A 71,719-nucleotide genomic window follows, 5' to 3' on the forward strand; every position below is an offset into this window, starting at 1 on the left:
TCTCTTTCTTCCTGTTCCTGCTCTTCTTTGCAGACATAACGCTTTCAGCCGCGTCTCCTCTCCCTGTTCTCCTCGGTAACTCCTTCCCTCCACAGTTCGCGGCGAGGTGCAGGACCTTGAGGCCCCGTCCCGGACCCGCCGCTCCCCAATCTTCAAGCTCCTGGGGCTGTTCAAGAAGAGACCAAGTCCCTCTTATGGCCCCCCGCCCAAGGCCCCTGCCCCGTCCTATGGTCCGCCCCCTAAGGCCCCTGCCCCGTCCTATGGTCCGCCCCCTAAGGCCCCCGCCCCGTCCTATGGCCCCCCGCCCAAGGCCCCTGCCCCGTCCTATGGTCCGCCCCCTAAGGCCCCCGCCCCGTCCTATGGCCCCCCGCCCAAGGCCCCTGCCCCGTCCTATGGTCCGCCCCCTAAGGCCCCCGCCCCGTCCTATGGCCCTCCACCTAAAGCTCCTGCCCCATCTTATGGCCCTCCCCCTAAGGCCCCCGCCCCGTCCTATGGCCCACCACCTAAAGCTCCCGCCCCGTCCTATGGCCCTCCACCCAAGGCTCCTGCCCCGTCCTATGGCCCTCCACCTAAAGCTCCTGCCCCATCCTATGGCCCCCCGCCCAAGGCACCACGTCCATCTTATGGTCCTCCGCCTAAGGCTCCTGCTCCATCTTATGGCCCTCCCCCAAAGGCCCCTTCCCCATCCTATGGCCCCCCTCCCAAAGCCCCTGCACCATCCTATGGCCCCCCTCCTAAAGCTCCATCCCCATCCTATGGCCCCCCACCCAAGGCCCCTGCACCATCCTGCCCCCTCCTAAGCTCCATCCCCATCCTGGCCCCCCACCCAAGGCCCCTGCACCATCCTATGGCCCCCCTCCTAAAGCTCCGTCCCCATCCTATGGCCCCCCACCCAAGGCCCCTCAGCCCTCCTATGGTCCCCCTCCCAAAGCTCCCTCTCCGTCCTATGGCCCTCCGCCCAAAGCACCAAGCCCATCCTATGGTCCTCCCCCTAAGGCCCCCAGGCCTTCTTATGGCCCCCCGCCCAAGGCTCCCCGGCCTTCCTATGGTCCCCCGCCCAAGAAGCCCAGGCCGTCCTACGGCCACCACTGATGCTGCTGTCGGTTGAGGGAGGCAGAGGGCGCGGCGACAGGCGGACGGTGAGGCAGGGGGGAGGAGGAGGAGGAGGTAGATCTCTCTCTCTCTCTCTCTCTCTCTTACTAAACGACTAGGTAAATCAATGAATAGGTAAACACAAATAACTAAAATATATAATAATAATAAAAAAAAGAATAATCGTGTGTAATGAGCGGCGTCGATATGTTTCTGTTTGAAGGAATGTGCGAAGCACAAACATTATTATTTTGTTTGTTTGTTTGTTTGCATGAATCTGTTAAGTTTGTATAACGTTTTGATACTTAGCGCGAGAAAAAATAAAAACCGATTACTTTGATACGGGTTTAGTTTTGTTTCCCATCAAATATTCTTACCTAATTTTAAGGCTAACTATTTAATTTACACAACTATATTTCTTATTAATCCTTGGCACTACAAAAGAGCATTAAAAAAATATAACATCTATAGAGTTAAATATATACACTTTTTAATTTACAATCTCATTAGTAAATAATAATTCCACAACCATTTACGTGACATAGTGGTTGCATAAACAAAAAAATATTTATTTTTTTCAAACTTTTAAAAAACTACTAATGTAAAATTGGGGCTAAAAGGTCTGTGTTACGTCCTTATCTCGGGGACGCGCAGGGACAATGATCCACCAGTGAGCCCCTGTCGTGCTGCGCCCAAGATTATACCATCGCGCCCGGCCACTCGCCGAGGCGCAATTTTTGAAGTCTCTTTACGCAACAAGAGACGTATACGGAGATTCCAAGTGAATGCATGAAATAGTTTATCAGTTGTTCAGCGTGTATACCACACTGTGATCTTTTTGTTGCAGTGTTCCCTACGTGCGGCGTATATTTGGAAGTGTTTGGCGTAGTACACGGTGATAAGGCCTTGGTGACGGGAAGCCTCACAGAAAACTAAGATTTTGTACGGGTGACAACGCTAGTTCATCGTCTGGCCCTTCAATTCACCTACTAGCTGAAGACGTGGGCTCCAATGGCGCCACAACACATGGTTCTCTGAAAAGCTGTACTACGAGAACGTGTAGATATCCGTGAGTATTTTCAGTTCTAACACAGGGACAATAAGAGCTAGGTATTTTTACAATGCATTGCATCCATCCTATGTATTGACCTCTCTTGGGGCCACTCTTGTTTGCCAGGAGCAGCGCCTAGCGGGTTTTATTTTATTTTATTTTACTTTATTTTGCTTATTGCCTTAAGCCGTAAGAAAAAAAAGATGGCATTCCTAGTAGTAATTTTCGCTGCTACTTTATCTTGTGGTCTACCTGGCCTGTTACATTGGAGCGGGCGGTCTGCCTCGGCCATTAAAACACTTGAGTGTGCGTCTACCTCAAGGACAAGAATCTCACATTGCAGGATGATATGAACAGGGTTTTAATTCATAGTTAATGGCATATAGTTAATCGTCTCCATAATACATAAAACAGTACCCACATTAACGGTCATCACTATGGCAGAGTTCACTGGGGCTGCGTAGCCGATACAATTAGTTTACATTTACAGCCTTTCACGATACACACTTCGTATATCATTTAGGAAGCTGAATAATGTTGCACGCTAAAGTGGCACACAATTTTCTATAATAACCCAACGTACTTTGCCGTCACGTGGCCGCTACCTTCTGGCCTCTCGTTCTGTTTTGTTTTGCTGGAGCAGCGTGTGGCGGGCTCTGTGTTGTTGTTTATGTTTATTGCCCCTGAGATGCCTCCTTTGCTGGAAAAAAATAAAACGGGAGCAGGAAGAAGGACTGGAGAAGATGTAACCGTCAAGAAAGCGGAGAGAATAAGGAGCAGCCGCAGCGACATGCTATTAATACATATACACACGAAAATCATATTAATGGGATTTTTCTTATACTTTAACATACATAACGAAATACACAGGTGATGGAATGAGGAAGATGAGCAGGTGTGGGCGGGAAGACGGTACAGATGGCTGCATGTTGTCTAGTCACTCTATTCGTGAACAGGAATCTAGCGAGAACATTATTTCAGAGGAGCCGACCTTAACATTGTACATGATGGATCAATGCGTGTCATTCATCGCTTAAATAAAAACGCTTCCTATGGCCAACTGCTGAATCACTGTTGTTGTATTCTTTTTTTGTTTTTAATTGTAGCCTATATTTAAATAACATTCTTAATTTTTCTTACGGTGTGCTACAAATAAATCTCATTTTTTTAAATCTTTCACTCTTTTTAATTATTTTTCACTTTTTCATTATTCTTTTTACTCTTCTATTCTATTTATGGTATTGTCTAATCTAAATAGACAATGAAATCACTACACATCTTACTAAAATTTTTAAGCAAGAGAACGCGAGGCAAGACCCAAACAAATGAAAAAGTCCTCAACATGCTGCCATGATGACTCCACTATTATAAATGAAATAGAAGTGATTAAGTAATATATATAATATATATATATATATATATATATATATATATATATATATATATATATATATATATATATATATATATATATATATATATATATATATATATATATATATATATATATATATATATATATATATATATATATATATATATATATATATATATATATATATATATATATATATATATATATATATATATATATATATATATATATATATATATATATATATATATATATATATATATATGTGTGTGTGTGTGTGTGTGTGTGTGTGTCGCTTATGCACTCTCACTCTACCATAGCCAACGTGTGTGTGTATGTGTGTGTGTGTGTGTGTGTGTGTGTGTGTGTGTGTGTGTTAAAATTATATTCTTATGTGCTTGCGAAACCTTCCACCCCCCTTTAAATGGAACCCGTGTGTGTGTGATTCACCACGGCCTGATCACGTGTTGGACTCGTAATCGCCAGCAGGTACCCTCCCAACATGAGCAAGTGCTCTTTGCCGTCGATCTATGGGTACTGCCAGGACCTCACACACCACACACCCCAACCCCCTTGCTCCAGGGGGGACAGTAACCACTCCTAGTCAACGGAAAAAATCCGGCCTGGGCGGGCTCGAACTACTGCCCTGTCAGACCGTGAAGCCTGGCAACGCAGCGCTCTAACCAGTTGCGCCATGGTGTGTATGTGTGTGTGTTGCTTATGAACTCTCACTCTACCATAGCCAACGTGTGTGTGTGTGTGTGTGTGTGTTAAAACTATATCCTTATATGTGCTTGCGAAACCTACCACGCCCCCTTAGATATATATAGAATCCGTGTGTGTGTGTGTGTGTGTGTGTGTGTGTGTGTCGGGGCGGAAAGCATTAAGTGAAAGCAGCAACAAGAAAATAAGACTGTTGGTTCTGACGTGCCTGGGTGGCGGTGATTCGAAGAGTGAAAAAGAGAGAGAGAGAGAGAGAGAGAGAGAGAGAGAGAGAGAGAGAGAGAGAGAGAGAGAGAGAGAGAGAGAGAGAGAGGGAACATCTTAAATAAAAAAAAGTTTCTTTTAAAGAAGCCCAACATTCTGTTCGCTTTATTGCTGCATGCATGCATGTGTTGAATTTGATTTTTGACGCGATTTTGACCCCCAATTTGAGGTTTTGACAATTTTTTTTGAGCTACGTCCGCGGTTTAACGCGCTTCATTTTTTAATCCTCGTTCCTTTCCGAAGGACCTGGCACTTGTCTACGTTAAAGGGCAGCATCATCCATCTATCCTATCCTGTTGAAATTTTGATCAATCCTCTTGGAGGCTTTGCCTGTCTTCGTCAGTGAGACCGAGTTACCAATCTCTGTGTTGTGTCTGCATCTTTTTACTAAATGGGTTTTTGAGTCCAACATCCACGTCGTTGATGTAAATAATGAAGAGCACTGGGCCAAGAACACGCCACTAGTGACAGGCGCTCACCCTGTTTTAATCAATCAATCACTACTCTTTGTTGTCTGTTGCTCAACGCGATCCATCCATTGGTTTGACCGTCAATACCTATTTTGTTTTTTTTTGTAAAGTAATTTATGATGCGGGACTTTATCAAAACGCTTTGAAATCAGAGAGAGAGAGAGAGAGAGAGAGAGAGAGAGAGAGTGTAGTCCTAACAAACACCCGCCTTTCTATCTTCTATTTTAACAGTTCCCCTTAAGTAAATAAATTGAATGGGTCTTGAATCTCTTTAAATCTCCACCTTTACATTCTTCCCTCGCACACCTGCTTACGTTCATCCTTCCCACACCTGTTGAGTTTGCTAGTTTAGTTTGAATAATAATAATAAAAAAAACATTAACCAGCAGACTCCTTACGTTCTTATGTTCTTATGTTCTTATTTTCTTTAAGTATGTGTGAGTTTGTGTTTGTATCTACTTTTTTTCTTTTTACTTTTTTTTATGTCATCTGTTATTGCTTCTTCTCTCTTCCTTCTCCTAATTCTCCTTCTCTTCCTCCTCCTTCTCCTCCTTGAATGTTTCCTCCTTCTTGACAACTATATATCTTCCAGTTCATCTTTCTCCTATTCATCGTCCTTTTCTTGTCTTCCTCCTCCTCCACCTCCTCCTCCTGTTACTTATCCTCCTTTTTTATATTCGCATTCACTTCTCTTCCTTTTCCTCTACTTTTTCTTTCGTCTCCTAATCAGTGTTTGTGTTTGTTCCACGCCTTTCCTCCTCCTCCTCCTCCTCCTCCTCCTCCACCTCTTCCTCCTGTTACTTTTCCTCCTTTTTTATATTCGCATTCACTTCTCTTCCTTTTCCTCTACTTTTTCTTTCGTCTCCTAATCAGTGTTTGTGTTTGTTCCACGCCTTTCCTTCTCCTCCTCCTCCTCCTCCTCCTCCAATTCCTTCACCTCCTCCTTCACACTTCTACTTTCCCCTCGGTTCACGGTGTCGCGCTCTCTCTCTCTCTCTCTCTCTCTCTCTCTCTCTCTCTCTCTCTCTCTCTCTCTCTCTCTCTCTCTCTCTCTCTCTCTCTCTCTCTCTCTCTCTCTCTCTCTCTCTCTCTCTCTCTCTCTCTCTCTCTCTCTCTCTCTCTCTCTCTCTCTCTCTCTCAATTATTTGCTTCATCATTCCACTATATTTTTTCTCTATGCCTATCTCTTTTTAATCTTCGGTACAGTTTTGAAACCACCATGCACCACGACCACTACTACTACTACTACTACTACTACTACTACTACTACTACTACTACTACTGAAAATGATGATGATGATAATGATGATAACAATAATCATAAAGACAATAATGATAACCTGTATCATAATATAAATATTTTAGGAATAAGATCACAGTACCAATGACCATTATTTACAAATGCTAACTTATGAATAACAAGCAATAATAATAATAATAATAATAATAATAATAATAATAATAATAATAATAATAATAATAATAATAATAATAATAATAATAATAATAATAATAATAATAACAACAACAACAACAAACAACGGTTCCCAAGCAAGCAGACCTCCCCTCACCTCCGCCCCAATCAGCGATCGTCCAGGCTTCACACATCATTAGCGGCTCGTGTTGTCATGAGAAACACAGCCGAAACACGCGAATATAACGACCAGCTCTAAAAAACCTGTCTTGGCACTGCCCCCTCGATCCCCTCGACCCCCTCGCCCCCCACGTGAAAGAGAAATGGCCCCGCCTGAAGCTATAAAAGGCAGGGCGTGGCGTGAGGGCCTCAGTGTGTGTCATGGGTGAGAGTGGGACGTCGGCAGCATGGCGGTGAAGGTAGGCAACCACGTGGGCCACTGTGAACCTTGTACATAGATTGTGTTGTGGAGTCTAGTTCTGTGATTTTTGTTTTCTTTTGTGTTTGTGATTCGTGTAAATAGCGACCCATTACTATACTGAAAGAGAGTTAATCTTCAAAATAATGTGGTAATACCTTCATTGTACAGTACCAAGGGAAACGACATAAAAAGGAACTGCAACACTAACGCAACTAATTAAGAAAAGGAAAAGGTTATAATTTCAGATCCTGAGGTGTGGTGATAAAATTTTCAACTCAGCTGTCGTTTTCCTACACTTATTTTCATAACCTTAGTGAGATTAAAAGAAGTATATCTTATTTGTATTTTGGGGAATAATTGATTAGGTTTAAACATTGCAGCTGAAAGCAATGTGTAGTGTAAGTCGCAGGTACGCTTATTTCATAATTATATATTTATCATTATATAGTTATTAGCACGGATATGTTTCTAAGTGTCCGTGCTATAGTGTGTTTGTGTGTGTGTGTGTGTGTTTTGTAAAGTAATAATAATAATAATAATAATAATGATAATAATAATAATAATAATAATAATAATAATAATAATAATAATAATAATAATAATAATAATAATAATAATAATAATAATAATAATAATGAATATTACCCATCACCGGAATCGAACCAGTGCGTTGGGACCGTTGTCTACCTCGTCACCTGGGGCGAGGCGCCAACCTGGGGGCGGCGGAAAGATCTCGGGGGGCGGCAGGGGAGCGGCAGGGTGGCAATAGAAGTAATTAATAACATTTTTTTTATGCAAAACCTGAATGATGAAATTTGTCACAAACACTAAAGCTTAGCTAAAATAGCACGTGTGCCTTATATATAGATAAAAAAAATTGAAGTAAGAAATATAAACGAAAGCATGGCTTTATTTTGTTACTTTACCATATACCGAGAGATAGGCGTGTGTTCGCATGTGTGGGGGTGGGGTGGGGGGGGGGGGGTCTCACCTGGGAGTCAAGGGGGCGCCAGCCTGGAAAAGTATGGGAACCACTGATTTATATGTTACGTGAAAGGAGAAATAAGACTCAATGTGTGTGTGTGTGTGTGTGTGTGTGTGTGTGTGTGTGTGTGTGTGTGTGTGTGTGCGCGCGGGCCGCCGCGGGCCACAATCAGGCCGTGACACAGGCGGGCCTCACCTGGGGCACACCTGCCTTGTAATTAATTTCGTCTATTATTTGAACTTTCTCCTAACTCTTTTATGAGAGAGAGAGAGAGAGAGAGAGAGAGAGAGAGAGAGAGAGAGAGAGAGAGAGAGAGAGAGAGAGAGAGAGAGAGAGAGAGAGAGAGAGACTTACTTTCTTTTAGTTTGTCTCCATGTTTGGTTTGTCAAAAAAAAAAATACACACACACAGTTATTATTATTATTATTATTATTATTATTATTATTATTATTATTATTATTATTATTATTATTATTATTATTATTATTATTATTATTATTATTATTATTATTATTATTATTATTATTATTATTATTATTATTATTATTATTGTTGTTGTTATCATCATCATCATCATCATAGTTTTTATCATCAGTATCACCATCGTCATTGCCTTGCTAATTACTACGTTACGTATATATGATTTTACAACTTTCTAATAGCTTAAAATTTTGAGAGCGAGATAATTATATAGTATTTACTTTACTATACTGCGGTTTGTTACATATATTTAGGCTATTATTACTACACTTATCATTCTTATTATTGCTATTTTTTATTATTGTCTATTATTATCATCATCACCATCTCCCTCATCCTCACCCTTGCTAATTATCACTTTACATCATCATTGCAGGTGACGGCGTTAGTGGCAGTGACAGTGGTGGTGGTGGCGGCCGTGAGCCCAGCCCTAGGCGTGCAGGTGGAGGGACAGGTGTTCGGGGCCAAAATAAGACCTAACAGTGGCGCAGGGGAGGCCATAGCACAGAAGAGGTCACTGGAACTCGAGGAACCGGGTCAAAGTTCACATTCGAGATGGAGTGACGCGAGGGATGATTTCAAGGTCACAGAGGAGGAAATAGACGATAGAGGAGGAGAAAAGGTGGTCAGGGATGATTTAACGACAGAAGCAGCTGCACGAGATGATTCAGCGGTAGAGAGGGAGGTGAGGAGGCGCGAAAGAGCAAGACTAGTACGGTCTCGGGTAGACAGGATGAGATATTCGTCTGTGCGAGGCATCAGGCAGAGAGAACAACACCCCGAGCGAGAGCAGGAACCGTCATCACCGTCACCTAATCAAGAGGAGGCCAATATCACACGCGTTTCTTCACACCTCCGAAAAAAACTCACCGCAGACCCGCCACATTTAGAAAGAGAGAGTCCAGGCACCCGCGCCGCCGCTCACAAGTCAATTACCGGTGGGGAAAAAACCGATGAAGTCCGAACAGAATCTTGGGAACACGCGGGCAGTTTGGGAATTCGAGCCGGATCGCACACCAAGTTCCCAACCACTGTTTCTCACCGCCAAAGAGACAACCACGGTGATATTTACGACTCCCAGAGCAGAGAAATGACTCACGGTGACTTACCTCCTCGTCACACTCCCCTCGATCACCAGTCAGCGCCAAAGAGCCGTGAAAAGCCAAAGAGAAATGGTGTTGTTCCGGGCGGTCCAGCGGAGAGCAATACGGCGCATGGCTTGGCGGTTGATGGCGTGACGATTTCAGAGCCTGTGTTTTCAGCGCCTCTCACGACCCCAGGAGCAGCCGTGCGTGGCTCTATTGCGGTGGCTGGGCGAGGCGAGACACCCACGCCCCCCACAGCCCCCACGCCCAAGGAGAAAGTCACTGGAAACACGGAAATACACATTGACTCCAGCGTCTTCCACACCACCCCTACCGCCCCCAGTCTTAGCTCACACCGGGTTAATGCGGCTAATAGCTACCTGGGGACGCCTGCGGGGCTTACCTTCCCTCCTGCAGCTACGGATGAAGGAAAGGGAAAGTTGTACAAGCCCTTCACTCTCCCGTTTGCCCCGACACACCAGACTTGGCCGGTAAATAAGGGGACAGAGAATGGAGTCACTGAGGTAGCGTCGAACACGGACCATGACGCGACCACGAGAGGAAACGGCATTGCGGAGACACAAGTAGACCATGACGAGACGCATTACTATTGGGAGTACTTGCATGACAGACAGGGGAGCACAGGGAGTGGGAGGGAGTTCAAGACCTACTCCCCGGAAGATAGTGACTCCCTCCTCCTGCCTCATCGTATCCTGGCCTCGACGCAGGATATTATTGAACAGGCGTCTGGTGCTGAGAAAAGTGAGTATTGCATTGGGGACTGGCCATCTCCTCCTCCTCCTCCTGCTTCTCCTTCTACTCCTTCTCTTTCAACTTCTTCCCCTTCTCCTTCTCCTCCTTCTCATTCTTCTCCTCCTCCTCCTCCTTCTCCTTCTCCTTCTTCTCTACCTCCTTGTTTTCCTCCTCCTCCTCCTCCTTCTCCTAATCCTCCTCCTCCTCCTCCTCCTCCTCCTACTACTACTACTACTACTACTACTACTGTTCAATATCTTCTTTTTATAAACTTTTTCTTTTCTTCTTTTTCTTCTCTAAATATGTATAGAAACAAATAGTCTATTCTTTCTTTTCTTGTTCTTGTTCTGCTTCTTCTTATTTTTATTCTTCTTTGTTATTTATTACATTTTTCTTTAATTTGTTGTTGTTCTAGTTCTTGTCCACCTTCTTCTTCTTCTTTTCTTTCTTCTACCTGCTTTTGTTCTTTCTATTCTTGTTCTTGTTCTTGTTTTTATTTTCTTGTGGTTCATCATCATTATTTATCATCATTATCATCATCATCTTCTTCTTCTTCTTCTTCTTTTTCTTCTTCATCTTCTTCTTCTTCTTCTTCTTCTTCTTCTACAAAACCCTTCACAAAGACCACACCGCCGCTTACCGCTCTATATAAAAAGGAGTTCAATTGACCTGAACTTTCCCTCTTCATCCTCAGGTAGGCACGGAAGTAGTGCATTGGTATATAAATAGTGCTCTCTCTCTCTCTCTCTCTCTCTCTCTCGGTCACGTTTTCCCTGTTTTTCTAGATCAAACTCAAATTTTCTTCGTGATCGTCACATTCCAGAGTCGTATATTTGTAGTTTATCTTTTTCTTTTTTTTTTATATATTTTTTTTTATTCTATCAATGTCACCAGTCATGAATTCCTGTGTGGTCCGTGTCTAGCGATCTCTCTCTCTCTCTCTCTCTCTCTCTCTCTCTCTCTCTCTCTCTCTCTCTCTCTATCCATCTATCTCTCCACACAACTACCACTATTATTACTACGAGAGAGAGAGAGAGAGAGAGAGAGAGAGAGAGAGAGAGAGAGAGAGAGAGAGAGACAAAATCAATCAATGTGAAATCTTTTGTCCACTTGTAAGAAAGTTTTCAAGACGTTATCTCTCTCTCTCTCTCTCTCTCTCTCTCTCTCTCTCTCTCTCTCTCTCTCTCTCTCTCTCTCTCTCGTTGATGTTTTCCTTTTTTTTTTTTTTTACTGTATTACCGCGCTAGTTTTCATTAACCCATAAATCTTTTCAAACATTCCACATTCCACATTCTCAAACATTTCCGGGCTAACTCATCCATTTTGGTAGAGGTTGCTGTGGGTATTTCCGTGGGTAGTTTTATGAGCCTAGTGTTAGTTTGACAAGCCTTCTGCACGATGAACATTAAAAATACACTCAAGAGAAGACTGTGTCACTATTTCCGTGGGTAGTTTTATGAGCCTAGTGGTAGTTTGACAAGCCTTCTGTACCATGAACATAAAAAAAAACACTCAAGAGAAGACTGTGTCACTATTTCCATGGGTAGTTTTATGAGCCTAGCAGTGGTTGGACAAGGTATCTACACCATGAACATTAAAAAAACACTCATAAGAAGATTGCGTCACTATTTCCATGGGTAGTTTTATGAGCCTAGTGATAGTTTGACAAGGTTTCTGCACCATGAACGTAAAAAATACACTCATGAGAAACCGACCAATCTCCTTTGTGACCATTAAATATAGTTGCCGTGAGATCCGAAAGTGTCTGAGAGAATCCGGGCCACTGTAGTGTAGAGCAAACATTTTTACTTTCTTTTATCATTAACATTCCCCTCCCATAACACAGTGTAATTAATTAACGTCACTGACCGGATGAAGCGAGGAGGAAGCCTACCTGTAATTACCTGCTTACATTATAATATAGTCTACGGGTTCAGGTGGTAGCGTGACACCAGCAGACTGGTTGAAGTATCGCATGGACGAGTGTTTAAGTAGAACTACTGAAATGCAAGGTGGAGGGATGGCTTAGGGCTATATCATCAAACTCTTCGAAGGTTTAGTCCATTTAAAAAGTTTCATTTAAAATAAAGTTGTCGCGGTTTCCATGAGGTTTCCTGGGTTTGGCGGTAGTTTTGCAAGGCTTCCGCGCTGTAAACGGGACTAAACACTCATAGCAACTCGACGTAGCCCCTCTCTGGCCTTGAAAAACGTTCGTAACAAGAGCCGAAAACGTTTGATGATACAAGTGTTATACCTCAGGAAAGACGAGTTCGTTTAGCATAACAAAGGCTTATTAAAATTATGATACAGCCTTGCCATGTGAATATAACACATACTAACCAATAATACCAATAGTGATACTAGTTGAGCCTACTAACTCACAAAATAAACTATTACTTCTGACCTTATACTCTTATATCTTATTGCCGTGTATAAAAGAAAATACATAAACAGATTCACAAAGCACCATGCAGATCCATCTATTCTGCACACAACTACTACTATTGTTACTACTACTACTACTATACTACTACTACTACTACTACTACGAGAGAGAGAGAGAGAGAGAGAGAGAGAGAGAGAGAGAGAGAGAGAGAGAGAGAGAGAGTGTTAAACGCCTTGTCAGACTATCATTAGGGTCTTAACCATAGAAACACCCACAATAACCTCTACGAAAGCCTTACCAGTCCAGTCCAGTAGTAGGCGTGTGATTGCCTTTGTAACGGCTTCCATTTAAGGGCTATTACACTGGGCAAATTTTCCGTGGATCTTCAGTCAAACCACGATTTCTGCTGGCGTGGTTCTCATATTTGCGTGGTTTTCTGACGTGTCCACGATCTTCCAAAGCTACGGTAGATTTCACCGAAGGACGACGGTATTACTCACCATCATCATCAGCAGCAATAACAAGAAACAATTGAGAACCACGCCAGCGGAAATCGTGGTTTGACTGAAGATCTAAGGAAAATATGCCCAGTGTAATAGCCCCTTTATGGTCCTTATTCTTGTTTCTTGATTACTGATTGGCGTGTAAGCCCCGAGATGTTGGAGAAAATGGCCCCATGTGTTCCGTGCCACTAAAAAAAACAATACAAGAAATCACATTACAAAGAAAAAGGTAGAATCGCATCCCAGTGAACACATCAATCTCCACGCCACCAATTATATCATCGGGCTCACAAACTGGAACTCGAGTCTAGTGATGCGGAAGAGATAAGGGGAGAGGGACGATCATAATTATTAGGCAGGGAAAATTGTGTGTCCTGACGCGTGGAGAGGCTGATGCGTGGACGGCTCATCGCTCATTGGTATAGCAGTCGTGGGGAGGGTGTCACCATAGTCTTAGCTGAAAAAAGAGAGAACGAGAAAGAGAAAATGGAGTGTGCTATGGGTCACTATAGGGGATTGGGGGGGGGGGGCTGAGACGGGGGGTAAGGGTTGGGGAGGGGTCACATGCCTTGGTCATCTGAAACAGGGAAGGTGTGTGTGTGTCTGTGTGTGTGTGTGTGCATAACGAAGTGCTCAGGACGCGGGAGGACACGGAGCTTCGAACATTCTCCTTGAAACGCTTCGGATCAAAAAGAATACAGACAAACACACAAAAGGTAAACTATTGGGTATTTTATCGTGCATATATGTGGAAGGAGTGTACGTACATAATGTTAGGTTAGGTTAGGTTGGGTGTCCTATATGTTATGTTATATTATATTTAGGTTAGGTTAGGTTAGGGTTCGGATTCTTATGTTGTGTCCTTTGGGGTGTCCTTATGTTATATCCTTATGTTTGGGACGTCCTAATGGATCAACACTATTACATCTACTTCATCTATATCACTAAGAGGGGCACAGACACGCCAGTCCTCGTCGATAGAGTCGGTCTGTCGGCACCCTGCTACGGACCGCTATAAATTGACAAAGGCCCGTGCTTCCCTCTCTTAGGAAGGAGCAATCCTTAAACAACAACACTAAAAGGGATGAACAAGTTGCCACCACATTACACATACCTGAAGAAGGGCAGTAATGCAGGTGATGTGTGTGTGTGTGTGTGTGTGTGTGTGTGTGTGTGTGTGTGTGTGTAAAAGGAGTGTGCTTAGTATCAACACTAATACTTCTACTTCATCTCTACCACTGAGAAGAAAGAACAAATCGACACCACGTTTCATAAAGTATTTGGAGCAGGGAGGGAATGCACGGGATGAGGTTGTATCTGTGTGGAAGGAGTGTACTGATGATGAACCCTGATACATTTACTCGATTTGAATTATTAAGAAGGAAAAAAATCGACACCACATTAGACATGCCAGAAACAGGGTAGGAATGCGGGTTGTGATGGGTGATGGGTGATGGATGAGGGTGATGGACGGGTGATGATTGGTTTGAGGGATTCCTGGTTGATGATTAGCAGAAGATGGAGAGCTACAAGATTCACTAGAGAGGGGCGGATTTAATTACTCTCGCTTTAGAAAGGGGGACAAGTGCTGCTCTTATAAGAATGGATAGGTAGTTAATTTACGTAAGTGTTAGAAATAAAATATCAAACCCTGGTTACATAAATAGTACGCGATTATAGATTCAGATTCCCTCCTTTTACTGACTGTCTGCTACCTCCTAAATTCTGGCGCGATGTTTCTTTCTTTTCTATTATTTATCGATATTTTCATGCTGACTGCTTTTCTGAACTTGCTGACTTCATGCCTTTGCACCTCCCGCGGCCCAGCTGCTAGCGACTTTCTACTCCTCATCAACCCTATGCTATCCAAATTCCTGATGCAAGAGTTAACCAGGCTCTCTTCTTTCAGCCCTTTCACTGGTAAATTGTGGAAGAACCTATGATTGTTTGCATTTCCTCCTGCCTACGACTTGAACGCTGTCAGGAGGGAGTATCAAGACACCTCTACGACTTAAATTGCTTATTCTTTTGGAACTTCTGCTGTCTCACTGTTTGTTGAGTTTTTTTTTTCCCATACTTTGGTACAAAAGAAAGTTCTGCACACACGATCTATTTTCTAAGATTCTTAACGAGATAAGTGTTAAGCTGAAGTGCAGATCAATTGTTATTATTATCATTATTACTATTATCATTATTTCTTATCTTTCAGGGGAGGTGGAAGAGGAGGAAGCACCAAGCAACCGACAAGCAGTGGAAGGGAGCGAGACTTTTGACTCCACCCCGGGTACGAGAGAGAGAGAGAGAGAGAGAGAGAGAGAGAGTGGGGGTGAGTTACGAGTCACACACACACACACACACACACACACACACACACACACACACACATACACACAGGTAACCCTAATACTTAATCACTTACCTGTTTTTTTTCTTCTCCAGGTTCGTCCTTTTCCTACGTGAGCTTCAAAAGGTTCCCCAACAAGTTCCCGAAGGACGCAGGTGAGAGAGAGAGAGAGAGAGAGAGAGAGAGAGAGAGAGAGAGAGAGAGAGAGAGAGAGAGAGAGAGAGAGAGATTTTAATTTTCTTTTACAAGCTCAATCATATTAGTTTTTTATATTATCTCATTGTTCTTTTACTTATTACTTTTTTTTTTACTTATAGATTTGTTTCACTTTCTCTTTCATTTCCTTTCCTTTAATAAGTTCTTGATTCACTCATTTTTACCGGATATTCTTTTTTTTATTTCTTTTCTTTTTTTCATTTTTTATATTTTTCACTCACTGACCTTTTTGTTTTCTCTGTTTTTTTCTCTTTTATTTCATGTTTTTTCCATCTTTTCTCTTTTTCTTTTTTTCTCATTTTTTTATTGTTCACTGACCTTTTTTTCCTTTTATTACATGTTTTTGTCTTCCCATAATTTTCTTTGGTTTCTTTTTTATTTTCCACACTTTCTCTTTCACCTGATTGCTTTTCTCTTTCTTTTCCATCTTTTCCCATAAGTTTTATTCTCTCATGTCTTGCTTTACTTTTTTCACATTTGATTCTTCTCAACACTCCACTTGCGGTTCTTGCTTCATTTCCTCCACGTATATTTCGTTCCGTTTCTGTTATTTTTATTTCTCTCATTCACTTGTAAAGCATCGTATCACCTCTTATACTTTCCCTTTTCCATTCAACGTTCTGTGACTATAACAAACTTTTTTAATATGCTTTTTCCGCTACCAACTTATTTTTCAGTTTCTTGCGTATTCTCGAGCATTTATTTGTATTAACTGACCTGTATTTATCTATTTAGCATCTATTCATCTTATCTGATTTCAATTTTTTTTCTCTTTACTTCGACTTTTTACTTTTTCTTTACCTGCATGTCTACAACGCCGTATTTAAGCGGTGAGTGTGGCCAAGTTAACAGGTGTGATCTAATTCCTTATAGGTGTGGCGAGGGAAGAAGGTTCAGGGGAGGATACAGGAAGGGAGTGGCAGCGAGGGAGGGAAGCCAGCACCCCTACTCTCCCCTCCCACGCCTCCCCCTTCTCACGAACGACCCAAGCACCTCTACGGACGACCACGGACAAGCAGGAGAGGAAACAAATAGCCAGGACGACTTTTCCACCCTTAACGACCCCAGCAAGTTTTAGACCGACAACGGACAGCCAGGAGAGGGAGCAAGGACCGCGGACGACTATTACACCTCTACGGACGACCCAAGCGCTTTCACGGACCCCCACACGTACGCAGATCAAAGTACCGCTATCGACACTAAGAACGACCACGAGAACGACCCCGAAGACGACTCCGAGGACGACTTTAAGGACGACTTCGAGGACGACTTCGAGGACCACTTCAAAAACGACTCCGAGATCGAGGCTTCAAAGTCGTCAGCGTGAGGACTCGAGCGAGGACGTGAAAAGGGACGAAAAAACACGACTTCGACCTGTACGACTTGACGACTCCGGGGAAACCAAGGAGGAAGGAAGAAGAAGAATAGGAGGAGGAGAAGGAGAGAAGAAAGAGGGAGACATCTTATTTCCCTCCTTCGACCAGTACCTCCAGCAACACGGTATTTCAGGGTCACGCTCCGGAGGTCAAGGTCATAAGAAGGAAGAGGAGGAAGAAGGCAGAAGAAGAGGAGGGCCAGAAGAAGGCATCGAACACCATCAAAACCATGAGATCCTAAAACAAGGTCACACAGGGGGTTCGGATCTCCCTAATCACTTCAGCCACAGACAGGTGAAGCCAGGTAACAATGCCCACCTGAGACCCAACGTCCCGACCAATAACAGGCTCAGTACACGCCAACCGACCAATCAGGGACCACCACGAGAATTTTCAGCTAATCAAGGCCCACCAACAGAATTTTCAGCCATTAATTCACCGCCACGAGAATTTATTGCCAGTCAACGCTTACCATCAGAATTTTCAGACAATCAACGCCCAGCAAACCAATTTTCAGCCAATCATGAACCACCAAGGGAATTTTCAAACAATGGAGGCCCACCGCCCGAGTTTTTCGCTGATAACAATCCCCCACACGAATTTTCACCCAATCAACGCCCACCACGGGAATTTTCAGCCAATGGGAGCCCACCACCTGAATTTTTCTCCAATAACAACCCCCCACACGAATTTTCAGCCAATCGCAAGCCACCACAAGAATTTTCAGCCAATGACGGCCCACCACATGACTTCTCACCCAATACTCTTCCTCCTAGTCACTTCTCCCGCCACCAGGAGCCGCCACGACAATTCCCGAGCCAAGAACGACCACCTTTAGGGCACGAACGACCCCTTCCGTCTTTTGGTAGTCACGAACGTCCCCCTCGACAGCCACGACCTCCACATCCGTCTTCAGGGAGTCACGAACGCCCGGATCAAGAACGACCAACACGACCTTTTACGAGGCAGGAACGACCACCATCTCATCTGAACAGCCAAGATCGACCTCCACTTCACTTCAGTAACCCGGAACGACCCCCTCCTCCTCATTTCGGTACTATTGAACGACCTAACCTTCATTTCGACAGACCTGAACGTCCCCCACCTCGTTTTAATACTCAAGAACGACCTCCTCCTCAGTTTGACAACCTAGAACGGCCTCCACACTTTAATAGCCTTGAACGACCATCACCTCCACGTTTTACAAATCCACTACGACCCCCACACGACTTCCAGAACAACCAGATCAAAGAGTCGTCGTTCAGGGACTCCAACGGACGACCACAGTTCACCAACGACCACAATCAGAAGCGGCACGTGGCCCAGAGTGGTGCTACAGCCAACGACCACCAGCAGGAACACGACCATCGCTTCCACCCGAGTCCCAAACCGTCTGATGTGATAAGTGGAGACCAGATTCCGCCTACGACTCCTCTACCTCCTCCTCCACCTCCTCCTCCTCGTCCCACTCCAGCGTCGTTCTTCCCTCCTCTTCCTCCGCATCCTTTCTTCCCCCATTCGTCCTCACATCCTCGTCAGAAGTCCCCCAAACGACCTAACCCGTCATCCTCGTCCTCCTTCACGCCATTTAGTGATTTTCTCTCCTTCAGGCCTCCAACACCCATACACGGCCCCTCCAAGCCTCAGTTTAGCCCCCAGAAGCCCCCAGTTCCATCCTTCAGAAGCCCCCGTCAACACAACCCTCAGTCCCCAGCCCCCGCAGCCCCTCCAGCCCCTCATGATCCTCTTACAGCAGGATCCAACACCTTAGACGGTCCCGGATCCTCCTACAGCGTGGTGCGACTCGAACCGGAGGTCGTGCTTAACATCAACCCTCCGCCACACCACTTCAAAGCCGTGCAAGGCCAACCCAAGCCCGTACGACGACCCCAGGGAAGCAGGAACCAGCAGGGGAAAAGGCCCAAGGAAAGCAGGCAGAATGGGGGGAGTGTGAGAGATGTTGTTCAGCAGGGTAGACCACAGGGGAATAGGGCTCAGGGGTCACGTCGCCCATCCCAGGGGTCACAACGGCCAAGGCTCCCGCGGTTCACCATCCCTGGGGGGCCTGATTTTAGTGCCACATCCCTTTCTCTTGGTACTCTAAGGGGAGCCACGGACCACCCCCAAGGACATTCCCCCCAGTTTGTACGTTCCCGCCCCCCTCCACTCCAGGGTGTAAGGGTGGAGCCACAGGGGAAGGAAGCACCCCTAGGCCACACGTTCTCCTCACCATCCCCATCATCACACTTCCACCCACCACCACCACTATCACCACCCCAGCACCACCCAAACACCATACAATCCACTAACCCCATCATCAGCTCCCCCAGTAAGCCCATCCCCCTCACCGTCCCTGAACCCCATGATAGCGAGGTTCAGAAGGGATTCAAGCCTACGGAGGAGATTTCGCAACCACTTCCCGGGGGTTTGAAGGTTCGGGTATCGGAGAGTCACGCGCGGCTGATGAGGAATATGGAGTATGGTGTCTTGGGCGAGCCTCTGGATGTCTGGATACCTATCGTTAGCAGGAGGACAGGTGTGTGAGCAGGTGTTTTTTCAGGTGTGTGTGTGTGTGTGTGTGTGTGTGTGTGTGTGTGTGTGTGTGTGTGTGTGTGTTCCTACTTATTGATATCTGCCTGTGTTTCTTTTTTGTAGGACTGTGTTGAGTTTGTTTTGTCTAGCATATGATCACATTTTTATCATATATTAAAAGTTATTATGAGTTTAATATACGAGTAAAGATTGATAAGTTAGGGACCATGTGTGTGTGTGTGTGTGTGTGTGTGTGTGTGTGTGTGTGTGTGTGTGTGTGTGTGTGTTGCGGATAATGCTTACTAACGAGTGTGTTTGCTTGCTCTGTGTTGCATGTTGTTGTTTTTTGTTGTTCCGATTATGTGTGTATGTTGGCTGTGATGTTTGTTTATGCTGAGATTTGTGTGTTTGGAATAGAGGTAACGAGGGCAAGGAGTGGTGTATGTGTGTGTGGGGGGTAGAAATAGTAGTAGTAGAAGTAGTAGTAATAGTGGTAGTGGTAATAGTAGCATCATCAGCAGTAGTATTAGTGTTGGTGGAAGTCACAATAGCTGTACTAATAACTGTCAACATTCCTCCAGGTGAGTTGGGAGGCTGAGCACCTTATCTCCCCGTACCTCAGAGCCGCCACGCACCTGAGCAGACACAAGACAAGGGAGAGAAGACGAAAGAAGAGACATAAGAAGATAACGAAAAGGGTAAAGGAGGGATAAGGAAGAGAAAGGACGAGATTTAGAAACAGAAAGAATGGAGTAGGAAAAAGAATAGAAGAACAGAAGCTTGAGACGAATGGAAGAGAAGAGAGAGAAGGAAGACGAGAAAAAAAGGTAATGTAAGGAGTAAAGGAGAGATAAAGACGAGAAAGAGGATACAGAGAAAGAAAAGAAAGAGTAGGGAAAGGAACGGACGGACGGACGGAAAAGAAACGAGAGAAGGAAAACGAGGAAAATAAATATAATAAAACAGTAGAAAGAGTAAAGAGTGGATAAAGACGGTGTAGAAAAAAATAAGGAGTAGTAAAAAGAAAAGGAAGAACAGAAGCTTGAGATAGATGGAAAAGAGAGAAGAAATATATGAAAATAATGGAAAAAGTAAAGATTGACAAGGACGATGAAGAGGGTAGGAATAATAAAAAGAGAAGAGGAACTTGAGAAAAAGACTTAGGACAAAATTATGAAAGTTATAAAGAAAATAAGAGCTGATTGATTGGTTCTTTTTTTGGTTCGCAGTGGCTTCAGACTTCTAAACATATATATATATATATATTTTTAATATTATGAATGGATGAAGTTTTATATATGCCGCGCTACACTCGTATATATAAGGTTTGTTAATTGTTTTCATGTTTATTTTGTTATGTTGTGTATGATAGTTATTTTTTTCGTTAATGTTTTCAAAGCTATTTTTATATGTGATAGTTATATTGTTATTGTTAAGTTTATGAATAAATATATATAAAGATTTTGTTGTAATTCTTTTTACTGCTACCAATACCATCCCCAATACTACTACTACTATACTACTGCTACTACTAGGCTATCTACTTGCAAGGAAGGCCTAGGAGGTGAGGAACAGAGGAAAGTGAATGAAGGGAAGGCAAGGAGGATGTCAGGGATGATAATGGATGGAGGCAATAGAGTTCAACGGGGCACTCTGCACTGTTGGGGCTGTCTGGAGACAATAATGAAACAGAAAGAACTGTAACGCTGGCATCAGTGCACGGATAAGCAATGCCAGTAAGTGATTCCAGCAACAAACTGAAAAATAAAGTGCGGTAGTGTATTGCAGGGAAGAAAATTAAGCTACACAGCACCATTGAACAGCAAAAAAGTGTGTGAATAAACAGAAGAGAGGACCGAGAGGAGCCGGGCAAGGAGCAATACGGCGTTACAGGTCACAAGAAGAAGAAGATTGTGTTTACACATATCCGGATTTATGGCTCCGTTTTTACAATCCGCCTACGTACTTGTGTTCCATTTACCGCGCAAGAACTCGGACCCATGTTTAATTAGCCCGACTGGTTCCTGGTTTTGCGTCTAAATGTAAGACACTACCCATAAATCCCAAAACGAACCATACCGAACCGTCCGAAGCAGAGGACGGTCCCGCCGCGCCTCACGTGGTCACCTGTCTCGTGTCAGGTGCGTCACGCTGTGTACAGGTGAGAAATTAACGAGCTCTTATGCTTCAGAAGTCATCAGCATGTGTCCCAGGTGTCATTACTTGTGTCGGTGTGTCGTGAGGTGTGTCAGGGCAGGTGTCACGAGGTGGGCGGGGGCGGGAGTGGACACGTGGGGCATTACGTCGGTACACAGGTGAAGGCTTGGCTGTGTGTGTGTGTGCTGCCCAGGTGGTGGTGTAGCTATTAGTGCGTCAGCCAGGTAATTCCGGCAGGCAGGTGTATGGGCATGTTTAGTGGAAAGGGCAAGTCTGAAGAACTAGCTACTTCATCCATTTTCTTTACGACCCAGTTCTGATGCAATATTTTTCTGTAAGTGTGAAGCAATCATCAGACATCACTTGTGGATTGTAGTAGGTCTGAGTGAAGTAATGATATGATAAGGACCAATAAACCAATGAAATATATACCAGGTTAGGTAAGGGATAGATTCAGTTTTGTTTGATTTAATTAGTTGTTGATAAATAAGTGGTGGGCCTGTTGGTCTTGCTAGACGCTTACACCCCTCACATCAACTGTTTCCAAAGGCCTTAAAGGAGGTCAGTCGGGTTCTCATGAGTGTTTCTTTAGGTTCATGGTACAGAAGAAGGTTCAAACTACCACCAAGGTCATACAGCTATCCCTGGAAATGCCCAAAACTCCCATGAAAAGCTTGTCAAAAATGGGTCCTTGGGCAACGAAATGTTTTATAATATGACCTAGAATCTAGCTCATCGCATGTGCTGTAGGCCAAGGTGCGGGAGACAGGTGTTGTAGAAGGTTGAAAAGGAGGCAGCCACCTATAAGTGTGTGTCTTGTGGTTGCCTCCTTTGGTGCATGGGGGAAACACAGGGCAGGGCGGGGCTGGAAGTGTTACCGCTGCCAGGTCCAGGGGGTAAATAATTGGGATAAGAAGGCAGCACCTCTTTTTTTTATATTTTTTCCAGAGTTTCTCACCATAATCACTTCAATAAGAGAAACAGACGCTAGAATCATAGTAAACCTGCAGGGAGTCGGGGGTGGAGGGTTAAGATTCGTTTTAGGTCCGTGCCAGTATCTCATTACCTACCTTATGAAACATCAGTATCTCTTCATATATCTTTTCTACAAACCTTCAACAGTTATGGAAACGCTTTGAAAATCCAATTCAAGGACTTTTTTTTTACTCTTGAAAATATGGGATAATGTTTACGAAAGCGCGTCGCCGCCTCTGCTGGCCGCGGCGGCGCGGCGCTGCAGCCGGTGTTGCGAGAAATACCTCCTCGCTGAAATAAGTCACATATACATGTGGGGGGTCCAGGGGCGTAGCCCCTGGTTAAAGGGGTCGAGGGGCGCAGCCCCCGTTATTAGGTCGTAAAGTTCGGTTGGAGTAGTTTAAATATGCTCCCCGACCCTAAACCCGCTGCGAGCTATTTTACGGCTGCGGCGTCTGCAGCGTCGCCGCGCTTTCGTAAACATTATCCCCTATTTTCTAGAGTAAAAAAGAAGTCCATGACTGTTGAAGGTTTGTAGAAAAGATATATGAAGAGATACTGATGTTTCATAAAGTAGATTATGAGATACTGGCACGGACCTAATACGAATCTTTACCGGCCGGTGGAGTGCCATTTAGTCAGGATACTTAATTTACCTGTACCTGTCACCTGTACCTATTTACCTTTTGGCAACTTGTATAAGGGATATCAGGCAAAACAGTGTCAGAGAAAAACGATGGTAAGATTATTTCAAAACACATCAAAATCTATATAAAAAAAATGAGTCAAAAAATACATGGGGGCATAAAGTCAATCTTCACCTACAGATCTTTGGACTTATAACTTTACAAATATTTAATTCTGTCAGTTAAATGTATGTATGTATGGCTGAACTTTCATTTTACAGTAAAGGAAGCAGCTCAAGGGTAAAAATGAATAAATAGAAATTACCTGTTACTCACTGCCCCCATGAAGAAAGTGAAGATGAGCGTGCTGTTGTTTCATACTCGTGTAGCAGTGTGGGAACAGAGTGTAGTTAGTATGGACACAGTAAATAGTTTGGGGAATCACCGCATTGTCTGCTTTTACAGTCTTGTGATCTGCTTGTAGAATAATAGGTGTTTTGACTCAGGTAATTATAATTCCTGGTAATATATTCTGTGCAGGCCATCATTTAAAATCCCATTGTTGTAAAGATTATGAAACTTAGGTGAAGCGAGCATACGAGTACATTGACAGGCTTTTTATCAAGACAGTTATCCTTATGAATTGTATCGAGTCAGTATTATTTTCAGGTTATTTTCTTTTGCTATCTAAATTCTTTGTTGTTTATCGTCTTCTGATCTCTGTAATGTTTCTGTTATAACTTAAATTTTTCAGGTTCATATTATTGCCTCTAATCTTTTTGTTTGTTGTGTATTTTGAGATATTTATTACCCCACCCCTCTGTGACTCCTGTTTATATTTTACTCTAATTTTTTTTGCCCTCTTTCTCCTCTCATTGCTCTTACATTCATTTTCTTGTTCTTGGTGTCTCAGGTGTATGGGGACTTGTGGGGCAGCATATATAGTATCTGCACTCCTCCCTCTCTTCCTGATTTTCCTCTACTACTACTACTACTACTACTACTACTACTACTACTACTGATAATAATAATAATGACAGTTACCCACCTGAAATGAGCACTAAGGTGACACACACATTAACATATACCCCAGCATACCTCTGCCTCCTGACATCTCAGTTAGCAGGTAATGTAAAGATTAGAATAGGTGAATCACAACAACGATTTATTTTGTTGTAATATTCCAGTCTCTAAACACATCAATCATTTTTAGGTAAAGAAAAGAAAGAAGAACCAAGAAAAAAGAAAAAGTAAAAGGGCAATAAACTAAAGTGAATGAGAAAAAGAGAAAAGAAAGAAAAAGGAGAAAGAATAGAATGAAGTGAGTAAGAAAAAAAACAATAAGAAAGAAAAAGAAAAAAAAAGAAAACTAAATGAAGTGAGGAAGTGACATCAAAAGAGGAAATGAAGAGAACAAGTGGAGGGAGGTCAAGAAAGAGGCTCAGGTCAGGTAACTGCTGGGAGGACAGGTCAAGGTCATGTTTAGTCTGTAGCCCCTTGACATGCCCCCCGTGACCTTGTTGCAGGGGGTGTGGCAGGGGGCGGGCAGGGATCTCTTCACATGGCCTTGTCTCACCCATCCCCTGCCTCCCTGCCTCGCTCCCTCCCTGTCCCTTGCCTTCAACACCGTGCCATTAGTCTCGCCCTGTCTGAAGATGAGTGAGTACCTGATTTTTTTTTTCTTTTTTTTTCCTGTTTTATCTTACTTTTGATACCTGATTTTCTGTTTTCTTTCCTGTTTATTTTATCTTTTATACTTAATTTCCTTCTTTTTCCTTTGTTTTCTTGCCATTTTTACTTTATTTTCTTTTATTTTGCTGTTTTATCTTACTTTTCATACTTGATTTTTTTGTTTTTTCCTTTTTTTATCTTTTATATTTGATTTTGTTCTTGTTTTCCGTTGTTTTCTTGTCATTTTTACTTTATTTTCTTATATTTTGCTGTTTTATCTTACTTTTCATACCTGATTTTGTTTTATTTCTTTTTTTTATCTTTAATACTTTTTTTTCCCCTGTTGCACTCTATTCTTTATTTTCATTTTTCCTATTTTCTTGTTTTTTACAATTAATTTTTTTTCATATTTTCTTCTCTATTTTACTTGATTTTCCTCATTTTTACCTGTTTCTTCTTTCCTATACCTGCTTTCCTTTTATTCCCCGTTGTATGTACTGTGAATGTGTATTTTTATTGTATACTTTTTTCTTTCTCCTTTATGTGTACTGTGATTGTTGCTTTATTTTGTATATGTGCATTTTTTCCCCTGTTTTATGTAAGCAAATTGCTGAGAGAAGGATTTACTCTTCCGAATAGAGCAGTACGTTTCTCATATGCTTCAAAGAAAAATGTCCCTTAACCCATCCGCTGTGATTGGCACGGATTTGGCTTTCACTGGTAGCCTGGTAACATATACTCCCAGGTCTTTCTCTGCCTCTGTGGTGGATAGTGGAGTGTTTCCTATGTGGTATTGGTATGCTGGATTATTCCTCCCAATGCATGATTTTACATTTTTCTTCATTGAATTGTAGCAGCCACTTTTTGTTCCACTCCTGTAGCTTGGTGAAGTCTTCTTGTAGGATATTTGCATCCAAGGGGTTAAGAAGGAACAAATTTATGAAGACAGCTGGCTTGTGGAGAGAAAATAGTAACAAAATATTTGTAATTCTTTTGAGGGAATTCATATTTTCATCAATAATTGCTAAAAGAGAAAGAAAACATGGGGTGATACTTTTTGCGGAATGTCGTGTGGTATATCATAGACAAAATATTTAAGTGTACATACAACTTTAACTTTCCTGGATATGCATAAATGAAGCCGGTTAAGTTTGATTGGAGGGAAAAAAAATACTTGGTTGTGCTAATTGCTTTATTTCACATATTTTGGTGATAATTAAAGGTGCAATTGAGTGAAAAAACAGTCAGTGCTTGTTTGTTTGGCTGTTTGGTTCTGTGTGTGGAAAGTGCAAACTACAGCGAATATATAAAGGACAGTGACTCAGCTACTCTAAACTTTGCATAGGTGAATATAACAGTGGAAAAGGTTGTGTGTTTCTCTCTCTTTCTCTCTCTCTCTCTCTCTCTCGCTCTCACTCACTCTCATCTCACGTCTCTGATCACAATAATTTCCGCTTCTGATATTTTAATGAAGTACAGCAACAACAAAAAGTGATGTAGTGGTATAGTTATTTGTGTGATTCTGACGTTTATCTAAATTTATGGGGAAATTTGTAATGTATATACAAACTGGACGGAATATATATCGTGTGTGTATGTGTATGTGTGTGTGCGTGTGTTCCTGTGTGGACGGACTAGGGAACAAGGAATCCATGAGTGTGTATTTGCCATATATCGTGTGTGTATGTGTTTGTGTGTGTGCGTGTATGTTCATGCATGGACGGACTAGGGAACAAGGAATCCGTGAGTGTGTATTCGCAAACACATCATCATCATCATCATCATCATCGTCATTATCACCCTTATCGTGCATAGTAACGGTATTATCAGTCAGTGGTAACACAAACCCTGATCACAGCTTACTGAGGGTGCCAGAATTATTTCACTATTCACTATCGCAAAAATCTTTCACTATTCACCGTCACAAGTTACACGGAATGAAGTGAATGTAATGTCTGTTCGTGCATTTTTCCTCTCGCCAATCCTTCGTAAGTGGGATCAGGTATAGGAAGGGACTTTTGGTAGGTGGTATTCAGTAGGCTTTTTCTTTGTGACACTGTACTCATTCTACCCAGTCGTCCGTAGCCTTTTCATTATTTGCTGTCACAAGTTAGTTACACGGAATGAAGTGAATGTAATGTCTGTTCGTGCATTTTTCCTCTCGCCAGTCCTTCGTAAGTGGGATCAGGTATAGGAAGGGACTTGTGGTAAGTGGTATTCAGTAGGCTTTATGTGTCACTGTACCTACTCATTCTATCCTATTATGTTTTTTTTATGTGGCAGGTCCTATAGTACTTCTGTTTCCTGGCTTACCAAACAATTATCTTTTGCTTTTTCTCTTTACTCATGCACTTTTTCTTTAGTCACCCACTTTATTCATCTAATTTTCTTGACTCGTTTTCTTTACTCACCCAATATTCATCTAATTTTCTTGACTCGTTTTCTTTACTCACCCAATATTCATCTAATTTTCTTGACTCGTTTTCTTTACTCACCCAATATTCATCTAATTTTCTTGACTCGTTTTCTTTACTCACCCAATATTCATCTAATTTTCTTGACTCGTTTTCTTTAGTCACCCACTTTATTCATCTAATTTTCTTTACTCATTGTCTTTACTCATCTACTTTTTCTTTACTCACCCACTATTCATCTAATTTTCTTGACTCGTTTTCTTTAGTCACCCACTTTATTCATCTAATTTTCTTTACTCATTTTCTTTACTCATCTACTTTTTCTTTACTCACCCACTATTCATCTAATTTTCTTGACTTGTTTTCTTTACTCACCCACTGTATTCATCTAATTTTCTTGACTCATTTTCTTTACTCATGCACTTTTTCTTTACTCACCCTCTATATTCATCTTTTTCTTTACTCATACACTTTTTCTTGACTCACCCACTATATTCATCTGATTTTCTTGACTCATTTTCTTTACTCTTGCACTTTTTCTTTACTCATCCACTGTATTCATCTCATTTTCTTGACTCATCTAGTTTTATCATTATTTTTCTTCTCTCATTCAACCTTCTTAACTCATATAATTTTCTTATACTTATTCACTTTTCTTTACCCTTCTTTTCTTTACTCATCCAACATACTCATCTATTTTCTTTACTCATATGTTTTTCTTTACTCATCCCTTTTTCTTTTCTCATCCATTTTCCCTTATGAATTAACTGTTTTCTCATCCAATTTCACACTCAGTTGCTTTCTTCGGATTTCTTTTATTTATCCAATTATTTTTAACTCATCGTTTTTTTTACTCATTCGTTTTAGAGTGGCTCATCAAACAACACTCCTTTTTTCTTCACCTTTCAACACTCATCAATTTTGACACCGCACACACTTTCCCCTCTCACAATAGTTTTTTCTTTCTGTTTTCCCTCTTCTTCCAGCCTTGACAGAAACACACTCATCTCCTTCACACGCATAACTCTCTTCTTTATCAATTTTCCGTTCACCCAATCTTGGCATGCCGCACTTTCTTCCCCCTTACGTACACCGGTTTCCTCCGTCTGTACGAGCTAGACTGCTTGAACCTCGCCATTTCCCGAGGCCTGTTGTTGTAAAAGAATTTCTGGCCGTCCACTTGAGTTGATGAGCCTGACAGGTGTGAGTTGCCCTCCTGCCCTTCTTCTCCCAGCAGTGACAGGTCTATCATTTGCGTCGTGGTTGGCGTCTCTGTGGTTACCGGCAGAATGGTAGTGGTGGTGGTGGTGTTGGTGATCAGGGTGGTGTTGGTGGTGGTGGTTGTGGTTAAGGTGGTGTTGGTGATGGTGGGTGTTCTTTTCTTCTCTCTCCTCCTCCCACCCCACCTCCTCTCCTTTCTCCTTCCTCTTCTCCCTCCTCTTCCTCTTTGTCTGCACTGCCTCCTCCTGTTTATCACGTCCTTCCGTCTCTCCTTATTCCTGTTTCTCTTTCTGTTTTGTCTCTCCGTGTCCTTCATCCCAAGTTTGTGCTTCCTTCTCCTCCTTCGTCTTCTTCTGCATGGCCTTAGTCGACCTCTCTTTGAAGATGGGGACGAGGGGGTTGCTGGGGTAGGGACAGAGGGATCGGGACTTGGGGATGGTTGTGGTGTGGGGATGATAGTTGGGGAAGGCAGTGTTGTGTTAGGGGTTGTGGAGGTGTTAGTGACTGTGGTGAAGGGTCTGAACGGGGAGGTTATCATTATCTGTATGCCCTCCTCCTCTGCCTCCTTCTCCTTCTCCACCTCCTCTGTTTTTGTCTCCTCTTCGTCCCCGTCTTTCCTCCTCTCGTCGTCTGTTGTCGTCGTGTGCTCTGTTGTGGTTCCCAGCTTTTGCGTCTTGTTCTTACCTGTGAAAAGGTGTATAGGTATTTAACACACACACACACACACACACACACACACACACACACACACACACACACACACACAGGAAGGTGCTTGAGAGGCGTAAAAAAATATAGCTTCCTGCAAAGAAACATAGAGGTTTGGAATAGACTAAGTGAGGAAGTAGTATCAGGGAAGAGTGTGCACAACTTTAAGGAAAAACTAGACAAGTACAGATATGGAGACGGGACCACACGAGCGTAACCCCAGGCCCTTTAAAATTACAACTAGGTAAATACACACACACACACACACACACACACACACACACACACTGAAGTTTAAGTAATGGCATAATATAGATGAGTTGCATTGTTGGATTTTTTATAAGCTTGATGCAGTTCATGAAAATATAAATAGGTTGCAACAAATACGTAAACATACACACACAATTTTTAGGGATTAACATGATATAGATAGGTAGAATATTGGACTGTAGGAGCTTAATTGGTATTCTCATGGCAATATAAACGCCCAGTAGCAAACACACTGTAAGCCTCGTAAGAAGTAATCGTGTCAAATAAAGCGTGTCAAATAAAGCGTGTCTTCTATTCATAATTTCATGCACTCCAGATTTAAGATATTTATTTTGTACATATGTTAGTTTCCATCCTTTAAGAATTCAAACTTTCCTTTCTTTAGAGGATGATGATTTTCTGTTTGCATGATTTCAGGTTATATTTTGGTTTTCTGTCTCCATGAATTCAGGTTGTTGTATGATTTTCTGCACAAATTCAGACTCTATTGAATTTCACATGCAATTGGATTCAGATTACTGTGTTTTATTGTAGGCATGAATACACCTCCCCCTGTACACCCACCTGGCGACTCCCTGATGCACCTGCCAAAGTAGTTGAAGTAGTGTTGCTGGCAGGTGGAGCAGTAGTGGGGGCCCAGGCACTCCTCGCAGCCCAGCATGGTGCACTCTGCGGGGGAGGGAAGGGGGAAGCTTAGAGGGGGAGAAATTTAAGGAGGATGTTTTATAGCTAGGTTTTATTGATTTAATTCTATATATTTGTTTATCTTTTATGGTGCTGGTCCCTTTCCTATCCTGAGTACCCCATGGAAGGATCTTTCAACTTGCTCAAGCCATGAACTCCGAGGGCATCCCCTTGGTTTCGCCCTTTGGCTTTACAGAAACAACCCAGTGAGAGTTGGCCTCTTGGCAGTGTGCTACATGTCTGTATAGCCAGAGCTGGCATTCATAGATTATACAAGTAAAAGGCCTCAAAAGATTCTAACAGAAATTGATGTTTGACAGTCATTCCTGCGACATCTCATGATTCTGCTCTGGCACTTATTACCAAAGGCATCAGTCCGAGGGGAGGCGGTGGCTGAGTGGTCACAGTGTCCAGGAGGATGCAGGTTCACATCCCATTCACTGCTACAAACAAACTGGCAATTTTTCAGTCATTGCCGATTGGTCTAAGGGCAGCTTTCACAGTCACTTCGTTTGTTTTGAGCGTTACCAATGGCTGTTATGGCCGCTATAGTATTTCCACGTAAAACTGGCCAATGGGGTAGTGGCGGCTGCGGGGTTAGCCTAGCCCCGCACCTTGCCACACACTCTCAACACCTCTCGCTTCCTCTGCAGCCGCCACTACCCCATAGGCCAGTTTCACGTGCAAAACTATAGCGTCGATCGCCGCCATTGGTAATGATCAAAACAAACAAAGTGACTGTGAAAGTGGCCCTAAGACTACCGGGTGCTGTCTGAAGACGACCTATCAACCCTCACTCTAGATTCCCTAAAAGAGGATCAATAATAGCTATAGGAGGGCTGCACTAGCCAAGCAGGATGACTCCACTAAAACACTTGCCTGCACCATAACAGGCTGAGGCTGACCACCTGGCCCACCAAAAAAAATACTGCCACCATAAACAAAATGTACACAAACAAAAACAAACAAACTAGCAAAAAAACTTTGTATAGTTGTTGTGGTTGTGTGGTCCCCTTTCCCTATCCATAACGGGACAGTCAGACCCCTCTTCCAGTCAGGAGGAATGATGTACGTATAGTTGTTACAGTTCTACAGTCCCCTTTCCCTATCCATATAGGGACAGTCAGCCCTCTCTTCCAGCCAGGAGGAATGATAACAGATTACCACACGGCATTCAAGACTGCAAGCAACCTGTGAATCATGGTTTCACCTCCAGCTTTCCCCAGCTCTGCACTGATGTTAAAATTATCAGGTGCCTTCCCACCCCTTAACCTTGCCACAGCCTCTCTGGCCTCATCAAGAGAGGGTCGGCGTTTGTTAAAAGTGGATCAGCATATGCCATTTGCAACCCAGCAGGTAGTAGCTACCCATTTGGAGGGTCTGCCACATGCAAATGCTCAAGGTACTCAGCCCTGTGATCTCTCCGCCCATTCATGTCTGGCACGAGGCAGCCATATGCTGTTTGGATAGTGCAGACAACTGGGTACAGTAAAGTGTAAAGTCTACGCAACACACTGCTTCTGTAAAGTGAACCAATAAAGAGGCTGAAAGCTTGAACACAGGGGAGAGAAGGGAGTGTTAATGTTACTTTATTCATTTCTACTCATGCATTTCCTCTCTGCAGTATAGGGGATGAGGCAGGGACGACAAAGCATACTTGGGAGAACATGTGCTGTAGTGTGACAAATTAACACAGAAAGAATGACCGAGCTATAAAAAGAAATAGTTACTAATTTTGGTCTCTACTTGCCTAAATTAGTACATCCTTCATGCCCTCAGGAGGTGTTTGAGTCATGCCTTTAATTGTCCCCTGGAATATTGAAGAGTGGTGGTTTGTGTGTTTAATGTGAGTTTACCCACATGAATACAAAGATTGACACTCCTTTTTTGGTTTGTCCATCTGAATACCAATGAGAGAGAGAGAGAGAGAGAGAGAGAGAGGGGAGGTGGGGAGAGAGGTAGCAATGGCTTTTTTTGTGTAGAAGACTGTATGTTAATCCCTGTTTTCCTCCTTTGTCTACTTCCCCATAACTCTTCCATTTCCTCTTATTTATCTGAATCCTTTCTGTAACCTCTGGTCGGTATTGAAAGACACTTTGGCTTCTCATATCAGCTATTTCTAAAGGTCAAAGAGGGGGTCAGTCGGGTTCTAATGAGCGTTTCTACAGGTTCAAGGTACAAAGGAAGGGTCAAATTACCACCAGGACCATAAAACTACTCCTGGAAATGCCCACAACTCCTATGAAAGCCTTGTCAAATATGAGTTCTTGGACGATGAAATGTCTTAAAATACGATCCTCTGTCTCATTTATCCCTCCCTCTCATTGCCTCTTATCTGACAGTCAACACTAACGTCAGCGACTCCAGTCTTTTCTTCCTCTTCTCTGTCATTTCTTCCTCATCTCTCCTCCGCTTTCTCATATCTTCTTTTCCTCCTCTCCATCTCTTCCTCTTCTTTCCTCCTCTCTTCGTCTTCTTTCCTTTTTTTCCTCCTCTCTTACTCTCCTTTCCTCCTTTTCTTCTTTTCCTTTTCTTCCTTCTTTTGTCTTCCTTTTCTCTCCTCACCTCCTCTCTTCTTCTCCTCTCTCACTTCTCTTCCTTCTTGTCATCCTCTCTTCTCACCTCTTCCTCTTTTCTCCTACTACTCTTCCTTTTTCTCTTCCTCTTTCTCTTATCACCTTTCTCTTCTTTTCATCCCCCTATCCCCCCGTTCCTCCCCCCTCACCCCAACACTCACTGCTGCAGAAGCCGTTCCTCTTCTTCTTGACCTTGAAGAAGCCTCGGGGGCAGGTCTTGGTGCAGGAGGCCGTCTGGCGCACCCCGTCCCGCTGCAGCACCAGGAAGAAGGGCGGCTCACACGCCAGGCACCCGTTGACAGGGGAACACAGCCGACACCCACGCCCACACCCAGTGTCAACCATCACGCCTGCAGGGAGGGAGGGAGAAGGAAAGTTAGGCAGGTGTGGGTGTGTGTAGGGGGGACAGAAGGAGAAAGATTAACATGCAGTTATATAGATTAACATAGATATTCAGACCACATTGACCCTATGGTCCAGACTAGGTGGTCATGTCTAGAGGTGCATGATTGGGGTCGCCTGAAAAAAAGGTTGGGAACCACTGCATTCAAATTTCAACTGCCATCTGCCTCATGCAGGGCTCCAGCCGCTCCACCTCCACGAAGCTCAGTTTTTTTTTCGCTCAATGTAAACTTCAGCCCCTGATGTTTTTCTCTTAGCCCCAAATGTTTTTGAACCCTAGAAACGCCCCTGGTTAGAGGGAAAAACAAACTAAATGTAGGAAGATAAAAGAGGAAAGGTTGACTGGGAAAATATTAAATGAAAGGAGGGAAGGATTAAAGAAAAAGGTTTTGATATCAATCTTGATTTATTTTCTTGAGCTGCTTTGCCACCATCATTTAAACACAGTACTTGTTATGATAATCCTCAATGCAGTAGATTTATTTTTATATTAACATAGACAGGAATGCAATGTTAATGCTCCCAGTTATCTTTTATTGTTGTGACTGCTGATGCCAGTAAACAGTATTAACAAGTGATGATAATGCCAGGATGTAATGTTAGTCTTATAGATGCACCTGTCTGTGTAAGCTGCTTTAACAGTGTGTGTGTGTGTGTGTGTGTGTGTGTGTGTGTGTGTGTGTGTGTGTGTGTGTGTGTTTACCTGGTTGTATTTTGAGGGTATCAGGACACCTCTCCTCCCGAAATTGACCTATCTTTCGGCCACTCCTCTAAGTCTTTTTAGAAGCAGTGAGTAACAGGCCTTTTTTTCATATTAGTTTCCTTTTTTTTATATCCTTGAACTTTGCTGTAAAAAAAAAAAAAAATTACACACATACGTTTAAAGTTTTTCACTGACGGGAGGGGTTACCGTTCCCCCTTGAGCAAGTGTAAGGTGTACGTGTGGTGGGGGTGGGATGTGTGAGCTGTCAGTTGTGTTTGTCTGTCTGTCCCTTAACTCTGCCATCACCTTCACTCACTTAACGACAGGTAACGCCTATCCATCCTTTGCTATCTCTCTCTTTCTCTCTCATATTCTTTGTCTAGCATATTTTCATTTTTATTATTTTTATTTGTTACGCCTCTTCATCCTGTAATATGTTTCTTCCCTCTGTCTGTTTCTCCTTATTCGTCTTTTTCATTTCCTTTCATCCTCTCATTTCTTTCTTTATTATGTGGCATTTTCCTTCTGTCTCCACTTTTCTTCCTTCTTTCTTTTCTTTCTCAACTCCTGCAATTTCCTTTATGTCTTTCTTCTTTTCCTACATCCTTAATTTCTTTCTTTATTATGTGGTATTTTCCTTCTGTCTCGACTTTTCTTCCTTCATTCTTTTCTTTCTCAACTCCTGCAATTTCCTTTATGTATTTCTTCTTTTCCTACATCCTTAATTTCTTTCTTTATTATGTGGTATTTTCCTTCTGTCCACTTTTCTTCCTTCATTCTTTTCTTTCTCAACTCCTGCAATTTCCTTTATGTCTTTCTTCTTTTCCTACATCCTTATAATTCTTCCTCCATTCTTTCTTTTACTTGGATCCTTATCTCTCTCTCTCCCTCTCTCTTGTTTATCTTCCTCCATTCGTTCTTCTCTTGTCTAGCATTTCCCTCTTCCCTGTTTCTTTGCTGCACTCCTCACTTCTTTCTTTCGTTCATTTTCTTGTCATCCTTCCTGATTCCCTTTCTTCTTTTTATCTACACATCTTCATATCTTTTCTTATTTACCCTCCTCTTTTATGCCAGTATTCTTTTCCTTTAATTTTTAGCTGTTTTTTTTTTTTCTTCATTTCGACGACTCCTTCCATCTGTTTTGTCTTCTTTCTTTCTTCCTCTTTCTTCCTGTCTTCATCTCACCCTGTCACTCATCTTTCCTTCCCTCCAATTGTTATTATATATTTTCCGTTGCTCCTTACTTTAATGGCTATTTCCCTTTTTTTTCATTCTTCTTTGCCTCTTGCTTTCCTCGACTGCACTTCATCTATTTATTAATTATTTCCTTTAGGTCCGTGCACAGACCCCCCCCACCGTTTTAAAAAGGAGGAGGAGGAGGAGGAGTGATTAAAAGAAACATCGAGCCAAAATAACATAAGGAAACCACAAAGCAAAGATCTTAAAAAAAATAGTTTGTGTGTGTGTGTGTGTGTGTGTGTGTGTGTGTGTGTGTGTGTGTGTGCCATGACCTTCCTTAAGATTGACAAGGGAGTGGATGGAGGAGGCAGTGGCGTCTCAGGGTTAAGCTCCAATACAGGCCTCGCTATGAAGAATTTCCAAGGTTGCGCACGACGAAGCCGGCAATGTAGGCAACTGCTTCCTCCTACATGCGTTACTCTCCCCCCAAAAAGCGCAGCAGACAGGGATCTTTCTTGAGTTTTTTCTTCTTCATACACGTTGACATGTCCATCCAGCAGGCTAATGGTATGCTGAATGCAGTGTTGCCAGATGGTGCAGAGGAAATTTCAGCGAGCAGCGGGCTTTTTTTTTTTATTATTGTCTTTTTGATGCCCTTGAGCTGTCTCCTTTGTTGTAAAAAAAAAGATTATTTGGAGAAAATTCAGTAGGTAGGTAAAAATTCGGCAGACGCACTTTAATATATGTGTAGTGGTTCTTGTGATATATGTTATGTAGATAAAATTAAGTTAAAAAGCATTATATCAGTATTTTTTTATGACTGATGAAAATTTGGAAAAGCAATATACAAATTATTCATGAGATTGATAAGTTATTTCTGAGATTCATCAAAATTTCAGTAAATCATGATATTATGGTAGATCTGGCAACACAGGCTGAATAAATGAATGAATGAATGAATGAAGAGAGCAGACAGGGTTGGGTCAAGTAGTGTATGGTCTGATCAGGGCTGGGCAAGGGAGCGGCGGCTGTCACCTGCTTTCAGATTGACCTCACTTTTTTCCGCTCCCCGACCTCTCCTCCCATCCAACCTTCATAGTGCGTGCATCCTTGTGAAGTTTAAGGCAAGAAGTTTTGTGTTACCTGCTCTTCCATGTCTTCATGTTTCCACCACTAGTCACTTGTAATTAAAGAGAATTAGGAGAGAGAAAAAGATGTGTTAATCCATTCTTCCTTCTCTTTACTTCCTCCTCCTCCTCGTCCTCCTCCTCTTCCTATTCCTCCTCCTATTCCTCCTCCTCCTCCTCCTCCTCCTCCTCCTCCTCCTCCTCCTCCTCCTCCTATTCCTCCTCCTCCTCCTCCTCCTCCTCCTCCTCCTCCTCCTCCTCCTCTTCTTCCATGACATCTTCTCTATTTTACTTAATAAGCGGGTGTAATTGGAGGAAGAATTGTCTTTTGTATTTTTTTTTTCGTTTTTTTTTCCTGCGGTTACTCTTTTTGTGGGAGTATACGGTCATGTTTTTTTTCTTTTTGTTTCTTTCTCTAATTTCTGTTTCGTTTCTTCCTTTAGTTATGTGTTTGAGGAAAGAATTTGTTGTTTTTTCTGTTATTTTCTATTATTTGCTATTATTTTTCTATTATTTTCTATTATTTTCTATTATTTTTTCTATTATTTTCAATTTTTTTATTTTCCCTATTTTTTCTATTATTTTCTATTTTTTCTATTTTTTTCTATTTTTTTCTATTATTTTCTATTATTTTTTTTATTATTTTTTCTATTATTTTTTCTATTATTTTTTTATTATTTTCTATTATTATTTCGTTCCTTCCTTTATTCATGTGTTTGAGGAAAGAATTTGTTGTTTTTTCTATTATTTTTTGTTAATTGTTCGTGCGTCATTTTTGTCTCATTTATTTATTTATATTGTCTTTTTAATCTTCATCTTACATATATTTATCATTTATCATCTTATTTATTTATCTTTACTTATTCTTGTCCTTAATTATTATCTTTTATCTTTATTTTTTATTGTTTATCTAATTGTTCATATTTCATTCACTTCTCGTTTTCCTTTTTGTTTATTTTTTCGTTGATTAACTGTACATCATTGGCATATCCTATTTTTTTAAGGGGGTGGAGGGGGGGGGGGGGGCGAGGAGATAATTAGCATGTCTTCCATTTTTTTTTGATTTCGTGTATGTCATTATCTCGTCTATCTGTTTTCTTCTACGCCTTTTCTTTATTTTCTTGTCTATTTCTTGTGCAGTCACGCCCCTCAGGAAAGGTACAGGTTTTCTCTTCTTGGCCAGCAATTATCTTTTCATGTTCCTTCCTTTTCCTTTTATTTTCTGTTACACGGTTTTCAGTCTTCTTTATTTGTGTGTGTGTGTGTGTGTGTGTGTGTGTGTGTGTGTGTGTGTGTGTGTGTGTGTGTTCCTTATATATCTTTTACCAAGTCTTTTGAGGCGAATTTACTTCCTAACTCCTCTGTTCCCTTATTACGCGCCTTGATTACTGCCTAACTTTCCTGTCTAATTACCTGTGGGTTGTTTTTTGCCTCCTCCGGGCCGCGGGCAGGTGTGTGTTTCAGGTGTGGTCTAGCCGCCGTGGTTTGGGAGGTGAGTGTTCTTGCCTATGTGGTGAACAGGTGAAATTACACACACACACACACACACATATGCACACTCATTCACTCATTGTGTGTGTGTGTGTGTATGTGTGTGTGTGTACCAACTTTTCATTGTGTTTTGTTTTGCTTTTATCTGTTTATATTTATCTGTTTATATCTATCTACCTGTCTATCTTTATATCTATCTATTTATCTATCTCCTTTAACTTTCCACTGGTCTTTTGTCAATAGCCTTCTCTCTCTCTCTCTCTCTCTCTCTCTCTCTCTCTCTCTCTCTCTCTCTCTCTCTCTCTCCAACACAGGTAGGTAACTTCAGCTCTGATGTCACCTGCCTAACAACATAATCACAGCATGTCACCTGAATACAAATAAAACACAGACGTGCAGGTGCATAATTGAATAGGTTAATGACCCGAGTGAACTGTAGTTATATTGTTGGTGTTTGAAGCTACTTTTCTTTTTTTCTCCATTTCAAGAAGGAATAGGAGGGTGATACTGGACCTGTCATTCTCTTTATCTCCACTTCAACTTAATATAGAATAGATAGAATGGTAGTATGCCTAGGACAGGAGGAATTTATAGTAGTAGTAGTAGTAGTAGTAGTAGTAGTAGTAGTAGTAGTAGTGGTTAAGTAAAAAAAATATATCGGGTGTCATGTTTCTTATCATTTCCATCTCGTTCATAGCCCAGAACAGGTGTGATTAGATCTATGTTATATTTAAGTGACTTTGACTCCTCTCTATGTTTAAGGAAAGGAAAGAGAAAGTATTATTTTAGCTTTTATCCCCTTCGTCTGTATTTCTTCCTATAATCAAAAGACGGAATGGGAGACAGCTCAGAACAAAAATAAAGAGCTATATATATGTTATGTGACTTTGACTCTTCTTTCTTTGCGCTCCGCTGCGATTAGCACGGATTTGGCCTTCAGTGGTAGCCAGGTAACATATACTCCCAGGTCTTTCTCTGCCTCTGTGGTGGATAGTAGAGAGTTTCCCATGTGGTACTGGTATGCTGGCTAACCTCTCCCAAGGTGCAGGACTTTACATTTTTCTTCATTGAATTGTAGCAGCCACTTTTTGCTCCATTCCTGTAGCTTGGTGATGTCTTCTTGTAGGAAGTCTGCAGTCAAGGGGTTAAAGAACGATCGGAAAGAGCAATATTTTAGCTTAGCCTTCTCATCTCTCATTCCTATAAATAAAAGACGTAGTAATAGGCAGTCCATAACATAAGTAAAGGGTTTTATATCATGTATGTATTAAACGTCTTCAGCCCGTGTGTTTGAACGTATCCGCACCCCAGTTAGCATGTTTAAAAAGCCCCTCGTAGGCGTTCCTGGGATTTTCATGGACTGGTGGAAAGGAAAAATATACCTAAACAGAAAAAAAGGAATAAGGGACAAAACGGAAGAACGAAGAACATAAAGATAATATAGATGATGATGGAAAGGAAAAAGAGATAAGTAAGGAGAGAGAAAAGAGGAAGGAAATGAGGGAAGAGTTAAGGGGCTATCACACTGGGCAAATTTCCGTGGATCTTCAGTCAAACCACGATTTCCGCTGGCGTGGTTTTCATTTATTTCTTGTTATTGCTGCTGCTGCTGATGATGATGATGAGTAATACCGCCGTCATTCAAGGAAATCTACCGTAGCTTTGGAAGATCGTGGACGCGTCAGAAAACCACGGAAATATGAGAACCACGCCAGCGGAAATCGTGGTTTGACTGAAGATCCACGAAAAATTTGCCCAGTGTAATAGTCCCCCCCAAAAAAAATCTCTGTAGCCTTAGGGAATAGTCGTAATGTGAGCCCGATACGTTTAAGAATATGGAGCGTTGACTCTTCTCTCTCTTTAAGGATAGAAAGGAAAGGGTCTCACTTAGCCAGTCATCCTCATATCTACACTTCCATCCCCCCTTTTTTTTTCTTTTTTACAGCAAAGGATTCAGTTCAAGGGCATAAAAAAAAGGAAACATATATGAAAAAAAAAAACCGTTACTCAAAATCCCCTCTACTCTCTCTTTAAGGGGCAGAATAATGGTAAGCCTCCACATCACTAAATTATAGGTACATTAAGTACATTACAGTCTATTTTCTCCTTCTCTCCGTAAAGAAAGAAAAAAGAAGGGCTGCTATTTCACCTGCCATCCTCCTTATCTCTACTCTTCTCTTTACCTGATTGACGCTAACAAGTGGTAGTAGGCCCATATTTACCTCTCCTACTCGTGTCTGTTTTAAGTGGTGGGGTGACGTGGATGGTTATTTGTTCGTCTTTGTCACCCTTATCTGTGTCTCTATCTATCTCGTCTACAGGCCAGCTATTCTACTTGTCTCACTCACTCTGCTGTTATCTGTGCTATCTCTCTCTCTCTCTCTCTCTCTCTCTCTCTCTCTCTCTCTCTCTCTCTCTCTCTCTGTTTCGGTATTTATCTATTTTCATTTCGTTATTTTAAGTGTAATCTAAGCTCTAGTGTATTATTTTTTCACTACTACTACTACTACTACTACTACTACTACTACTACTACTACTACTACTACTACTACTACCACTACTACTACTACTACTACCTCTATTACCATCCCTCCTCTACTGTAAAAAAATTGCTACTATATCTGCTACACTGTTACAGAACCCCAAACCACATTCTCACGGCTCTCCTGATAGTATCTTCTCCTCTTTTCCTCCTCTCTCCTCTTTTCCTCCTCTCTTCTCCTCCTCCCCACCTCCACTCTCCCCTTACCTATCTGATGCCTCTCCTCCACTTCTACCCTCTCCCTTTACCTGCCTCTGGCCTCACCTGTCCTAATCTGAGAAAAAATCTTGGCCCACTTGTCACCAGAGTTGTCCCTATAATTGGGATTCCGGGATGTCGATGTGTGTGTCTGTGTGTGTGTGTGTGTGTGTGTAGTCACCCTCACCCAGCTAACAGAAAGGCAGGTAGACGAAGTAGCTCATTTCAGAAGCATAGAAAAGGAGAACATCAATATTTTTCTCAGGTTATTGCTTTCCCACTTTGGTTCACCTTCCTCGACGCCGCCCTGACTCTTGCATGTAATGTCACTCTTCCCGGGTCCTGGATTGCTCCCCCTCCCTCCCACCCGATTACCCTGGTGTGTCTTAAGGTGGGACTCGATCTCCTATTTCGAAAGGTGTTGAGTTTGAAGAAGGTTTCGGGGAGGATAGAAATGTTGTGTTGTTGATAGTGTGTCTTCTTGTTGTTGTTGGTTTTGCTGTTTAGTTTTCTTATTGGTTTGATTGGTATTGCCGTTGTTGTTGTGATTTGTATTATTTATTTTCTTTAGTACAAATAGGAAGCCACTAGAGTTTACAGTTGAGAGAGAGAGAGAGAGAGAGAGAGAGAGAGAGAGAGAGAGAGAGAGAGAGAGAGAGTAATGGCTCATTGATGCCATTGTATTTTTTTTCTTGCTGATTGTTGTGATCTGGATTTACTTGTCACTTTTCCGGACAGGTTAGGCGGTAGTTATGTGTGTGTGTGTGTGTGTGTGTGTGTGTGTGAGTGTGTGTGTGTGTGTGTTGATTTTCATCATTGACAATTTACAGGGTTGAGTCAGGGTCAAATTTTCTGCCCATCTTGGTGTCTTGGGTTTGCCTTCATCGCTGTTCGGTTGTTTTGTTGTCAGTTTGCGGTTCGTTAGCGTGGCGGTGGTGAGGATGGCTGTGATCATGTAATCCCTTTTGGACAGAGTGGAATCTAAGGCTCTTCGTCTCATCAGCTCTCCTTCTCATACTGACAATCTCCTACCTCTTAATTCCGCCGCAGTGTTGCATCTCTTTCTATCTTCTATCGATATTTTCATGCTGACTGCTCCTCTGAAGCTTCTAACTGCATGCCTCCCCCCATCCCGCGTTCCCGCTGCACTCGACTTAACATAAGAACATTAGAACGTAAGAACATACGGACTTTCTACTCTTGCTCATCCCTATAGTATCCAAATCCCTTTTGCGCGAGTTAACCAGCATCTTCATTCTTTTACCCTTCCGCTGGTAAACTCTGAAACAGCCTTCCTTCGTCTGTACTTCCTCCTGCCTTCGACTTGAACTTTTTCAAGAGGAGAGTATCAAGACACCTCTCCATCCGAAACTGACCTCTCCTCAGGCCTCTCCTTTGCTCTTTTAAGAACATAAGAACGTAGGAATCTGCGAGAGGCCGGTAGGCCTGTACAAGGCAGCTCCTCTAAACCTAAGCTCCCCTGAATCTAACCCTACCTAATATCGCTATCCATGAAGTTATCTAATCTATTTTTGAATGTGACAATTGTATTGGCACTCACCATACATGACTGATCAGCCTATTCCACTCACCCACCACTCTGTTAGTAAACCAGTTTTTGCCTATGTCCCTGATGAATCTGAATTTATCCAGTTAAACCCATGAATACGTGTCCTAACCGGTTCTCTTACCAACAAAACCTTATTAATATCCCCCAGCGCTCAGCGGGCCTTCCTTTTTCTGGGTGTCATGCTCTTTAGTTGTTTTAATTGATGTAAAAAATCTGTTAGCGGCAGTGGTGGTGAAGGTGGTGCCGGCCTTAGCCTATTCTAGTGACTGACAAAAACAAGGCTTATAACATGGCAGCAGCCTCGGCCACGTCATTCCCTTAGGTTATGTTATGACGGCCTTAGCCTCTTCCTGTGACTAACAAAAACAAGGCTCGTAACATGATGCAGCCTCGCCCACATCCTTCCCTGAGGCTGTGTTACGATGCCTCCTCCTGATACGCCTTCGCCACACGGGATTGGGATGCAACGAACACTTTCTTCATCAACGTGTATATTTGATCGACTATCACCGAAAAATGACCAAATTGTCCTCCTTTCCATTGTGTTGCAGTTTTTTCGTAAGCTTAGAAAAAATGAGGTCCAATTTGATTCACTGATAAAATAAAACATTCTAGTGGCAGCGTTACTGGATCTCCCTTTCCTTTTTCTTCCTTACTCTTGGTTCCTCTTTCCTCCTCCCTTCCCTCCGATTTCTGACTTCTTCCTTCTCCCTTTCCCTCCCTTCTTCCCTAGCTTGGTTCCTCTTTCCTCCTCCCTTCCCTCCGATTTCTGACTTCTTCCTTCTCCCTTTCCCTCCCTTCATCCCTGCTTGGTTCCTCTTTCCTTCTCCCTTCCCTCCGATTTCTGACTTCTTCCTTCTCCCTTTCCCTCCCTTCTTCCCTAGCTTGGTTCCTCTTTCCTTCTCCCTTCCCTCCGATTTCTGACTTCTTCCTTCTCCCTTTCCCTCCCTTCTTCCCTAGCTTGGTTCCTCTTTCCTCCTCCCTTCCCTCCGATTTCTGACTTCTTCCTTCTCCCTTTCCCTCCCTTCTTCCCTAGCTTGGTTCCTCTTTCCTCCTCCCTTCCCTCCGATTTCTAACTTCTCCCTTTCCCTCCCTTCATCCCTATCTTGGTTCCCCTTTCCTCTCCTTATCCCTTTCTTCTTCCCTGCTCGCCTCCTCTAAGGGTTAAATGCTCTCTTGACAAAAAAGGCTAGTGTAAGATTCGGTTAACTGATGTGTGAATGCAAAGTTTACTGGTGCAGGCTGATACAGGTGCATAGTGCGTATACCAAGCGGATGGTGGACTGCAGATGGTGGGAATTAGCAGGGGCGACGGCCAGGTGAGTTCTGCCAAGGCCATCTAGAGGTCGCTTCGGTGCCGGTGCGTTGTGAAGCCTCGACTCTATGGGCCACTTTCACAGTTCCCCATGATTGGTTAGTAAGCTCCCAAACCAATACCAGAAGCTTTGAAATTTCCATGTATAGTGTCTGGTGTTTATATTTAAGTTCACAAATTTGATGAAACTATACAGGAAAAGTCTTGTGTATTTAGTGTGGCATCGAAGACCTCACCATTTTGGAGTGTATGGGATTCTATTGTTTGGTTCGGGCTGTTACGAAGACACTGTACTGGACTGTGAAATTGGCTCTATAACAAACACTCCTTGCAGCTAGAGGTAAATAATGTTACTTGCCTTGTTTTTTTTTACAACAAAGGAGACAGCTCAAGGGCACAAAAAAGGAAACAGTAATAAAAGAAGCCCGCTACTCGCTGCTCCTACAAAAAATAATCAAAAGAAGTGGCCGTAAGAGAGGTCAAAATTCCGTATTCTCAAACGCTTTCGGCTCTCACAACAAAAATATTAAGGCAACAAAGGAGGGTTCCCATGAGTGTATTTTCACGTTCACGGTACAGAAGCCTTGACAAACTATCACCAGGCTCATAAAACTACCCATGGAAGTCCCAACACAACCTCCTCTACGAAAGCCTTATCAAAAGTGTGTGTGTGTAAGCCCTGAAATGTTGAAGGGTTTTTACCATAGGAAGTTGTATTGGTCAGATTAGTTACTAGAAAGAAAACGAAAATGGTATACTGAAAGAAATCGAGCAGAAGCCAGTAGTACCGTAGCAAGATGTGACGTGGGAAGCGAGAACCACGGCAGAGCAATTTCTTAAGCGTTTTATTATCTTCGTATGTTTTTTTTAAAGGTAATCCTGTTGCGTTTTTATTGTGTTATTTTTTTTGGTTTAGTGGTAGTAATCTCCCTCTCTCTTCTCCTCCCCTCCCCCCCGAGAGAGAGGAGAAGAGAGGAGAGGAGGAGGAGAGAAGAGAAGGGAAGAAAAGAGAAGAATAAGACATAGATAGACAGAGAGAGAGAGAGAGAGAGAGAGAGAGAGAGAGAGAGAGAGAGAGAGAGAGAGAGAGAGAGAGAGAGAGAGAGAGAGAGAGAGAGAGAGAGAACACAGAGGGGAAAACATGGATGGGTAGTTCTAGTTTCGGACTAATTTTAGAAACCCAATCCCAGAAGGTGCTCATTTGTGGCTCGTCGACTTCTTTGCTCTTCCTTTTTAGTGTTTTTTTTGTGTGTGGATCAGTGGTTAAACACATAGTGGGTATTTTGAAGGCCTTATGCAGGTGGGGTCGGGAGGGTAGACGAAGAGGAAAAAAAGGAGTGAGGAGGAGGAGGAGGGAGGGAAAACTACGATGGGAGGTGATTTTGGAAGAGGAACAGGATGGGGAAGTTTGCAATGTACCATTTTCTGCCTATTGAAGTCTTGAAGAGAGGGAGAAGGGTAGGGATACAGAGAGAGGGAGAGGGAGCGGGAGGGCGAGTGATAAAATAATTATATTAGTCATGGGGAGGAAAAAAATAAGCTGCTGGTAAAACTGGCTCAGGTATTGTGATTCAAGTGTACGAAGGGATGGTGTTGGTCAGGTTTGAGATTTGTTAATACAGTGACCTTACCCTCATCGCCCCCCCCCCCCCCTGCCTTCCAATAATATGTATGATAATATGTATACGACGCCATGTAGCTCCTTTTTTTTACAACAAAGGAGACAGCTCAAGGGCACACAAAAAGGAAACAATAATAAAAAAAGCCCGCTACTCGCTGCTCCTAATACGCCATGAATACATAGCCCAATCAGTCAATGATGTGTATGACTGAGGAATAGTGTAATAAAGACCCGTATCCTCGGCTGCTCTCGTCCCACAACAACCATTTCCAAAGTCCAGGAAGGAGATTAGGGTCGATATTATCAGACACTTTGGCTTCTCACATCAGCTATTTCTAAAGGTCAAAGAGGGGGTCAGTCGGGTTCTAATGAGTGTTTCTTTAGGTTCACGATACAGAGGAGGGGTCAAACTACCATCAGGGTCATAAAGCTACTCTTGGAAATGCCCACAACTCCTGAGAAAGCCTTGTCAAATTGGTGTTCTTGAGCTACGAAATGTCTTAAGATACGACCCTTAGTTGTTTTCTCGAGTGTGTTTCATATTCGTGGTGCAGAAGCCTTGTCACACTATCACCAGGCTCATAAATTACCAATGATTTTTATATATATTTTTTTTACAGCAGAGGAGACAGTGCAAGGGCGTAAAAAAGAAGAAAACAATAATGAAAAAAAAAAAAAAGCCCGCTACTTACTGCTCCTGAATAGAGTAGAGTCGCAGATACTAAGACAACCTTTACCACAGCCTTGTCAAATGCTGGTGTGGAAAATAAAAGAAATATAGTCTTTAGAGAAAATGCTGAATTGCTCTTTGGTGCTCATAAAACAAGAGGGAAGCGGAAAGTGAGGACACGGGAGGGCTTGATAGGCTTGCTGCACCCCCTTTCCTATTGTATATACCTCACAGGGAGTGGCTTAAGCCCGTTTCGGCAGGCATCTACCCGCATATGTAAGTCTCTGCCTCCTACACTTGATCTTATAAAATGTAAAAAAATATCATCTTCTACAAGAGGAAATACGATGCTTGTAGGTGTATCAGTCTCTTGTAAATGTTGATATCCCAGGTGTATAAAATGTTTGATTGAGGAATAAATTTAATGATCGCATAAAGGGGTATTAAACTGGGCAAATTTTCCGTCGATCTTCAGTCAAACCACGATTTCTGCTAGCGTGGTACTCATTTGTTTCTTGTTATTGCTGCTGCTGATGATGATGATGGTAGTAATACCGTCGTCCTTCGGTGAAATCTACCGTAGCTTTGGAAGATCGTGGACACGTCAGAAAACCACGGAAATAGGAGAACCACGCCAGCGGAAATTGTGGTTTGACTGAAGATCCACGGAAAATTTGCCCAGTGTAATAGCCCGAAAAAAAAAAAAGAATGTCGGCCACTCTTGTGCTTCCGCGTGAAGATCCAGCACCGCGGCTTACATGAAAATCCTCCACCACACTCACCCTCTTGAAGGCTGGCGACCCCTTGTAGTTGGGATAAGAAATTATTACTCCGGAAAAGTGGAACGTATCTCTAAGCCTGACGCTGAAAACATAATGGTAAATATTTGATTCTTGCGCGGTTATTAGGTTCGGTAAATGTGTATCTGATGAGTCCAGTGGCTGAGTGTGTACATGTTGACCCTGATACATAAATGTGTCTGATAATAGTAACATCCGAGTATATTTCTTTGTTTCGGTTCATTGCAATAGCTAATAAAGGTGTTTCCGGTAACCGATAATTCAGTTAATTTGTTATTTCGCAATCTTCACCTCAGCACCTTGAGGGAGCAGCGCCATTGCGGGCTTTTTTGTTTCCGTTTTTTTCCCTCTTAGCGCTGTCGACCTGCCTCCATTTCTTAATTAAAAATCCACCTGAATGCGTGTTTGCTTATAATGATACCCAAGGGACTGTCCGATAATTGTTATTCTGGACCATATTCATGACTCCCGGGAATATGAATACCAATGCTAGCTAATATACATTATACACATCTGTATGCTACCATTGTGAAGTGGTTAGCATACTTAATTACGAATCCGTCGGCCTGGGTTCGAATCCCAGCCCGGGCAATCAGCGTGCAGTCCACCCGCCTGTTCCGCCTCCCTTTCTGGATGACCAAATAAATGGGTGCCTGGGGAAACTTGGGGAAGTTGAACTGTGGGAACCTGCCCTGTGTCGCGGGTATTAGGTTCTCACCCACCACAGGCTCAAGGGCCGAGGTGCTGGAGATGAGTTCCGCAATACTGTGTGGGAAGGATTGTTGATCTCTCTCTCTCTCTCTCTCTCTCTCTCTCTCTCTCTCTCTCTCTCTCTCTCTCTCTCTCTCTCTCTCTCTCTCTCTCTCTCTCTCTCTCAACACACACACACACACTCACACACACTTTATAAGAAGAAAGGCATGAAAAATGAAGATACACTCATTCGGAAATCAGACACAAGTGCATTGTCCACAACGGTGTGAATTGTATGAACTTTTATATATAGTTACTTTCTTAGCGAGCCACTCAGGAATTAAGAAAGCACATTGAAGGAGCAGCTACAAACACCTTCGGAAACCAGGGTAAGGAGTGCCTAGTGGTTGATAGTGGAAACTAACTTCACCTCGGCTGTGGGTGGTTTGTTACAAGTTTTTCCTCGGCTGGGCTCACTACTAAGGCATATACTAACATTAACTAGTAGAACAAGCACCCATTTGTGAAGACCCAGCGTTGGATTCATCATTCACAAGTGTAGTGTTTTCCCTTAGGCTTTAGCAAAAAACCTGCCTCTGTTCAGCAAAACCTAAACCAGTTGAACCTGTGCTGCCAAGGTTTAGGCAATACTGCTTTTTTTTCTTAATATTTTAACGGCATCCATAACTTTTTTTCTGTAGTGATTTTTTTTTGTGTGTTCTCAGAAACCCACTCAACAGGCGTCCCATTTTCATTTCTTTGTTTTCTTTTTCTTCATATTTTTCTTAATTTATTGTGTTGCGAAGTAGTACTTGTTATTTATTATTGTCTTTTCTAATTTTGTGTTGAATTTGCTGTAATACATAGTAAACCCTTGCATTTTTCTCCTTATTCTGTTCAGATATATATATATATATATATATATATATATATATATATATATATATATATATATATATATATATATATATATATATATATATATATATATATATATATATATATATATATATATATATATATATATATATATATATATATATATAAGTATCGGATGGCCGATAACCCGATTTTGTTATCAGCGATAAAGTATCGCAATAACTTATCGCGATAACGCCCAGCTATGTTAATATCTACGAACGTATCCACCCAGCCACCTACCCACCTTGTTACCTATCTGCCTACCTACCTACCTGTTTTCCCACGTTGGACGTACAACATTGGGAGGCTTTCTTGATGGGGCTTGCTAGTCGGCCCCATCTCGTGATGGCGTAGACCAGTGTTATATAGTGGCGCCATCTTGCTACTTACTGCACCTGCCAATATCTACCGTTGTCCATTTATACCTATCTAATGTTTCTCTTATTATTACCTGTCTTTTTGCTACGCCAGAACGCTATCATTAGTGCTTGACATGTTTGAAGTCCGTGCGGGAGTGTTGTGGCTGTGTGTTGCTGTGTGTTGTGCTATCTCTCTCTCGTGTGTTTGTGTGTGTGTGTGTGTGTGTGTGTGTGTCATCCAGGTAAGGCCCCAGGTGAAACAGGTAGCTAATTACGAGTTACACCTGTTCCCCCATCTCCCCCCTCCCCTCTTCCGTGCCTCAGGTATACGTGTTGCATGATTTCCTGCAGTTTAGGGAAGAACCGAGGAAGAGGAGGATGGGGCGGTGAGGGAATGATTGGAGTCGGTGTGATGTGTGTGTGTGTGTGTGTGTGCTTATTGGATTGGTTCTTGCGTGTCCGTGTGATAATTGTATATAATAAGCATTGCCCAATCCGGGTGGGCCTTGCTTTAATCAGAGAGAGAGAGAGAGAGAGAGAGAGAGAGAGAGAGAGAGAGAGAGAGAGAGAGAGAGGACAAGTTTTTTTTGAGAGTTTCAAGCAGGTTTTCTTTTTATTTCTATTTATCCTTTGTCTTAGGGCAGGTCAGTGTTTGTGTGTGTGTGTGTGTGTGTGTGTGTGTGTGTGTGTGTGTGTGTGTGTGTGTGTGTGTGTGTGTGTGTGTGTGTGTGTGTGTGTGTGTGTGTGTGTGTGTGTGTGTGTGTGTGTGTGTGTGTGTGTCTTGTTTATGGCCAATTTACGCATTTTCCCCTTTACATGTGTTTTGTTTACCTGGATTAGTATTTGCATGTATATAGGTGTATGTTTGTATATATGTATGTATGTATGTATGTATGTATGTATTTATGTATGCGTGCTTGCACACGCTGTCCGTTGATGCATGTTAAACACATTAAAGCAAAAAAATGCAAAAGTACCATGAACAATTAGGAGACAGGGATTACACTTCTGATGGCTAGGCGCAGAAATGGTAATGACGGGCGAGTGGAGCGCAGGCATTCATGACCAACATTAACCCAACGTGATCAATGCAACTGGCTGCTCCCCCACCCGGAGACCGGTCCGGCGTGTGGTTAGGTATTCGTGTGTATGAGCTGCTCGAGGTGTGGGCGGGTGCTGAGGGAAAGAGGGGGGGTAGGATGGGGGCGGCAAAGTAAATGAAGAGGGTAGGTGATGTGTGTGTGTGTGTGTGTGTGTGTGTGTGTGTGTTTGATAATAAATATAATTGTAATAAATTGTATACTTATCCCTTAGACTAAAATCTGACAAATGTCAAACAAGTAATAAAGTAAAAATTAGGTGTGTGGGCTCTAGTAGACCTGACGTTTGGTGTAGGGGGGAGGGGGGTGATGGGGGGGGGGGGCGATGGGGGACAGAGTAACTCAGAGTGCATGTTTCGCCAAGTAAGGGCTGTCTGTGGTCGGGGAGACTGATCCGCCTGTCGTATTTTATCAGATGACAAGCTTCACTTGGCGGGGTGTCGCTAGGGCACTCAGGGTACCCGGCATAGCACGCTGGTGGGATGCGAGCAGGTGAGATAAAGAGGGGAGGCGAGGAGGTGCCTGCGTAGCTCGGAGAGGGTGGATATAACCTGCTTGGGAGGTTCCTGTCTGGCTTAGTGGAGGGTGGTGTGCAGTGGTTGCCTGAGTGACGAGGCCGGCGTTGTTTCACGGTCACTGGAACGCCCATATTCCAGCATTAGGGGGGAGGGGGGGGGGACAATGGTTGGCGACTTTAGGTCCATTCCATTAAACGTTTCGGGCTCTCATTACGACTGTTTCCCAAGGCCACGGAGAAGATTAACCGGGTTTTCATGGTAGGTATTTTTTTTTTTTACAACTAAATAAACAGATCAAGGGCAACAAAAAAAGGTGTAAAAAAAAAAAAAAAAAAAGCCCGCTAATCGCCGTTCCCGTTTAAGATGTATAAGCCGCCTAGAACTATCACCGAGGTCACAAAACAGTCCATGAAAATCCCAGCAACTTTTCCGAGTCTTTTCCTGTTAAAATATACGGGCTCTAGGGTCATATTCTTAAACATCGGCGCCCAGACACGCATATTTGACAAGGCTTTCGTAGGAGGTTTGGGCATTTTCAGTGGTAGTTTTATGACTGGTGGTAGATTGACATTCTTCTGTTACATGAACCTAAAAGAACACTCATTAGAACCTGACTGATTTCCTTTTCGGCCTTTGAAAAGATTGGAGACGTGAGGGGCGGAGGCGTCTGAGAATACCGCCCTCAACATCCCGGCCCCCGCGGTGTGTCGGCGGTGTGTTGCCGGGGGTGACGCGCGGGCCGTAGCTCACAAACTAACCACGCATTCCTCTTCTAATTTTCTTGTGTATTACCTGGCAAAAAATTATCCTCGTAGACTTATTCGAACCTGACCTAACCCAACCCAACCACACCTTAACTAACCTGACTTAAACAGGGCTGAGTGCTGCTTGAGGTACAGAGGGACCAGGTAGCTTCACGCGGGTAGGATGCTGGGTTAATTTTTTATTACAGTAAAGACATGCTGCAGGGTGGGTGGGCTCAAACTATTCTCTCTACGCGAACCCGCGTCCTCCTGGACGATGCGTTGGCTCGCTGGCCATTCACCTACCGCCTTTCCCTATATGTTTTCTATCTCTACCATGGAGGTAGAATTCTACCTATATGATCTCCACCATGACCCTCATGGGGTCATCATGACCCTCCACCTCCGCGGGCTTGAGGTGCTGCAGCTGCCTGGTTTACCTCATCTTGGGCGGGCCGGCGCGTCCTGCCCCTTGGTGTGTCGGCGGGTGTGTTGCTGGGCGTGGCGACGCCGCACACCGTCATTGCCTTGCTTGAGCTCACTGACACAATGAACACATCTGTCTGTCAGGCATACCCTTACTAGATCACACAAACAAGGTTCTCCAAAATTGTGGGTGTGGGAAAGGGTGGGGTGGGGTAACAGGCTGACCGTTGATGTTGCGCAGCGCCATGAACACTCCCGGTGAGAGCATCTCATTATCCGATCTCCGGCTACTGAAAGGACCTTCACACAACAACCCTGTCCACCTACCTCAAGGGGAACAGTAACCGATTTTTGTCAGCGGAAATATCTTTCGGCCTAAGCGGGGCTCGAGCCTCAGCCTGCCAGATCGCCTGTGTGTGTGTGTGTGTGTGTGTGTGTATGAGAGAGAGAGAGAGAGAGAGAGAGAGAGAGAGAGAGAGAGAGAGAGAGAGAGAGAGAGAGAGAGAGAGAGAGAGAGAGAGAGAGAGAGAAGCACTTTATCATCCATTACTCGTAGTTTCCCATTATGTAAACACTTCCAAGACACAACAAACATTAAATTAAAACTAAACGTTGGTCGCGAGGTGATTCAGGAACTTTATTATCGATGAAAACCTGTCTGGGAAATTATTATACCCAACGAGGGGGAGAGAGAGAGAGAGAGAGAGAGAGAGAGAGAGAGAGAGAGATGACATTAGCTATGAAGTATAAAATATTTAATGCTAATACTGTTACCACTACCACCATCACTACCACTACTACTACTACTACTACTACTACTACTACTGCCATATCTACTTACACAACTACTACAATTAAACCCTGACCATCACCACTAATGAGTTCACAGACACTTTTACTACTTTCCCCTAGACAGACAAGGCAACAAGACTGGTAATAAAGCTACATAATAAAAAACACACTTACTATTAAAATCCGGGACGGTAGCTGGGTCGGGCGTGTTGTGAACAAGGGCAAGGAAAAAATGATTCACCAACACCAACTGAGAGGCAACCATAGTGCCTCGTCCACCTCCTCCACCTCCTCCTCCACTTCCCTCTCGCTCCTCCCTCCTGTCACCACCTCCTCCCTGCCGCTCCACCTCCACCATACTCCCCAGCACCCCTCACCCACATCCCCTGCTCCACCCTGCCCACCCCTGCACCTTGTTCCTTGGGTGGAGGTGTGGGTGGAGTGGGTGCTGATGGGTGTGGGTGTTTGTGGGTGGATCAGAGTTTGGGTGTGTGGGAATGGGTGTGGATGGGTGTATTGTGTGGACTATACTGCCTGAGGTTTGTGGATGTCTGTTAAAGAGTGGATGAAGGTGATATATAGTAGTTAACTTTACTAGGTGGATATGGATGTGGAAGGATGGTGAGTGGAGTCTAGTTACAGTGGAGTGTGTGTGTGTGTGTGTGTGTGTGTGTGTGTGTGTGTGTGTGTGTGTGAGTTTGAGTGGATGGATGTGTTAATGTGTGGGTGTGTGGATGGGTGGATGTTGTGTGTATATGGTTCCTAGTGGATGATTTGTGGGTGTGGGTGTGAATGATAAACTAATACAGGTAATGTGGATAAGTGGAATGCTTGTGGTGATGTGAGTGGTGTAGATTGCAATTCCTCAAGTGGAGTGGAATGTATAGGTTCTGATTCCCTTATGTGTGGATTATGTGGAATCTGAATGCCTTTACTGTGCTAAGTGTGGATTGTAGGTGTTATGTATATGTTCTGATCGTCTATAATGTGGGTTTAGGTGACTGTGGAGGACTACAGTGATGTGGATGTTATGAGGTGGATGAGAGGTGGTGAAGGTGGAGCTCAGGTTGGACAGGTGGATGCTAAGTGGATGAGAAAAGTCCGTGGAGTTTTCTTTGACTATTACTTTATTTTTTTGGGGGTGGTTTCGGTTTTTCACTTTTATTTTTTCTTTGCTCTACTTTCTTTTTTTAATCTTTTCTTGTGATTTTTTTGTTTTCGTGTTTTCTTGCTCTTTTCATTTATTTTCTGGCACGTTTTTTACCTTTTTTTCTCTTTACCGCCACTTTTTATTTTTTTTGCCTTTCTTTCCTCAGTTTTTTTGTTTTGATTTCTTATTTTCCTGTTTTATTTTCAGCCATTTTTGTCTTCGTTTTCTTCTTTACAGTCACATTTAATTTTTTTTGTTGGACTCGTTTCTCAGCTTTTCGTTTTAATCTTTTTTGTATGTTTTCTTATTTTTTCATCTGTTATTGTCTGTCATGTTTTCCCTTCGTTTTCTTCTTTTACAGGCACTTTCAGAATGACTGCAAATGGACCGCTTTTACTGTGTGGTTTCGTATTTTTTTTTAGCATCACTCAGTCGTCCATTTTCGACAACCACCCCAGTTCGGCGCCGTGCAACCTTGAACGTCTCGGGTCCATGAGTTTTGTTGTTAGTCTGTCAGTCATTCATTCTTCCCTTTCTTTCACTGTTTGGCGTTTCTTCTGTTTCATTTGGTCACGTATCCACACACTGCTTCAATGTTTCCTTTTCCTTTCTCACGTATGTTTATGTTTCCTGAGTTTTTTTTTTTGTACCTTTTCTACGTTGTTTCTGTTAGCTTTATTTCTTTTCGTCTTTGCTTTTTCTTTTCCCTTTTTCCTTGACTTGTTTTTATTTTCTTTCTCACACATCAAAGTCAGTGTGAGATTGATTTTTCGTTTCCCTTTTTTCCTTACTTTTTTTTCCCTTCCATGACTTTCTTCTGTTCTTGTTTCTTATATGTTACACATCAAAGTCAGTGTGAGGGTTGACTTTCACCATATTTTCCACCGCCTTTCTGTCTGTGGTTTAGTTTGCCTTAAAAAGTGTTGGGGGAACCGATTAGAGCATGGGTTGGCTTCACCTTTTTTCGTGATTGAAGTTTTTCGTTTCATGTTTTTTTTGGGGGGCCTGTCGAAGGTGTGTTGAAAGTTTTGGTTTTGATTTTTTTTTTTCTCTCTCTCTCTCTCTCTCTCTCTCTCTCTCTCTCTCTCTCTCTCTCTCTCTCTCTCTCTCTCTCTCTCTCTCTCTCTCTCTCTCTCTCTCTCTCTCTCTCACACACACACACACACACACACACACACACACACACACACAATGCGGTCGCGCCTCACATATGACCTGTGTGGGTATCAACCGACTCCAAGCTGAACAACTGCCCACGTGGCATTGCGACGGTTGTCTGTGTTCCGCTGCCTTAGGGGACACAGTGGTTGACACGCCTGCCGTCGCCTCAGTGACACCACCTCCAGACATGGCGGCCACATTACCCAGCCTCAAAGCAAGTAAAGGCGTTCTGCAACATGTTCCACGCGGCCAGCGACACCGCGTGGCCTCCGACCTGGCCAGCGCTATCACAGGCCACGGCAGCCCTTGAGCAGCGCACGCCAACATCATGGTGGCGCCTTTTCTCATACGCCTACCATAGTCCCCTGGCATGCACCTCTACCCCTGCGACACCGACACATGAACAACGGAGAGCTCAGAGAACATCCGGATCCACTGAAACCGACACCGATGCAGCCCTGGCAAGACGCATCACCAGAAAGTGCGCCGACGGTGATATACGGGCTGCCCTTCGACTCCTCACCACCTCAGATAGCGTCGCTCCCCCCAGTGACGAGCCACCACCCCAGCTATCCGACACAGACCCTGGCCACCTCGAGGTGTCTAAAGAAGACGTGCTGGCTGCCAGCCACGCCTTCTGCCCAGGCTCAGCTGCCGGCCTAGACGGCATCCGGCCCATGCATTTACGGCAACTTGTGGCCAAAAACACAGCTGAAGCAGGACAAAGGCTTCTGTGGGCACTCACCGATCTCTGCAATGCTGCCCTAGCAGGAAACATACCTGAACCCGCAAGGCAAGCCTTCAGTGCCAACCTCACTGCCTTAAAGAAAAAGGATGGCGGTCTGCGGCCCATTGCAGTTGGTACAATCTATCGTCCTTTAGCCAGCAAACTCCTCTCCAAACGTTTGTCTTCTGCCCTATCACCTGACCTATGTCCTACCCAGCTAGGTGTGGGAACGCGCCTGGGCTGCGAGGCGGCTGTTCATGCGGTGCGAGAGTTTGCCGACACACACGCTCAGCACACTGGCGCCGTCATCATCAAGCTGGACGTCGCCAACGCCTTCAACACGGTACACAGGTCTGCAGTACTGCGTGAAGTGATCAGACGTTTTCCCATGGCAGCGCCATTGGTGACTCAAGCATATTCTCAGCCGTCACCCCTCCATTTTGGAGCAACCTGCATTTTGTCCTGCCGCGGGGTGCAGCAAGGCGACCCCTTGGGCCCGTTAGTATTCGCCCTGGCGGTGGACCCTGTTATACAGTCTCTTGGCTTTCCACTTGACGTCTGGTACCTCGATGATGGCGCGCTCGCTGGACCTGCAGACACAGTTGCGGCCGATCTGCAGGGAATACTTCCAGCCTTCCGTGCCATTGGGTTGGAGGTCAACCAGCAGAAGTGTGAGATTACTCACCTCGGACCCCGGAGAGACAACACTAGTATCGGCATTATCGGCGACGATGCCCCAAGCACCAGCAATGACAACGTTGGAGGTCTCAGCACCTTTGACGCTTTTTTAAACAGAGCCCGCTGTACACCCATTAATAGCCTCTCTCTTCTCGGAGCCACCAGTCACCCGGACTGCGGTGATGGACGCCGCCCCGACGGCATCACGATTTACCCTTTCAGGCAGGGCAAGATGCTAGCGTGGGATGCCACCTGTGTAAACACCTGCAGCAGCACCCGCCTCATTGACTGCGCTGCCACAGCAGGTGCTGCCGCATGCTCCGCCGAGTCCCGGAAACGGCAGCGCTGCGCCGACCTCGGCCAGCGTTATAACTTCAGGTTATGGTTGAGCGCCACGGTCATCGGCGTTCCGGCAGGGGCCGATGAATTGCACTGCGAATAATTTAACCAGTTGTTCCCATCGTAACTCCCTTCTGGATGGAGGGACACGTACACACACACACACACACTTTACAGCACATTCCGCAACACACGCGTCACTAATTCCCCGCCATCAATGGACGCCAATATTTACATCACACACCGCCCCACCTTCCCCGCCACGCCACGCTACCCCGCAACACTTAAACCACCATAACACAACACAAAACACCACAACACATCGCAACACCACCACCACTACAACAACAATGCCACACCACTACGCGAACACCACTCCGTACGTCACCCACAACACACAACCACGATAATTCTACTACATATCACCAAAAAACACTCTTACAGCCTCGGATCAAGCAATTCCACATCAAAACTTAACCCGTATCACCACTCCCACCACTAAACAACATCCATCCCTACGCCGCTCCACACCACCACCACCACCACACTGCGCTCACCACCACACTCCACCACCGTCGCCGACATACTGCTATACGCCACAACCTCTCCACCTGTCCACCACCTCCTCCTCCTCCTCCTCCTCCTCCAACTCCTCCTCCTCCTCCTCCTCCTCCTCTATTTCTTTGTTGTAAATGGCAACATTGATTTCTTTCTTGCTTCATAATCTTAATTTTATAACCGTCCCTGTCCGTTACTTACTACTACTACTACTACTACTTCTGCTGCTCATGCTGCTTCTACTACTACTACTACTACTACTACTACTACTACTACTACTACTACTACTACTACTACTACTACTACTACTACTACTACTACTACTACTACTACTACTACTACTACTACTACTACTATTACTACTGATGCTCATGCTGCTTCTACTACTACTACTACTACTACTGCTACTTCTACTACTACTTTTACTACTATTTTTACTCCTACTGCTATTACTCCTACTCCTCCTCCTCCTCCTCCTACTACTACTACTACTACTACTACTACTACTACTACTACCACTTCTACCACCTTTACTGCTACCGTCGAAAATCATTATTGACGTTTATTCACCGTTCCCGGAGAGTCATTGGATAATAAATAGCCAGTGTTCTATTTATATCCCTCGACTAAAGATATACGAGAACAGAACACGTATAGGGAAGTACATAAGAGATATACTACTACTACTACTACTACTGCTACTACTACAGCTACTACTACTACTACTACTACTGTGCGGACGAAGTGAAGTAAAGTCACGTATTAAAAGTAGAAGAGAGAGAGAGAGAGAGAGAGAGAGAGATCATAACCTGTTCTGAATATTAGGTAAAGTATTTTAATGCTATAAAAGTTCTGTGACGTTAGAAGTAAATGGAGTGAATAGAGGAAGACCTTAAAAGAAGAATCATGATAAAGGAAGAAGAAAAAAAAAACATAAATAAAAGGAAAAGTAATGAGGCAAACATAGGAGGAGGAGGAGGAGGAGGAGGAGGAATACATAGGAATACATAGGAAGAACAGACACCAGAAGACCTATCGGTCTATGGCGAAGGTGTCTGTTTACTACCGCTACTACTAGTAATCTACGTGTGGTAGGACAGGACAGAATAGATGAAGGCTTCTCCCCACCCACCTCTCCCTCCGGCAACGTGCCGGCAGGAAATAGTCAGAAGAGAACACCATGTACCTTTAAGGAAGAAAGGGACATGGAAATTTTACAGTAAAGAGAGAAATAAGAGGAAATTACTACCCTTAACTTACACTACTGGTAACCTAAGTTGTGGGGGAATATGACTTCATTACATAAGAACATAAGAACATAGAAACACAGGGAGGCTGGAAGAGGCCGAGTGACCTACACAGGGCAGCCCCAGAATCCCCCCTAATACTCATGATGGGTGAGGTGTAGTTTCAGGGGCACAGGTGGAGGAGGAGGAGGAGGAGGAGATGGTTATTTAATTTCTTCTGTACGTATTTTCTCTCTCTCTCTCTCTCTCTCTCTCTCTCTCTCTCTCTCTCTCTCTCTCTCTCTCTCTCTCTCTCTCTCTCTCTCTCTCTCTCTCTCTCTCTCCTGTGCTTGATTTGCATCTTGTCCGCATATTTTTTTTATCGTGTGTGTGTGTGTGTGTGTGTGTGTGTGTGTGTGCGCGCGCAGGTGTGGCTGGGTTACCTGTCCGTCTAGTTGTCTCCTTGTTTACCTCTCCCGGACGTGGTCATTTTTTTCTACCTGCTTCTGTTTGCCATTTAGTGTTTTTTCACAATTTAATTCACATGTTTTATTCAGTACTTTCATATTTGTGCTCCCTCATTTGTTTAGTTTTTTTTTTTCCATCATCTATCTTAGCGTTATCTGTTTGGGTCTATCTTTTTTTGTCTTGTTCCTCGTTACTATAATTTTGGTGGCGGTTTATTTTAAGATTTACGTTGAAGAGTTTGATTTTAAGATCGTTGCTACTCTATAAGGAATTGCAGCTACAACAACAACAAAAACAGCATCAAATCAGTAACCATTTCAACGAAAACAATGGCGTTCTTTTATGATACTACTACTACTACTACTACTACTACTACTACTACTACTACTGCCACTGCTACAACTACTACTTAATATTTTACTACTACTACTACTACTACTACTACTACTACTTTTTATATATTCCATCTACTCTTAATCTGCTTTATTCTTTTTTTCTTATTTCTTGTTTTTTCCTTTCTTATTTCTTTATTTTCCTATTGTGTTGTTAGTCAGTCCTTGCCTTATTCTCTGCTCTATTTGTCATACTAATTCGTCGTATTTTTATTAGCTGACGTCAGACTTTATTCTTGTTCGTTTTTTTTTTCTTTTTGTTAAGACTGCTTTATATTTCTTGCATTGTGTCCATCTCCTTTTTATTCTCTTGCTTACGTATCTGCTTGATTTTTTTCGCTTGCTTTGTCCGGTTATATATTTTTTTTACGCCTGTCTGTGTGTATCCCGTCTGTTACTTTCGTCTGTTAAGTCTTCATCTTGTTCTGTTTGTTTGTCTCTACGTGTGGAAGTCTTAACTCTCCTAACGCATTGACAAAACAAAGCAAAAGCAATATAATGTCCCTAGTCTTAATGTACTGCCTTCTTAATAATCCATTCACAACCTTTAATTAGCAGGAGCTGGGAAAAGAAAAGAACACACACACACACACACACACACACACACACACACACACACACACACACACACACACACACACACACCAGTAATGATAGCCTTCTCCTCCCCCTTCTACCTATCCTTCTCCTCCATCACACACACACACACACACACACACACACACACACACACACACACACACACACACACACACACGTTTCGTCAATCCTTCCAGTGGGCGGAGAGAACGAGCCAAGATAATGTGTTCTTCGTGTGCTAGGAAGAGGGAAGGGAAGAGGGAGAAGGAAGAAGGAAGGAAGGGGAGGTAGAGAGGAAGACAAGGTGTAGACAGACAGATAGATATGTTGTTTCTATACAGGCGGACAGACACACGCAGACAGACAGATAGATGTGCTGAGAAAACAAATTCACAGACAGAGATACATACAAATCAAGGAGATAAATATAGACACAGAATATACAGTCAGTGAGATACGAAACAGACACAAACAGACAGACATACGAAGCGAGAGAATATATGGACAGACAGTAATTAGAAAGGTAAACGGATGGATAGACAGGCGGAGAGATACACAAAAAGACAGTTAAAAAAGACAGACAGACAGATAGACAGCAACACGGAGAGGACACGCTTGCAGGCCCCTCCCTCTCCTTATATAAACCTCCTCCCTTCTCTCCCTCCTCTCCCTCCCTCTCTTCTCCCTTTCCTCTCCCTCCTCTCCTCCTCTCTTCTCCCTTTCCTCCTCTCCTCCTCTCTCCTCTCCCTCCCTCTCTTCTCCCTTTCCTCTCCTCTACCTCCACATCTACCTCCCTTCTCTCCCTCCTCTCCCTCCCTCTCTTCTCCCTTTCCTCTCCTCTACCTCCACATCTACCTCCCTTCTCTCCCTCCTCTCCCTCCCTCTCTTCTCCCTTTCCTCTCCTCTACCTCCACATCTACCTCCCTTCTCTCCCTCCTCTTCCTCTCTCTCTTCTGTCCCTTTCCTCTCCTCGTTTTTTTTTTTTTTTTTGTTTTTTTTACAACAGGAGACAGCTCAAGGGCACAAAAGCCCGCTACTCGCTGCTCCTAAAAAGAATCAAAAGAGGTGGCCGAAAGAGAGGTCAATTTCGGGAGGAGAGGTGTCCTGATACCCTTCTCTGGAAAGAGTTCAAGTCGTAGGGAGGAGGAAATACAGATGAAGGAAGATTGTTCCAAAGTTTACCAGCGTAAGGGATGAAAGAGTGAAGATGTTGGTTAACTCTTGCATAAGGGGTTTGGACAGTATAGGGATGAGCATGAGTAGAAAGTCGTGTGCAGCGGGGCTGCGGGAGGGGGGGAGGCATGCAGTTAGCAAGTTCAGAAGAGCAGTCAGCGTGGAAATATCGATAGAAGATAGAAAGAGAGGCAACATCGCGGCGGAATTTAAGAGGTAGAAGACTATCAGTAGGAGGAGGAGAGCTGATGAGACGAAGAGCCTCAGACTCCACTCTGTCCAGAAGAGCTGTATGAGTGGAGCCCCCCCACACGTGAGATGCATACTCTATACGAGGGCGGACAAGGTCCCTGTATATGGATAGCAACTGCGCGGGGGAGAAGAACTGGCGGAGACGATACAGAACGCCCAACCTCGAGGAAGCTGATTTGGCGAGAGAGGAGATGTGAAGTTTCCAGTTGAGATTGTGAGATAAGGATACACCGAGGATGTTTACTGTTGAAGATGGTGATAGCTGAGTGTTGTCGAAGAATAGGGGATAGGTATTTGGAAGATTGTGTCGAGTTGATAGGTAGAGAAATTGTGTTTTTGAGGCATTGAAGGACAAGATTTCTTCTGCCCCAATCGGAAATGATAGCAAGGTCTGAGGTTAAGCGTTCTGCAGCCTCCAGTCTGGAGTCGTGTACTTCCTGTTGTGATGGTCTTTTATTGAAAGAAGTTGAATAATGCAGAGTGGAGTCGTCGGCGTATGAGTGGACAGGACAGTTTGTTATGGAAAGAAGATCATTGATGAATAACAGGAAGAGAGTGGGTGATAGGACAGAGCCCTGTGGAACACCACTGTTGATAGGTTTAGGGGAAGAACAGTGACCGTCTACCATCGCAGAGATAGAGTGTCCGGAAAGGAAACTGGAGATAAAGGAACAGAGAGAGGGATAGAATCCGAAAGAGGGCAGTTTAGAAAGCAAAGACTTGTGCCAGACTCTATCGAAGGCTTTCGATATGTCTAGCGCAACAGAGAAAGTTTCACCGAAACAGCTAAGAGAGGATGACCAAGAGTCAGTTAAGAGAACAAGAAGATCGCCAGTAGAACGCCCCTTGCGGAACCCATACTGGCGATCAGATAGAAGGTTAGAAGTGGAAAGGTGCTTTTGAATCTTCCGGTTAAGGATTGATTCAAAGGCTTTAGATAGACAGGAAAGTAAAGCTATAGGGCGGTAGTTTGAGGGATTGGAACGGTCACCCTTCTTAGGCACAGGCTGTACAAAGGCATATTTCCAGCAGGAAGGAAAGATAGATGTTGATAGGCAGAGACGAAAGAGTTTGACCAGGCAGGGTGTCAGCACGGAAGTACAGTTTTTAAGGACAATAGGAGGCACTCCATCAGGTCCATAAGCCTTCTGAGAGTTGAGGCCAGAGAGGGCATAGAAAACATCATTTGGAAGAATTTTAATAACAGGCATAAAGGAGTCAGAGAGGGGATGAGTAGGAGGAATATGCCCAGAATCGTCCAGGGTGGAGTTCTTACAGAAAGTTTGAGCGAAGAGTTCAGCCTTAGAGACAGATGAGACGGCAGTGCTGCCGTCAGGGTTAAGGAGAGGAGGGAAAGAGGAAGAAGTGAAATTGGAGGAGATATTCTTGGCTAGATGCCAGAAGTTACGAGAAGAATTAGAAGAAGCAAGGTGTTGACATTTTCTATTGATAAAAGAAGTTTTGGTAAGTCGGAGAATAGATTTGGCACGATTCGGGGTTGAAATGTAAAGGTCATAGTTAGCGGGAGTTCGAAGGCTCTGGAACCTTTTGTGAGCTGCCTCTCTATCTTTAATAGCACGAGAACAAGCATGATTAAACCAAGGCTTTTTAGCATGAGGAGTAGAGAAAGAACGTGGAATGTATGCCTCCATTCCAGAGACAATCACCTCTGTGATGCGCTGAGCACACACAGAGGGGTCTCTCTCCTGGAAGCAGTAATCATTCCACGGGAAATCGGAAAAGTACATCCTCAGGTCGTCCCACCGAGCTGAAGCAAAATGCCAGAAGCATCTACCTCCACATCTACCTCCCTTCTCTCCCTCCTTTCCCTCCCTCTCTTCTCTCCCTTTCCTCTCCTCTATCTCCACATCTACCTCCCTTCTCTCCCTCCTTTCTCTCCCTCTCTTCTCCCTTTTCTCTGCTCTACCTCCACATCTACATCCCTTCTCTCCCTCTCTTCTCCCTTTCTTCTCCTCTACCTCCACATCTACCTTCTCTTTCTCCCTCCTTTCCTTCCCTCTCTTCTCCCTTTCCTCTCCTCTACCTCCACATCTACCTCATTCCCTTCAGTCTTCAGTCCTTGACCTTTTCCCCATTACCCTATTTATCTTCTCCTCCCTTATTTCCTTTTCTTCCCTTTCTCACCTTTTACTCCCTTCTTTTCCCCCTCTCTTTTTTCATCTCTTCACTACACTTTCCTCTCCATTCTTTTCTGCTTTCATTCTCCTTTTCCTTTATCTTTCCTTTCGTCTTTGTCTCCTTCTTTCTTCATCCTAGGTTCTTTTTCTTTTATGACTAGTTTTGTTTATATATCATTTATAACACACACACACACACACACACACACACACACACACACACACACACACACACTACAAAAACTACACCTTCCTTCTCCTCCTCCTCCTCCTCCTCCTCCTCTTCCTATTCTTCCTTCTTTCCCCCCAAAAAAAAATAAGATACAAAGGAATAATGCTATGCTTCGTTAGTGATTACATCTCTCTCTCTCTCTCTCTCTCTCTCTCTCTCTCTCTCTCTCTCTCTCTCTCTCTCTCTCTCTCTCACTCAGATAGCTGTCAGCCCCTCCTAAACTGGCTTGAAGGTGTCAATTAACGACCTTTTACCTTTACGTATGTATGTCAGGTGTGTGTGTGTGTGTGTGTGTGTGTGTGTTCGTCGTAACTCAAGATAACATTATATATATTTTTTTCCGTGTCTGTCTTCGTCTCTTATCGGTGTATGGATGTGCGTCGTGGTTCCATTATTTTCTTTGTGTGTTAATGTTTTTTTTTCTAGTCGCGTTCGTTTTAAAGTTCTTGTTGTGCGTTGGAGTTATCTGGTGCGTGGACAGTCCCCTAAATCGTGTAGCTACGTGTGTGTGTGTGTGTGTGTGTGTGTGTGTGTGTGTGTATGTGTGTTACGGTAAGACAGGCATAGCTACAACTTTTACTATTATCACAACAACAACAACAACTACTACTACTACTACTACTACTACTACTACTACTACAACTTTCTTTCCTCCTCTTACTACTCCAGCCAGTTTCGTAACCCATGTCCTTGCTATTTATTTTTTATCACGGACAGGTAAGTTTTTCACCGTACCTGTAGAAATCACCATAGATACTCACAGGTGTGTTTTGGGGAGGGAGGGGAAGAGGAATGGGAAGGAGACAGAGGGAGAGAAGGGGAGGGAGAGGGTGGGGATGGTGGGAGAGCCAGAGAGGGAAGGGGAAGGAGAGAGTGGAAGAGGATGGGGAAGAAGAGGAAGGAGGGGAGGGATGGGGAGGGGGAAGGGGTGACTGACATCTCTACCTTGATCTTATCCAGGTACACACACACACACACACACACACACACACACACACACACACACACACACACACACACACACACACACGTCTTCAAGAGAGAGAGAGAGAGAGAGAGAGAGAGAGAGAGAGAGAGAGAGAGAGAGAGAGAGAGAGAGAGAGAGAGAGAGAGAGAGAATCACCATCAAAATTTTAAATCCAGTACCTGAGCTCCGTAGATTACCTCACCACCACCACCCCAACCACCACCACCACCACCACCACCACCAACCCTTCCGCAATAAGCCCCTAAAAGGAACTAACATAAAAAAGCGCATAACACTCCCCAAATTATCTCCCCACCACACTCCTCCTCCTCCTCCTCCACCTCTTCCTCCTCCCTCCCCACCTCTCAATGCTTCCCCTTCCTTTCTGCTTTTTTTTCCTTGCACTTTTCTTTTTACTCCTACACACCGCCATTTTTTCTCTTCCCTTCCTTCCCCTTTCCTTCCCATCCTCCTTCTCCTTCTCATTTTCTTCCCCATTCGTTGTTTTCTACCTTATTACCGTCTTTTCACCTTCTCTCTCTTCCAACCTTCTCTCCTCCACCTCCCCACTCACCTCTCTTCCCCACAGTCCCTACGTTTCTTCCTTCCTTGTCTTCCCCAGCACTTCTTCCTCTCTTCTCTTTTCTCCCCTCCCCACCTCTTCCCCTTCTGTCTTTCCAATCGTTGCTTTTTCCTAGCCACCCTCGCCTAGTCCGTAGCATCTTCCTCATCCACTCTTAATCCTCTTCTTCTTACCTGTTTCTCACCTCTCTTCCCAGTCCTCCTTTCCCCGGCCATCTTCTATTCCTCGCGTTCTATATTCTCCCCTCTCTTCCTCACGTTCGTCTCCACCGGCAGATGTACCCGAAGAACTTCAGCAATGTCAACCACTCCAAGTTTTTTGAGCTACAGTCTAACTTAAAGAACTAGAAACAACGGTCTACATATTCAAGCGAGGCGGTGTAATACAGTTTCCTCTCAGAAAGAGTCATCCGCCATTGGAATAATCTTCCTTCAAAAGTAGTAAATGCGAATACCGTCAACTCTTTTAAAAATCGAATCGACCGTCATTTCATTGCGACAGGAGTAAATTAAATACCGAAGTGCTTTCATCTGCTATGTTGGCACCAAGTGACTGTCGAGCAGATTAAATCACCAGAGCGGGCAACCTCGTAATGAGCCTGCATTTCCATATTTCCATGTTTCCTCTCCCACCCAGTTGCTCATCCTCTTGTCCCCATAAGGTCCTACTTTTCTTTTCACTGCTACAATAATATTAACAACAAACACGACTGCTATCACTACTGTTACTACTATTTACACTTACTCCACCGTAGTCATATTCTCCCCTCCCTTCCTCCCCTTTTATTCCCCACATCCTCATTCTCTGCCTCACTTTGCTCACATCCCTCCTTTTGCATCTCATTCCTCCTCTGTTCGCCCCTCTTCCTTTTTTTTTTTTGCCTACTACGTCGGTCGGCTTTCATGATGGACACTATTGGTCGGCTCCAGCCACTATTTCATTTTTATACATTTTTTATAGTTCGCCCTATAGCGCTGGTAGGCTCATACTGCCCCCCGGAGCACCACTTGAGCCTCTTTAGAGATATTATTTAGAGTCCGGGTTGATAGGCGGCCTTCAGGACAGCATGTGGGTAGTGTGAGGCTGCTCGACGATGCCTGAACATTGCCAGCTTGTAGTGGCCAGTGGGACTTGAACCCGGGCCCTCCAGGACACCGCTCCCGCACTCTGACCACCCAGCCACCGCCTCCCCAGTCCTCCACAAATAGTCCTGTACCCTTTTACTAACTCACCGGCTTCCCATTAGGCTGCTGTTTAAGTACAATTGTTTTTACATAGTTACGATACAGCGGTTTCACGTATACGTTGATGTACATTGTTTACTTATGGGTCTCGAGTGCAAGTCCTTGTTAATGATTCATCACACACAACATACGAGTATCTGCAATGTTATAATTCTTGGTTGACACTGACACCGCGCACGTCTGCTTCATCGTGTCGGTGGTCCACACACTGTGATTATGATGCATTAGGCCACACCTCTGCCGTGTCCCGGGCCGCCTCGCCGCTGGTTGCCGCTCAGCGCGTTCACTGCACCTCTGCTCCACTGGGCTTGATTATATCTCGACTACATAAGCTCATGGGCCAAGTACCAGTGCAAGGTAAATTCATCACCCCGAGTCTGATCTGCTGATTTATGTCCTGCTTCCCTTCCCCTTCCTTCCCTCCCTTCTCATCCCTTCGGGTACTTTTTCTTAAGCACTTCGGCGCCCTAGCACAAACATTTGACAAGGCTTTCCTAGGAGTTGTGGGCACTTTTTTGCCAAGCTTTATGTCCCTGGTGATAGTTTGACAAGGTTTCTGTACCGTGAACCTAGATGGGAGGCATGATAACCCGAATAACCTTCTTTTTGGCCTTTGGAAATAGTTTTTGTGTGAGGCGAAATTGTCTGAGAATGCTGAACTTAGAATGCTCCCTGTCCTTACCAACTCCTTATTCCTCCCACTCCCTCACTCCTTCCCAAGTTTTCCTCATCCTCTCTTCTTTGCATTCTTATCAAAGCATCAATAACCTCCCCCTTCCCTCTCCAGTTCATCTCCATCGCGCCATCCTTCCCTCTTGCCTCAGTCAGCCTTCTACACGCGTCCCCAGTCTTCCCCTCACCTCCTCAGCCGTCCTCATGCCTCCCTTCTCCTCCCCGGAAAGTCCGTCAATCCCAAGAGTTAGTTTAGTCAGGGAGGATGAAAATATGACCTTTTCCTGTGTCCTGGGAACACAAACTGACAGCCTCATGCATATGCGCGCTCACACACACACACACAAACACACACACACACACACACACACACACATTTAGACAAGTGCGGAATATGTTAGTGGATAGGAAGGATTAAAAGTATGAATAGATGATCAAGAACGTTCTCCACGAGCTGAGAGAGAGAGAGAGAGAGAGAGAGAGAGAGAGAGAGAGAGAGAGAGAGAGAGAGAGAGAGAGAGAGAGAGAGAGAGAGAGAGAAACATTTACATATTCAGACCACGCTGACGCTTTCGGTCCAGACTTGGTGGCCTGTCATTAAGCGGCCGAAATGGCGGCAGAGTTTGTAAACTAATCAGCGGTGCTGCACTGGCCCACACCACTGATGGCGCGAGTTATTTCATTCTCGCGCTACAACGTTGGTGAAGAAAATATTAATGTAGTCGAATTTATTTGTGTCCACTTAGGTTTTGTGCGATTGTTTCTCGATCGAGACGTGTCGTCTATCATAAACAACTCGGTTTCATTCACATTCGTAAAGTCATCAAGTATTTTGAAACATGCCATCAGTTGCACACGAAGGTGACGTTTCTCAAGACAGAACTTCGCGTAGTGGGCAAACCAGAACCTGACCAGAACTCCACTGCCTCTTCCAAGTGAGGTTGACTTAATGGATTGTATAACGGCAGGATTACATCACTATTCTTGAACGAGATGTTTCTATTAATAAAAGACAACATTATGTCGCTTTGTTTGCTGCGTCAATGCATCCCTGTGAGAATTTGAAGTTAACGCTATTTTGACGCCCAGGTCCTTGACACACTGTACGCTTTTGAGCATCACAACGCGCCCATCATGGTCGGACCTCGTATTTTTGATCCAGCTTGAAGAACCTGGCACTTGTGTATGTCAAAGGGCATCTCCCATCCATCAAACCAGGCTGAGAGAGAGAGAGAGAGAGAGAGAGAGAGAGAGAGAGAGAGACGGATTCAGTGTAATAAATATTTATCTCCAATATTTATATCAACCTCATTGCCGTCATATCTCTCTCTCTCTCTCTCTCTTCGGTAGTAGAAGGAAAGATAATCGTATCACATCCTGGTTGGTCGTATAGGGCGCCAATTTACAGGTGTGTGTGTGTGTGTGTGTGTGTGTGTGTGTGTGTGTGTGTGTGTGTGTGTGTGTGTGTGTGTGTGTGTGAATTAATGAAAGAAATAATGATAAAGTTTTGTAAGCAACCAAAAAGTCTGGGATAACAAATATGCAAATGATGGATAGAATGATTAGTATTTACTCGTGTGTAAGAGTGTGTGCGTGTGTGTGTGTGTGTGTGTGAGAGAGAGAGAGAGAGAGAGAGAGAGAGAGAGAGAGAGAGAGAGAGAGAGAGAGAGAGTGTGCGTGCGTGCTAGCGGGCATCGAAAACCGCATTCAAATTTATCGTCTTCTCAAATCTTGCTTAAACAAATATTATACAGGAGTGATTTATTGACGTAATTTGCAATGTATCACCAACGTCTGCCTGCTTGCAATACATTAGGAGGAGGAGGAAAAGGAGGAGGAGGAGGAGGAGGAGGAGGAGGAGGAGGAGGAGGAGGAGATGATGATGATGATATATGAGGAGGAGGAGAAGCAGGAGGAGTAGTGGACAGAAGATAAGTAACAAAAGCAGAAGCAGGAGGAGGAGGAGGAGGAGGCCATGTAGAAGTAGATTGTAGTAGGTTGTAGAAGCAGGTTGAGAAAAAAAAAAGGAGGAGGAGAACAAGTAGGAGGAGCAGAAGCAATAGAAGGAAAAGGAGGAGGAGGCGGAGGAGGATAGGAAGAAGGAGGAAGAGGAAGAAGAAGAAAAAAAAAGGAGTAAGAAGAGGAAGAGGAGAAGGAGCAGGAGTAGGAGGAAGAGAAGAAGGAAGTAGAAAAAGAAGAGGAGGAGGAAGAGGAGGAAAAAAGAAAAGAAAAAGAAGATAGAAAAAGAAGAGGCTGTAAGGAGAAGAAATCACCTGTCGTTAATCATTTTTTGCTTGCCTCACCTGGTGCCCTTGAACAGGTGACCGGGAAACAAACGGGCGTGAGAAAGACAATAACGAATAGCGTGAGGGTATGGCTCCCCTACTATCATATCAAGAGAAGATGGCGCCACTATAAACACTTGCCTGCGCCATGACGGGGTGGGGCCGAACACCATCCAGGCCCCTCAAGCAAGCCTACCGGTGGTGTTATAGGCGTAGACGTAAAAAAAAAAAAAAAAAAAAAAAATATGGCCATCATCTATACTCTCTTTTATAGCAGTGGTTAGCGGACTTTTTTCTCATATTTATTTTGCCCTTGAGCTGAACTGTACAAAAAATATAAAAATGTTAGAATGCGTGCAGCTGAGGATGACAGATGATGCTCGGGTTGAGGAACTTGCCATGTAAGGATAAATTTGTATTATCTGGAAAGGCGAAGGATGCGAGGTGACTTGGTTTATATATGTGCGTGTGGATGAGGGGCTTCGAGGAGGGTGAATTTAATGAGGTTGTGTCACAAAGAGGAGGGTACACGAAGCAGTGAGTTTGAGTTTGGTAAGTTCTGATGCGAGGAGACGATTGAACTTTATAAATGAATGAATGGATTTGATAAGGGTGATATGAATAAGGTTTTAGTGGTAGGAGAGGGAACGCTTTGTAATGGGTTTAAGTAAGATAAATTCTGATGCGAGGAGACGATTGAACTTTATAAATGAATGAATGGTTTTGATAAGGGTGATATCAATAAGGTTTTAGTGGTAGGAGAGGGAACGCTTTGTAATGGGTTTGAGTAAGGTAAATTTTAATGCGAGGAGAATTGATTGAACTTTATAAACAGTTGAAAGGCTTTAATTAGGGCGATATCAATAATGTTTAGTAGTAGGAGGAGAACGCTTTGTAATGGGTTTAAGTAAGATAAATTATGATGCGAGGAGACGATTAAAATAAATGAATGAATGGGTTTGATAAGATATCAGTAAAGACATAGGCAAGAACTTTGTAATGGGTTTAAGTGATATCAATAGGTTTTAGTGGTAGGAGAGGGAACGCTTTGTAATGGGTTTGAGTAAGGTAAATTTTAATGCGAGGAGAATTGATTGAACTTTATAAACAGTTGAAAGGCTTTAATTAGGGCGATATCAATAATGAGAAAAAAAACATTAAATACACATTCCTCATCCTTACTCCATCCCTTCCTCCATTCCTTCCTCCATTACAGGAGCAGCGAGTAGCGGGCTTTTTTTTTTTTTTTTATTGTTGTTTCCTTTTTTGTGTGCCCTTGTGCTGTCTCCTTTGCTGTAAAAAAAAAATAATAATAATAAATTCCCCCCAGCGATGAATCCTCCTCACCTGTCTCACACCTGCCTCCACCATCCTTCCTCTTATTCATTTATTCCTCTCCCCTGTTTTATTCTTTTTTTTTATGTACCTCCATCATATTGTATTTTTTCCTCTCCTCCGTCTTCGCTCTCCCGTGAATTATTTTCCTCATCCTTCTGTCAGCTGTCCTTCAACCATCCCTCATACTCACTTCTTTTTTGCCTTCCTTTTCATTTCTTCTGATTTTTTCCTCCTGTGTTTTGGTTTGTTTCGTTTTTCATATTTTCTCGTTCTTCCCAGCCGTCTTTTCGATCACCATTATCTTCTCTCTCTTCGCTTTTCCTCTCTATCTTATCTCGTTGCTTATTATCGCCATTTTTTCCGCCTTTTCTCTCTGTTTTCTTGTTTGTTTCTTTCTCCTTCCCCTCCTCGTTTCTTAATTATCTTGTGTATTTTGTTTTCATGATTTCTTACGCCTCTTCATCAACCATTTATATAATTTTCTCTTTATTTTTTTCCCTCCTTCGTCGGTCTTTAATTATCATATGTAATTTATTTAACAAACTTGCATATATCTTTCAATTGATTTGCATTTATATATTCTTTGCTTCCTCACCTTCATTTTCTTTTTATCTCGCTTATTTATTTTTCTCAGTTTCTTCCAACTTTCCTTCTTATTTATATTTTTTTTTTATCATCATTTCTTTCACGTCGTTTTTACAGTTATCAATCCTCTCTGCTATTATAATTTCTCTACATTTCCTTATTTTTTTTTTATCTGTGTCTCTTCCATCTATGCCTCCGAATTCCTTGTGTTCTTATGTTTTTATTTATTTTTGTTTACTTCGCCCTTATCTTCCACTTTTTATCTTTTTCTTTTATTTTATATTCATTCGGGTCCTTCTTATCTCCCATTTTAATGCCATTATTTTTCTTTTTTCGTCTTTATTCCCTGACTATTTTTTCTTCCTCTTTCCTCTCTTCCTTTATTTATTTATTTTTTTACGTCTCAGCCTTTAGCGCCGGTATGCTTTCTTCAAGGACCTAGCTGGTGGTCGGCTCAAGCCCGTCATGGCGCAGGCATTTTTTTTTATAGTGGCGCCATTTATGCTTGGCTCATGCTGCCCCCCGCAACTCATTTTTGATTCACTTGGACGGTTTCTTCTAGAGTCCGGGTTGATGGGTGGTCTTCAGGACAGCATGTGTTGAGTCCTGGACCACTCGGCGGTGACTGAAAAATTCAAAGTGGTAGCGTGGGGATTCGAATATACGTTGTCCATGGCGTGATGAGTGATGGCCCAGCACGCTAACTACTCAGCCACCTTTCATTTGTCTTTCCTCTCATATTTATTTCTCAGCCCAGTCCCTCCTCTCCTTCATTCGTTCTTTTTCCCCATCCGTGTGTGTGTGTGTGTGTGTGTGTGTGTGTCCGTCCTGCTGTGCATCTCAGCAAGAAATGGTCAACGTAAACCGCTTTTGGGGATGTTTGTGGGTGAGTGACTGCTATTATTTTCGTATCTCCTCCTCCTCCTCCTCCTCCTCCTCCTCTTCCTCTTCTGCCATTACTCCCACACTCCTTCACAATTCCTTGCACTTACCAGGTAAACTTTTGCCTCTTCCTCCTCCTCCTCCTCCT

General features: G+C 43.4%; 3 protein-coding genes across 4 annotated transcripts in view; 2 read left to right on the forward strand and 1 right to left on the reverse strand.

Annotated features, from left to right (window-relative positions):
* Positions 1-1,432, forward strand: part of LOC126985652 (uncharacterized) — a 4,669-nt gene extending 3,237 nt beyond the window's left edge. The window contains 2 exon segments of the mRNA XM_050840802.1: positions 96-785; positions 788-1,432. Of these exon segments, the coding sequence (XP_050696759.1) occupies positions 96-785; positions 788-1,092 (995 nt within the window). The 3' untranslated portion in view covers positions 1,093-1,432.
* A 5,328-nt stretch (positions 1,433-6,760) lies between these two features.
* On the forward strand, positions 6,761-20,925 carry LOC126985847 (serine/arginine repetitive matrix protein 2-like). The gene is made up of 6 exons (XM_050841306.1): positions 6,761-6,808; positions 8,652-10,122; positions 15,212-15,286; positions 15,442-15,501; positions 16,436-19,474; positions 20,052-20,925. The coding sequence occupies exons 1-6, from the start codon at positions 6,797-6,799 to the stop codon at positions 20,066-20,068; spliced, it is 4,674 nt and encodes a 1,557-aa protein (XP_050697263.1). The 5' UTR covers positions 6,761-6,796; the 3' UTR covers positions 20,069-20,925.
* Positions 20,926-27,461: 6,536 nt separating this feature from the next.
* LOC126985848 (R-spondin-3-like) lies at positions 27,462-56,588 on the reverse strand. 2 transcript variants are annotated; one of them, XM_050841308.1, is made up of 5 exons: positions 56,555-56,588; positions 52,117-54,004; positions 32,934-33,122; positions 30,077-30,181; positions 27,462-29,218 (listed from the first exon to the last, which is right to left on the reverse strand). In XM_050841308.1, exons 2-5 carry the CDS (start codon positions 52,298-52,300, stop codon positions 28,362-28,364), a joined length of 1,335 nt encoding a protein of 444 aa, XP_050697265.1. In that variant the 5' UTR covers positions 52,301-54,004; positions 56,555-56,588; the 3' UTR covers positions 27,462-28,361. The 2 variants fall into 2 exon arrangements, with proteins under 2 accessions (XP_050697265.1, XP_050697264.1); XM_050841307.1 differs by lacking the exon at positions 56,555-56,588 and having other exon boundaries at positions 52,117-54,082.
* Positions 56,589-71,719: the final 15,131 nt, after the last annotated feature.

The sequence above is a fragment of the Eriocheir sinensis genome, chromosome 60, assembly GCF_024679095.1.
Source record: "Eriocheir sinensis breed Jianghai 21 chromosome 60, ASM2467909v1, whole genome shotgun sequence".
NCBI classification, from domain to species: Eukaryota; Metazoa; Arthropoda; class Malacostraca; order Decapoda; family Varunidae; genus Eriocheir; species Eriocheir sinensis.

Bases quoted from the DNA above. Each gene is read 5' to 3' on its own strand.
- LOC126985848 (XM_050841308.1), bottom strand. From the start codon at position 52,300: ATGGTGGAGGTGGAGCGGCAGGGAGGAGGTGGTGACAGGAGGGAGGAG. The intron at 33,123-52,116 runs GTAAGTGTGTTT...CCCTCCCTGCAG, and splicing joins TACCGTCCCGGATTTTAATA to GCGTGATGGTTGACACTGGG. The intron at 29,219-30,076 runs GTGGGTGTACAG...ACCTTTTCACAG, and splicing joins GTGCATCAGGGAGTCGCCAG to GTAAGAACAAGACGCAAAAG.
- LOC126985847 (XM_050841306.1), top strand. The intron at 10,123-15,211 runs GTGAGTATTGCA...CTTATCTTTCAG, and splicing joins GGCGTCTGGTGCTGAGAAAA to GGGAGGTGGAAGAGGAGGAA. The intron at 15,287-15,441 runs GTACGAGAGAGA...TTTCTTCTCCAG, and splicing joins GACTTTTGACTCCACCCCGG to GTTCGTCCTTTTCCTACGTG.